Source organism: Chenopodium album, chromosome 5 (genome assembly GCF_948465745.1).
Source record: "Chenopodium album chromosome 5, dcCheAlbu1.1, whole genome shotgun sequence".
NCBI classification, from domain to species: Eukaryota; Viridiplantae; Streptophyta; class Magnoliopsida; order Caryophyllales; family Amaranthaceae; genus Chenopodium; species Chenopodium album.
In genome coordinates this window covers 26,507,477-26,579,565 of record NC_137838.1, presented here as the reverse complement: position 1 = coordinate 26,579,565, position 72,089 = coordinate 26,507,477, and the positions used below count along the sequence as shown (strand labels likewise).

Below are 72,089 nucleotides of genomic sequence, written 5' to 3'. Positions count from 1 at the left end.
TTTTTTGTACATGACTTCTTCATATTATTAGATTTTTTTTCTCTAGTTTTAGGAGAGCTTCTCTCTCTAGGTTTAGCTTTGATTAGAGTAGTTTAGAGAGAGAAAGTGATGATTTCACCATTTTTGAGCTTGGATCTTGAAGAGGAAGATTGATCATCTTGCTTGTAGACTTTCACTTTCAATCAATGAGAATCTCTAACTCTTTCTCCTCTATTTTCATTGCTTTCTTTTGATTATTGTTTTTGTTGTTAGTATTGCTTATTAATCTTGTTGATGCTTGGTTATTTGTTAATTAATCTTGTTGTTGGCATGATTAGTGAGTAATTCTCCCATTAAGAGGATGGTTGTGGTGTAGTTGGATCTTGAGCATGTTGTAGGGCTTGGAATTGATTTATTTGTGATTAAAGTCTTTAAATTCTTGATATTCTTCAATCTACTTGCAAAAGGCATGTTGTTAGTTGATTGGGAGTGAATTATTGTTAGAAGATGCGACAGCGGACCTAGCAAGATTCATTTCTATTAGTGACTATCGATTGTTATTTGATAGCACCTCCTAGTATATGGTTCTAATGTGGAAGCATAGAGGCTATGTTAGGAGAAGTCAATGAACTCCGACAGGTGGCTAGATTGGACCTCTTATATTGATATTCGAGCATGTTTAGTTCATAGTTAATTCAACTTCTATGCCTTTGTTTATGCTTGAGTGATTGCTATTCCTAGACCATTTCCCTTAGTGTTTTACTTCTAGTTTTAGTGTGTTTAGACTTAGTTTACTTCCCTTATTCCGAACTAGCTTAATTGTTGATAGCATTTGGTAGTGTTTATCTGTTCCCTGTGGTTCAACCCCTATGCTTGCCTTATACTCGTATTAGGTTTGTTTAGGTTGTATAAATTATATTTGATCTAGGGATAGACATTTGACGACGCATTTTTTTCCTTTATCAAAGATTAATAAAAAAACCCTAGCATGTCACTAAACATTAAAAATCAAAGCTTTAGCCCTAACATGATACTGACATAATATTAGGAAAGAAATAGGAAGCATCATAATGATATCAGAAATATTAGTTAATCCTAAACATGATACTAAGAAGCAATAAAACATCCTAACATGATATTAGGAATCAACAAAATAATATAAGCATGATTTTTATATCAAAAGATCAATAAAGCAATTAAATTACTTACTTCGATGCCTCGTATATTTTTCTAATAACAAAATACACACGTTAGTAACTTCAAGGAAAATAATAAATCAAACAATTAAATTAAATAATTGAAATAGAGATTTGGGACCAAACCCTCAGAAATTATCAACCTTTCACGTCTAGGGCGAAGGCAACTTCAAACTTGGCTAGGTGTGTCTAGATCTAATGTATAAAGAATTTTGTGAGAGAGAAGGTTTAGAAAAAGAATAGAGAAAGAGAAAGCTTCTAGCTTTTAGAGAGAGATGATGGTTGTGAATGATGAAAAACGGGGAGATACGACCCCTATTTATAGAAAAAATTGCTCGGAATCAAATCAAGTCATTTTCGGAATAAAATACCTCATGTCTCCAACTACAGGGTTTAGCGCCAGACGGCAGGAGCAGCGCCTGGTGACAGCTTTGTCGTCTCGCGCTAAGTCAAAATTAAAACATGCTTTGTACTCGAAATCATCTTCTTAATACGATTAAGCAGCTAATTCCGCGTTAAGCAGTTTAAAATCATATTTGTGACAAATCACATTTTTTATTCAAAATGAAACTCTTTAAAATATACTACCTCCGTTACATATTATTTGCAACGATTTGACATAAAGTAGAGAGGAAAAATGTCTAATCGTTGCAAATAATATGTAACGGAGGTAGTAATTATCAATCCTAATCTCATTAGAATTAAAAAGAACCTTTTAGATAATTCTAGAAGATTAAAATCAATCCTAACAACTTTAGGATTAATAATTAATAGGCCCTCCTCTAGATCATTGGGCCACATGTAAAATCATTTTGGGCCAAATCTAATTTAATCCATAACTTCCTCTTTATTCGTCGGAATTGGGCTTATAATATATCGTTGAAAAGCTCTTTTCGAGCCCAATCCAACTACACTATTATTGCACCTTTATCATGGACCAAACCAAATTGGACTGGCTATTTTCATAAATAGAGTGAAAGAAGAAACATTTTTTAAAACAGAAAGAGAGACATTTTAATAAAAACATCCACATCACTAGACTTTTCACACTTTCATTTTGTTCGATAATCAATTGACATGAAAGGTATTCATCACTAGGTTTGGTTTTTTTGGGAGACACATTTGGGCGTCTACATGTACTAACATGGGAGCTAACCGTACCAGTATAAAAGAACCAGTCGTAAGTAGCGAAATTCCTGCGCATAATAATTAAAAGAAAATACAGCGTCCTATACTCCCAGTAGAAGTTATGGTCAAATATAAAGTCGCATAACTCCCCCCATATGTTCACACTCAAGATATGTACATTCCAAGAGTTTTAGTGCGTCTTCTCTTTCACTTTACGTTATTTACATATTATCAAACTTGGTGATAACTCTCAAACCATAACACAATCAAACATCATAATTATCCAAAAAATTAAACATTCTAATTTAATTTTTGAATAACTAGTGACCACATAATAGTTAATGATAAACCCTTTTTAAATCTACCTCGGTGTCAAATACACCTTAAACGCGTAATGCGCCAAAATTTCTATCCCTCGGTGTTAGAAACACCTTAAGTGCACTATGGCACCAACGTATATTTTATTCCTCGTGTACATAGACACTTACATAGCTCATTTCTCATGCTTATAGCATCAATAAAAATTAGATGAACCATAATAAAATTCCTTTTTGATATTCCAAACCAAATTAAACATTTAGTTTAATTAAACATGCTTTCTATCGTTCCAATAATAAAAGTGTGGTTCATATATAACATGCCAAAATAATTATTTCCATTCAATAATCTATCACAAATAATTCATGCTTCATACTTCAATCACTAACATCAACCAAATAATAATTCTAACCCAAAACTATCATAATTCTATTTAGAATCAATTATTCAAAGCCTTACATGATCCTACATCACCAAATAAATACCAAGTATGAGAATGTACCTTGAAAACGATCTTAAAATCGCCACGACTAATAGAAATCGCTCATTTCAAAGTCTCCTAAAATCAAAAATAATAATATGACATTACAATCTACTCCAAATTTTCCAGCAATATATACTCGTATTAAACCACTCATAATTTAATTAAAAGAAGATGAAAATTAATTTAAAACCTCGTACTTTAATCCTAATTGGGTCGTCAAAATTTCTTCAAGAAACTAAATTTTTAGCTTACTAACAAAAACTCCAGCAATATTAATTCATGAAAACTTGCTGTAATTATAATTTAAAACCCTCAAATTAAAGGTTTAAACCACCTTAAATCATATTCCTTCAATAATCAATTATTTATAAATCGGGATTTTCATCATATACCCCTGAATTTTTTGTTTATTCACCATATACCCATGAAGTTTATAAAATTCATCATATACCCTCAGGTTTTCGCAAAAATACATCATATACCCTTGTTGACTACTGATTGTTATTTTTGTCAATTATTAGGGTTACTTATGACCAAAAACTACCCTTAATACATTCCTCCACCTCCGAAATCACCCACATTTCTTTTTCTCACCTTCAAAACCACACCAAATTTCTTTTTTTCATTCTCAAAATTCATTATAAGGATATGATTATTGAGATTTGGAGTGGTTTCAGGGATTGGACAAAGAAGAGGAGTGGTTTCAGGGATGAAAGGAGAGAGATAAGGTGATGTAGATGCTTAATTAAACAAATTCCACTCATTTTGTTGTCATCAGGGGTATATGGTGAATTTTTGTAACAACTCAGGGGTATATGGTGAATTTGACAATTTTCATGGGTATACGGTGAATAAATAAAAAACTCAGGGCTATATAGTGAAAAAACCGATTTATAAATCCAGAGTTTCAAAATTAGGGCTTTTAATTGAATTTAAATTCTGAAAATTAATTCACATCATAATTAAAATCAATCATTGTTTAGGGTAAAAATACCCTAGACATGTGGACCAATCAGAGAGGTCCACGTGTCAATTCTGGACAAGTTACCATAGACCTCTCACCAACTGACATGTGGCAGCCTCAGATACGTCAGCAGAATTGCAGCCTTTAAGGCCCAATTTCCGAGAAAAGCCGCAATTGCGGCGCAGCCCACCAAACCTAGGTTAGAGTGACCTAGGGAGGGGCACTTTTCCAAAATGATCCTATAAATAGGGAGATATTTCCCCCATTTTGAGACATACTCAATCATTTATTAAACCCATTTTCTCTCTCATCAGAGAACACCTGATCTCGGAATCCGAGAAGATCCCACCTAAATTTACGCACCTTTTTCTCTTAATCAAGTTCTAACTTGATTTTCGGAGGCAGAGCTCCAACCACTAGGAGTCTCCGTTGTTTTTGCAGGTACAACTCGAGCCGAACCATTCTTCGAGCCGTAACTTTCCCGAGGGACAAAAACACCCAAAACAATCATCATAAGACCATCACAAAACTCATAATTTATAATTAGATATAGGATTAAACGAAAGAAAAATAAAAAGAATGATTTTTTTTTAAAGGGAGGCTGGATTGCAGCAGCCATTACGGCACGGCTGGGCTGCTGTTGCGCCCTGCCGGTGTCGCCGTGGCTGTTGGCGGTTGCGCCGATGGCTATGGTGGCGGCAAGTGGTGTGTCGTGGTGGTGGCAAGTGGTGTGCCGTGGTGGTGGCCGACCATGCAAAAAGGGGAAGGGGAATATCAAGAAAAAGAAAAAAAATAATAAGAAGAAGGGAGAGAAAGTTTACCTTGGGTATTCTCCACTTTAGGCAAAGTTTAATTTGCGCAAGTGTTGAATATTTATACCCCTTTCTTTAGAAACCCTTCTTACCTAATTTTTTTTTTTTTTTTTATATTTCCTAATCCCTTTCCTAATAAAACATTATTAAATTAAATTCCAACTTAATAAAATAATTAATCAAATAAAACTTTCCTTTTATAAAATATTTCCAAACTTATTTAAAATAAATAATTAAAATGCCATAAATAATTCATTTCAAATTATTAAATACCTCTCAAAATACTTGTTTAAAATAAAATATGTATAAAAATAGCGAGGTATTACAATACAATTATGTGCATTACAAGTTTGAAGATAATTTTGAAACACAAAAAATAAAAACTGAAAAGAACATTTTGAAACGAAGGGAGTATATTACAAGATTAATAAATTGTTGTGCTTTATAATAATAAATAATCTAATATTAATCTTAAGGAATGACATTAAAGTAACGCTAACGAAGATGTTAAAAAAAATAAATTAAAACGTAGATTAGTTATAAATCTTCTTATCAATTTAATTAAACACAAAAAGTCAAATAAAACCACATCATCATCGGACGAGAGATATAATTATATCCCTAAAATATTTTATTATAACGAACCATCGGTCCAATAGTTTATTGTAACCCTTTGACATGTTATTTTTATATTGTGTTGCGATATTTTAAAGTAATATCCATTTTTAATAACAAAATGGTGTTTATCGGTATCGGGAGTAAAAAATAAAGGTAGAATAAAAAACTATGGTAAGGCTAAAATTGTCCAACTATTTAACATTTTTGAAAATATATCGATATGGACATATTTAGAAAAAGCATTAAAAAAGAATTTCATTGGTATTTTTATAATAATTTTTAATTTGTAATTTAAGAAACATTATCAAATGATATATTATTCAACTCTTTAAAAAACCCTCTCTCCATTAATGATTCTGACTAGGACATTATAATTTCTAGTGACAAATGTTGTTTATTAGTATCATAATATAATTATTTAGTAACACAATAGTGGGATTAGTTAGTATGCATTAAATGCATATTTGGCACCTAACTTATATATCCCGTTGTATCTTGCTTTGTGGTGCAAAAACCTAAATAGTTTTCCCCCCTAATTTCTTGTCTCTTTTTTTTTTTGGCTTGCAATGATGTAGTGATTTCTGATTGGAAATTTATACATACCCCACATAAACCAAGTTTAGGTGTAGTATCTCTTGATCATTCCCCTTTACGGCTCCATTATTTGCATCAACATGCAGATTCTACTACTCCTCAAAATTAGCCAACACCACACTCTCCGTCCCACATCTAAGGGCCCACTGTCACTCCTTTGGCCCAGCAACTCCCTCTAGCCTATTCTCCTCCTACTCAACCTCAATATTCCTCACATCAAACCTTGGGCATGTATCATCCTCCTCACTTGCGGACCAGCCCACCAACCTCTTCTTTTCCCTCTCCTAGTCCTGCTCCTACTCCTCACATACCACAAGTTCACCGAAGGACAACTAGAAGCCAACATGGTATTTTTAAACCAAACTTACGGTATAAAAACCAAGCTTTAAGAACTACTACTACATCCATTTATCCCATTCCTCATAAACCCATTCATGCTCTCAATAACCCAAATTGGAAAGAGGCTATGTAAGATGAATTTAATGCTCTTATTGAAAATAAGACTTGGGATCTAGTACCTCATCCTTCTAACACTAATGTCATGCAGTCATTGTGGATTTTTTAAAATAAAAAGAATTTATGACGGTTCTTTTGAGAGGCATAAAGCCCGTCATGTAGGTGTTGGGAAAACACAGCGAGAAGGTATTAATTGTGATGAGACGTTTAGTACGGCTGTGAAACCGGCTACTATTCGGGTGTTCTCTCTATGGCTGTGTCTCACTTTTGGCCTATTTAGTAGCTAGATGTCAAGAATGCCTTTTTGCATGGAAATTTAAATGAAACAGTGTATATGTATCAACCAATGGGGTTTTGGGATTCGGCTCACCTTGATCATGTTTTCCTTTTGCGTAAATCTCTCTATGGTTTGAAACAGGCACCTAGAGCTTGGTATCAACGGTTTGATGATTATGTGGCTTCCATTGGTTTTACACATAGCAAATCTGATAATTTTCTTGTTATCTATCATCGTGGTGCTGACATTGCTTATATGCTTTTGTATGTGGATAACATTATTCTCGTTGCCTCTTCAGATGCTCAATGACCTTCTATCATATCTCTCCTTATCTATGAGTTTGCTATGAAAGACTTGGGACAATTGAGCTATTTTTTGGGTATTGCCTTGTCTCGTAATAAAAATGGTCTCTTTTTTTCCCAAAGGAATTATAATACATAGATTCTTGAGCGTGCTGGCATATAAAGTTGCAAGCCATGTTCTACACCTGTTGACACAAAAGGAAAAATAAGTACCGATTCTGAAGCTCCTTGTGACGACCCATCTGAGTATCGTCGTTTAGCAGATGCCTTACAATACTTAACTTTCACTTGGCCGGACATCTCATATGTTGTTCAACAAGTGTGTTTGTTTGTGCATGCTCCTCGAGTTGGGCACATGGTAGCTCTGAAACGCATCCTTTGATATATTTAAGGTACGTTTAACTTTTGCATTCATTTGTATAAATCATCACCCACATCTCTCTTATCATATACGGATGCTGATTGGGATGGGCGTCCGGACACTCGTCACTCCACCTCTGGTTATTGTGTTTCTCTTGGTGACAACTTGGTTTCATGGTCGTCTAAACGCTAACCTACATTGTCTAAGTCGAGTGTCGAGCTTGAATATAGAGGTGTTGCTAATGTTGTCTCGGAATTCGTTGGGTTCGTAATTTGTTGGTCGAACTGCATTTTCTTATTCGTAAGGAAACTTTAGTTTATTGTGATAATGTTAGTGCGATTTATCTTTCTTGTAAACCGTTGTAACATCGACGCACCTGATTTATCTTTCTTGTAATTCGTTGTAACATCGACGCAAAGCACATTGAGATGAACATTCATTTTGTTCATGAGAAGGTTCAACGAGGTGAAGTGATGTTCTTCATGTTCCTCCTTGGTACCAAATTGCTTACATTTTCACCAAGGGGCTTCTATGCATCCTTTTTTATTACTTTCGAGACAGTATGAGCATCCGCAAACGTCCAGCTCCGACTGCGGGGGTGTGTTAGATAATATATTTTTGTAATTATATATTTTGTATTATTTTAGCTAATTACTATGTTAGCCTTAGTTAACCCTAATTACTTTTTGTATATAAATTTTTTTAGAGAAATGAAAAAGGCACAATCATTTCTATCACTAACTACAACCATTGGAGTTGCTCTTAATAGATAATTTGACAAAAAAAAAAAAAAAATCGCTTATAGAAGAGTTGAAGAGTTAGTAGAGAATTTGGGGAAAAAAAATAAAGAATAATCCCACCTTTCCTCAATCTGCTCAAAACGAACCTACCTTTGAGTATTCTGGGAATGAGCCTACCTTTGTCCTCTATTTTCCCAAAACAAGCCCTTGATTGATATTTTTTTTAAATTAGTAACCGGTTTTAGAAGGTGACTGCCACATGTCACCTTTTAATTGGTCTAATTTTAAAAATTACTTAAATTATCTTTCTCCTCCGCATCCCAGCTACTGCCACTAACGTCCCTCTCCCCTCTAGTTGCCGCCTCTGCTCTTTCCTCCAGCCACATTGCCACCTCACCCCCTCCGCCTGCTACCCCTGCCATCTCCCCGGCGACAACCACTCCTCAACCTCCTTCATTCACCCTAAATCCCACCCGCAACCTCTCCGAAACCACCCGTAAAAACCTTTACCCACCCCTTCACACTACCTCGCCGCCCAAACTCACCCAAAAAACCACCAACCCACCACCTTAACTTTACCTCCACTACTCAAAAGCCCCACCCAAAAAACTCACTCAATAGGAGCATTAATTGAGGTTTTTATTTTAAACATGAATGTAGTTAACTAGGATACAAAAAGGTGAGATTATTTATTTCAATTTTTCCTATAAAAGAAAGAATAAGATGAAAGATCTAATATGGTTTGAGTTATGAAGAAGGTTATGGAATTTAAAATTAAAGAGTTAAAGAGTCATCTATGGGTAATTTATTAATGTTTCCAAAAAAAAAAAAAAACTCAACGTTAAGAAAATCAAACTTCTAAACCTTTGTATCATATCAATAGCCAATAAAATTTCAACAATAACTTAAGGACAGGCCCGTTACTGAGATTTAGGTGGCCTAGGGACAGATTAAAATGGGGCCCTAATTGACTAACGATTGAATTTATTAACGGAAAAAATTGGGTATGCGAAAAAAAAAGTGAAATACTTTAATTTAATTAATTCTATGAAATTTTATAAAATGCTAGAAGTAGAGACGAAAAGTCCAAAAGTCGTCAAATATTTAAAATTCAGTCTCGCACTTCCGATTGCTCTATTTATTAAACAATGTAGAATGAGCAACATTTACAAGGCTACAACATCATAAATATTAATAGTTTAAATTAAAAAATTCAGTACAATTGAATAATAAATTTATATATATTTAATTTACATGTTAAAAACATTATTAAAAATTATGAAGAGCATTAAGCAACAACTAACTTCTGACATTTGATAATTCATGATCATTTATCATAATTAAAACAAAATTAGGATTAATTGACAAAATATTAATTTGACATATTGATTATTCATGAATCAAATATTATAATTCGAATAAATTAATAATCCGTAATGCAGAAATTTCTCATGTAAAATTGAATAATTCATATATTAAATAGCTTTAAATTTTCGGAAATAAAAATAAATTAAAGAACTAACCAATGACTTTACTACTTTTAGGATAATGGCAGACTCGTTTCTGAGTTCATCTTGGAAGTCCAATGTAAAAAAAAAAAAAAAAAAAAAAAAAAAAAAAAAGGTGAAAAAATAATAGAAATAAATACCAAAATGTGATTAATGAAATGAATATTGGAAGAACAATTGAAATACTATTACTCTAGTAGTATAATTTATAGGAAAAATCGTAGATTTTTATGCCGTTAAAAATTGATTGCAAAGAACAACATTTATGGGGGAAATCATATCTTGAGAATTGATTTGGGAAGGAAAAATCTGAAAATCAAAGATAAAGATAGAGAAAAATTGATTTCAAAGATGGGAAATGAAGAATATACAAATGAATATGGCTACATTATGGGAATTAATTTGGGGGATTCAACTTCCCCAAAATGGAGCTATTTCCTAGGAAGAATAATAATGTGGGTGGATATGTGGATTATTAAGGGTATGAATTAGAGTTGTCAAAAATCGATCCGAATTGGTGAATCCGAACTGTTTTGAACTCCTTTGAAAAGGAACCGAACCGCTAAGAACCTGTTATTTTAAAACCGTAAATTGACCCAACTCGATTTTTTAAAACCTGAAACTGAACCGATCCGAATGTTTGAGAACCGTTTAGAACTGTACCCGATATCAAGCCGAACTGATACAACCCGAAACCGAGAACAACCCGAACCGAGTACTTTTGAACCTGATAGCAACCCGACCCATTGTAAACTAAAACCGTTTAAACCCGACAAAAACCCGAGAAACCTAAATCGTCTACAACTTGTAATTGGTTAGGATTGAACCATTTATAACCCGTAATAAGTTATGATCGAACCGTTTACAACCCGTAATCGGTTATAACCGAACCGTTTATAATCCATAAGTCCGTAACTCGTCATGACCGTAGATTTTTTTTTCTTTTTTTATTTGGTATATTTTAGCAATAGTAAAACAAAAGGGTTTAATTTGAATTATAAAGTATTTATATTGAAAAGGTTTGGAATTTTGATGTTATTGAAACTCTTATGATACAATATTATCGTCCTCTAATGAGTAATGGCTTATGGAACACTATATTGTATTAAAAAAAATTAACAATCAAAATCAAAAGCTAACTCTAGATTTGTTATTATTATTTGATCCTTAAAATCATTATACAAAAAAGACATAAAGTTAAACAACTAATTAATACTCCGTATGATCTACTGGAATAACTAATTACAGAATATTGAGGTTATACTAGACGATGTACGTTAACGAAACCCGTTTAAAACTGGCAAAACTAGTTGTCAAACCGACCGAGTCCAACTCGAACCGATTACAACCATACTCGATTAGGACTCGATATGTGTTGACCCAAAACCCGCTTTAAACTGACAAACCCCGTTTTTAAACCGACCGAATTTAACGCGAACCGATTATGACCCGAACCAATTATAACCACACCCGATAAGAATCCGACCCGAAAAGAAACTGTAATAAAAGTGAACCAAACCGAACCAACTTGAACTGACCCGTTAATAATTCCAACCCGTTAAAACCGGCCCGTTACAAACTGAAAACCGATAAACCGAACCGACCTGAACTGACCCGTTAATAATTCCAACCCGTTAAAAATCGGCCCGTTACAAACCTATAAACCGAACCTAAAACTGAACCAAAAACCCGATTGACACCCCTAGTATGAATTCATTAACTTACAAGTTACAAGGAAACGTTACATACAAAGTATTTTTATTAAACAACTATCAACTTTACCTTTACTACAACTATCAACTTTTTTATCTCTCTAAATTGAGAGCTTATCTCTCTAGGATTCTAGAGCCTTTCCCCAACCTCTTCACCGTCTTCCACTTTCCACCTTCCTCAACCTCAACAATCAACAAGCAATAGTTAGGATCAGTAATTTCTTAAATTAATTTATTTCTGTTGGAGTAATTGCGATTCTAGTAATGCAAATCGGAGATTTACTAAGTGAGTGTAGGAGGAGTTAACGAGGGAGTGATATGTGCAAGCTATAGCTCTAGCAAGGATAGATAGCTTTGGCAAGGCCGAGCTATAGCTCGGGTAATAGAGAGCTATAGCTCGCTGCTGCTCGTGGTCGCTGCAAGGCCGAGCTATAGCTCGGATACGAGAGAGCTATAGCTCGCTGGCCATGTGCTTGCGACAGGGGCGAGCGAGAGCTCGAGCGATAGCTCGCACGCTAGCTCGCTGCCGTAGTTGCTCTCTGCTAGGCCGAGCGATAGCTCGCTCGACTGCGAGCGAGAGCTCGGTCGATCAGTTTGCTTTTGGGCGGTGGGCTAAAAGACCTAATTTCTTGGCTTGTTCTTTACTCCATTATATTCATATAAATACCCTCATACCCCAAAATCAATATACGTTAATTTTCGTTATTGAAAATACCCAAAAAACACAAGAAACACAAACCCACCCTTTGAGATCTGAACAGTTCTTGAGCAATTCCAACCTTTGGTTCGGGTACACGAATTGCAAAGGTCGTTGTGTAAAACTTGGGGGGCGTGCGTCATCGGAAAACCTGTACCGGTGGTGGCGTATTTCGCTTCTAAGTCAGTGGGTTCCAAACCACGGCACAACAGAAGGAGGACAGGTCTATGTTTCGAGTATGGCGATCGAATTTGTTCCAAGAGAAGTTCTTGATTTGTCTATTATTATTCATGGAATCAACAGGTATTTTTCCAACAATTTAGAAGCGAAATAATATTAATTATACTGTTGATTTCCTCAATTAAGGACAAATTACAATCTTGAGAAACAAGAATTTGGGCCACCTGTAATCGTCGAACTTCAAGAACCCTGATTTGTGGGGACTACGAATTCAGTCAACAGAATTAATGATCCTACGGTCAAGATTTCAAGATGAAGTCGATACTCTATTTAAGGAGAATAATTTGGTTGCGACTAATCGACATGGAATGTCCAATTATCTGAGTTATCCGGCTACATAATTTGTTTTCTACTACCAAGGAAGTCTAATGGATTAGTGTCAGATGAATCCATGAATTCACAATGGACAAATACCACTAAAGTGCCAAGCCTTCAAGTAGTATGATGCTCGTATGTGTAATTAGTTGGTGTGAGATAATTGTGATAGTGCCCAAAGATGATGTGATTTACTCAATCATCACTTGAGCATTCGCTTGGTTGCGAGCTCGTGGGTCAATCATGCTCAATATGACAATATCAGATAAGTTTCTTCCTGATTTATTTAAGTTATTTCTAACTTCATATAATATGTTTATTATATGTGCCCCAAATATGCATAATTTAATTATTATGATGTATTGTGTAGCAATGTGGGGGTGATTTGAGTTAGATTTTGTGACTAACTAGTAAGTTAGTTTTACTCATGTTTGTGAGTATTTTTGAGGAGGAAAATTTCCATGAGTGATTCTTTTATCAATGGCTATTTTTTAGTTTAATCATGTATGGTTATGGGCATTGTTATTTTCCTAGTTGATCAGGGATGTTATTTGTTTAATCTCTTGATAGTATCATGTTGAATTGTTTCCCTAATCTTGGAAAAAATTATTTATTGAGCATGGAGTATGTTGTGATAAGCTTGTGAGGTTCCTTGTTGGGATTCAGAATTATCCTTGTTAATTCTTGTGGTTATAGTTTAGCTTATCTTTTGATCTTGAAATGTCTATAACTCCTAGAGAACTAGCATTTGACTTTTCTTGTTGAAGGTCTAGAAGTGACCGGGTTTTCTCCATGCTTGATAGCAGAAGTGAAAGGTATGATTTGACAAGGACTAGTAAAGTTATGCTAGTCTAAATGTTATGAACTCCACATAAGGTAAGAATAGAAAGTAAGTTTCTTTGTCTTAATTATAGCTTATATATACTGTGATTTTGCTATGTGGGGTTAGCTTTATAGTTGTGTTGTTCACCCAAGTTGTAGTTGTCTTCCCTGAAACGTTGATAGGGTCAAGTTTTATTTTCACAAGGTTTATGATGTGAGGGTTTTCTAGCTATGAAGTTTATTCAGTAAAGTACATTTCATATGGCATGTGTGACCAGTATGTATATGTGTAGGTGACGTATAAGTTAAACTATAAGCTATGTATGTAAGTCTCTATGACTTTAATTTGACGGTTGATGTATGTGAAGTTTCTCAAGTACAATGTATATCATGTATTAACTTATTAACCTTGGTTGATCATGTCAATGCTTTTGTCTCTAAGCTTTAGTCTGGCCAAGTAGTTGAAGTGTGGATCAACTCAGGTTAGCATAATGGTTAAGGCTTGAACTAGTTGAGTTCCGTCTTATGTTTACTTTCTTCTTGAAAGGTTTAGATGGATTGAATTCTTGGTATTCTAGTAATGGTGGATAGGAATCCGGAACCATATAAATAGACCATGTTAAATGTTACTTGAACTAGTTTTGAAGAGAAGAAGCATGTTAGTTTGAAAGTAAGCTCTTGTTGAGTTTTATGTGCTTGAGGTTTAGGTCTTGCCTTGCCATGATATGTCTTTCAGTAGTAAGTTTCTTTCAAAGTAATTGAAGGGTGTTTGTTTACATTGAAAGGAGGTTGAAGGTAAGATATTGTATTTTAACAATATACATGTAAGTTTGGTATTGACCCAATTTTGTTACTCACCTGTGTTATGAGTTTGTCTGTTTTGCAGTAAGGTTGTGTAAGCTTCCTAACATGATTGACTAATGATCATAGGGTTTGTTATTGATACAATCATATGAGACAACTCAAGGTATGAGAATAACCTTCATATATTAAATTAACTTTTGTGGTTAATGTGGTGAGTGGACTAGACAAGTCATGTGGGGGTCAAGTGTCTTAATTTAATCTATGCCAAGATGAAAGTACGAAATGATGAGATGAGTGGTGAGATTCTGGATGGTATAAGATCATTGAATCAACCAAGGTATGTATCGAACTCATTCTCACTATGTAGAGAATTTAATATGATGAATATGTTGATCATGTTAAAAACCAGATTTATTGGGTGTGAATTAGCTTTGATGTTTGATTCAATATGCTAATGATTTGCAAATATTTTGGTTTAAGATTTTATTCTTGACATGATGTAGCTTTGCAGAAAGGAATTTGTTCGTTCACTTAATTTGTCTAGATAGCATTGTCCAATCGTTATTGGAGTTGGAGTGATGCAGTGGACAAAGGTTAAGTAAACAACAAAGCTTATGATTACCCTGCCAGTGTATGTTTTACAGGTTGATGGGTTGTACTTTGTTTGAGTTAATTGCAAAGCAAGTGTGACGCACTATCCGGTAGGAAGCAAAGATCATTGCTATTTAGGGATGATAAGTGTCAAGAATATAAGTTATTGCAAAGTGAACTATGGAAGTTTGTCCGTTGTGGGGGCAAGTTGATCCTCAAGTTCTCTACATTATTTTCTCAAGTGTCTTTGTGTGTGTTGATAGGAACTACGAAGGTAGTTACCTAGTAAGACAGAGCTTGTGGAAATGGTATTCTGGTGAGAGTATGTAAAAGCAGGAAGAGTCAAGCAGTTCCTTAAAAAAAAAGGATGGAGCACAAGTAAGTGCTTGATCGTCTAAGGAAATGGTGTTTTAAAACTCCCATGTGGTTTTTCATTCCAGTGACGAAGTGTCAGATAATGAGTCTACGCAATTAATGTGTCCATGACCCAGGTTGGGTGGTAAGATGAGACAGCTTACATGGATGCACCGATGTGCTTTTAACTTGAACTTTTGTTCTAATTGAGTCTGGAGCCTAGTTTGGTTGACTCATTGTTGTTTTACACTGTTGGTGTATGTTGAATCTAACTCTTTTGAGTGGTTTTTGACCAGGTGATTCAGAGACAGGCTGAGTGTGGCTCTTAATGTCATTTGTCCAGATATTCTTTGAATAGGACTGATAATGATGTCGACGTAGAGGTTGAGCATACTCTTAATACCTTTATCCCGGTAATCAAGAGTGAGGAGTGATGGTGGTCTTAAGTGACCTGGACTGTCAGCTCTAAAACTGCTTGAGTAGGGAATGTGCAATGAAAGGTACCGAAGAGATAGGTTGAGCGTAGCTCTTAATGGCTCTAGCCCAGTCGCTCAAGAGTAGGGAGTTATAGTGATCTTAAGTGATCAGGAACTATTAGCCCAGATACTACTTGAGCAGGGACCGATAGAGACACCGAAGTGTTGAGTGCATCTTGCCCGAAAGCTCGTTGAGCTGCGGCTAGATGGTGCACTGTTGAGTGCATCTTGCCTGAAAGCTCGTTGAGCTGCGGCTAGATGGTGCACTATTGACTGATGGAGGTTGAACTTAAATGTTCTTAATGTTTAGTTCCATTGCATAAATAATCCTTGGATTTGCAAGGTGCATGTGAAGGTTCACATGTCTGCATGAATAGTCCTTGGATTTGCTGGGAATTCTGAGAACACCTACGTGGGTACGAAGAGTGGCGCTCTTCAAGGGAGGATTGGGCGTGATCCTTCTGAAGTACTCATGAGATCCCAAGTGTAGCCAAGATTTGCGGAATTGCTTAAGCTCTAAAGTCAAGGTATGTGTTTACAAGGTCCCTTCCTCGCTCCTAGGAATTCAAATCTTAGGATATTCACTAGGGAAGTGTTGAAAACCTTGTGCACTAATGTGTTAGTTCAAATCTTCGGATACTAGCATTTAAGTACTAAGACTTTCATTTACTGTTCAGATTTCATGATCTCATGTCCGTTTTGCATTAGTGGGGGATTGTTGGAGTAATTGCGATTCTAGTAATGCAAATCGGAGATTTACTAAGTGAGTGTAGGAGGAGTTAACGAGGGAGTGATATGTGCAAGCTATAGCTCTAGCAAGGATAGATAGCTTTGGCAAGGCCGAGCTATAGCTCGGGTAATAGAGAGCTATAGCTCGCTGCTGCTCGTGGTCGCTGCAAGGCCGAGCTATAGCTCGGATACGAGAGAGCTATAGCTCGCTGGCCATGTGCTTGCGACAGGGGCGAGCGAGAGCTCGAGCGATAGCTCGCACGCTAGCTCGCTGCCGTAGTTGCTCTCTGCTAGGCCGAGCGATAGCTCGCTCGACTGCGAGCGAGAGCTCGGTCGATCAGTTTGCTTTTGGGCGGTGGGCTAAAAGACCTAATTTCTTGGCTTGTTCTTTACTCCATTATATTCATATAAATACCCTCATACCCCAAAATCAATATACGTTAATTTTCGTTATTGAAAATACCCAAAAAACACAAGAAACACAAACCCACCCTTTGAGATCTGAACAGTTCTTGAGCAATTCCAACCTTTGGTTCGGGTACACGAATTGCAAAGGTCGTTGTGTAAAACTTGGGGGGCGTGCGTCATCGGAAAACCTGTACCGGTGGTGGCGTATTTCGCTTCTAAGTCAGTGGGTTCCAAACCACGGCACAACAGAAGGAGGACAGGTCTATGTTTCGAGTATGGCGATCGAATTTGTTCCAAGAGAAGTTCTTGATTTGTCTATTATTATTCATGGAATCAACAGGTATTTTTCCAACAATTTCAGCCTTTGTTTTTCTTCTTGTTTTCGGTGACCCTTCTTCCTTATATAGTCTCCCCTTGTTCATTTACCCATGTTTCAATAGCGACGTCAATTTTTTGCTGTATCACGCATCCAAACTGGAGGCGCACGTCTTCATGCTTCCTCTTTGCTTCTAATCTGGTATTAATTTTAATTTCGGAGGAATTTTTTTGTCAGCACAAGTTGTTTAGTTATGGGTTTTTTCTAAGCTCTGTTCGAAACCCCTAATTCTCCGATTACGCTTTTCCTAATTTCATATTCCCCTATTTCAATTGTTATGGCTTCATCTCAGTACTTAGACACCTCAGGCCAAAATCAGTATTTTCCCGAACCCAAAAACTCCGATTTCCGTCGTCATCTAGTTCTGGGTAAATTTGTCGATTATCAACAATATTCAGAGCAAAAAATTCAAGACTGGATGTCCGACGAGTGGATTAAATTTGGGGATATTAAAGTCTAGAAGTTCAATAAAATCTTCCTGTTTCTATGTCGAGATATTCGAGATAGAGACGCCATGTTAGAGCTGGGAACTATGGCATACCAGGCAGCGCTTCTGGTCTTCAAACCTTGGACTACAGGTGACTCTATAAGGGATATTAGTTTTATCGAGGCTGCTATATGGGTACATCTTGATAAGGTACCTTTAAACTTATGTGAGATTGATGTTGTTAAACCGATGCTTTCTTTGGCTGGGAATATTCTCTGTTTTGATAAACCTCTTCCAGGTTCAATCAAATGCGTGCTTAGAGCAAAGCTTCATATTAATGTTTTTGAACCATTATTACCAGGCTTCTTCTTGTTCTTTGGAAACTCTAAGTTTAAATGGATCAATATTAGATATGAGAATTTGTTTATTTTATGCTCTAGGTGTAATAGAGTTGGTCATAAGAAGAATTTTTGTTCTTTGTCTTCTTATAAGCCTACTCCTTCGGTGGCTGATAATAATGGCTGGTGTAAGTCTGCTTTAGATCTTGATCATAATATTTCCAATTCGAACATTGGCCTAAAAAGGATCGAAAAATTCAGAACAACTAGAGTAAACCTTCAAAGTATGTTTAAGCACATTGTTCCACCCCAATCTCAGAGTAGCCAATAAAAAAAGAGGCCCCTTATGTGTGCTTCTCCATCCTTCTCTCCTTTGAAAAAGAAGAAATTACATTCTCCTGCAAAACCCAGCCATTCACTAACCTCATCTAGTTTCTCACCTTGTAGAAAATCCCTTCCCAATCTTAAGCCCATGATGATTAATGGGTCTTTTTTCTCATAAAGATCACATCCTCTCAAATAGCCGAAGCCTCCTTTTAAGAGATTTGCATATTCTGGTCCAAAGCCGCAGCAGAGAGGAGAAAAGTTGTGGGAGTGGGTTAAGCAACACGGTCCTAAGAAACGACCGAGTAGTGAGATTGAACCTTTTATACCACTTTTACCCGATGCACAAATTCAGATATCTAGTGAATCTGGTTGTTTCCTAGGAATTCTGCCTTATAAGAAGCACAAAGGAATTTAAATTTTAGCATCTACAACAATTTCTGAGGGATCGGTGACCTCCCGTTTTTGGTCACCAATGTCTAAATGAAAGTCGGTGTTTGGAATTGTAGGGGCTTGGGATCAGCGGACTCCCCTAAAATTCCATATATCTCTTCTCTAGTCCGCTCTCATAGTTTAGATATAGTTTGTCTCTTCGAAACTATGGCGTATGTTGATAATGTGGTACGAAAGTTAGCATCTTTGTCCTTTTTGGGTTGCAGTGGCATAGATCCTGTTGGCCTTAGTGGTGGTATGTTTGGATTTTGGTTTACTCCGTTGGATTTGGTTCCTGTATACAGCTCTCAGATTGTGTTTCTCTGTAAATTGAAGCAAGGAAATGAAATGAAACATGTAATGTTTGTGTATGGATTGCCTCAGATTTCTTGTTGGTTGGAGGTTTGGAATTTGATTACCAATATTCTTGAAACCACTCCAAATGTAGTCTTGATTGGCGATTTTAACCAAGTAGAATACCTCTTGGATAAATTAGGAGGTAGCTCTTCTATTCCGGGACAGATGGATTTTGTTAGCTGGCGTATGGGGCTGGATTTGGTAGACGTTCCTTTTTCTGGTCCAAAGTTCACTTGGACTAATAACAGAGCAGACTCAGATCCGATTTTCGAAAGGCTGGATAGAGCCTATGCCTCTTCTGCTTGGTTTCTTGATTATCCCGACACGAAGGTGTTACACCAGCCTATCCTGTTTTCAGACCATGCAGCTATTATTCTCTCAGATACAATCGATTCAGGGTATGTAAAGCGGCCTTACAGGGTAGAAAACTGGTGTTTGTCTGCTTCTGAGGTTCGTGAAATCATGCATTCTTCTTTCACCTTGTTTTTCTCGGGTTCCCCAATGTTTTCTTTATCTCAGAAATTATCAGTTGCTAGAGAACGGTTGCTAGCTTGGTGTGTTTCACACAGGAAAGCCTGGGGGATTAATTGGAAGACTTTGGTATCGGAAGTTCAGCAAGCTTCTTCGGCCTTGTCATCCCGTATCGATCGTTGCCTATTTATTACTACAAAGGATGAGAAAGTTGCAGGGGCACAAGAAGCTTATCTTTTCTGGCGTCAGCGTGCCAAAATCAAATGGGATGCCTTAGGTGACTCTCATTCTCGCCTCCTTTTTTCGTTGGTTTAATCTAGGAGACGCTAGAATAAGATTTTTGGTTTGAGGGATTCGTCAGGCGTTTGGCATCGTGACTTTGAAAGTATAGCGTCTTTATCTTTGGATTTTTACAAGGATCTCTATTCAGTCTCAGATTCTGCTACTTCTCACAGTTCTGATTGGTGGAAAAGTTTACAATTCCCTTCGCTCTCCCCTGCACAACAACAATCTCTTATGGTTCCTTTTTCTCCAGAAGAGATTCAGAATGCAATTTTTGGTATTGATGATAATAAGTCTCCTGGTCCAGACGGGTTCCCTTCATCCTTTTTCAAGTCTCACTGGTCTTATGTTGGTTCATCGGTAGTTTCGGCGGTTCAACACTTCTTTGCTCATGGTTATATGTTAAAAGAATGGAATCGCACCTTCCTTGCCTTACTTCCTAAGGTGGAGAATCCGGAACTCATCTCTCAGTTCCGGTCGATAGGACTTTGCAATGTGATTTATAAATGCGTTGCTAAATGCCTCACTGGTCGGCTTCGTTTAGTTTTGCCAAGTTTGGTGGATGACTTTTAAAATGCTTTTGTCTCAAGTCGTCTTTTGTCGGACAATGCGTTAATAGCTCATGAAGTCATTTCTTATATGAATAACTCAAAAGCTAAAAAGAGATTTTTCGCGGCCATCAAGTTGGACATGAACAAAGCTTACGATAGAGTTCGGTGGGAGTTTCTGTTTAGATTGCTCCAAGAGTATGGGTTCCCGCCTTATTGGATTCACATCATCAGTCAGTGTGTCTCAACTGTTTCCTATCAGGTGCTGGTTAATGGGAATCCTTCGCTAGCTTTTCAGCCTCACTGTGGCCTTCGTCAGGGTGATCCTCTTTCTTCCTATTTATTTGTTCTTTTCATGGAGGTTCTCTCTGCTATGCTTCAAAAGGCCAAAAGAGAGTCTCTTATTCGACGAATTGCTATTTCTCGAGGTGCCCCTTCGATCTCTCACTTGTTTTTTGCAGATGATTCCTTGTTAATTCTACAGGTTTCTCCCGAGATATGTGACAATTTAACAGCTCTTTTATCGGAGTTTTGTGCACTGTCAGGTGAAGTTATAAATTTACAAAAGTCATTTGTTAAGTTCAGTCCGAATACTGTGGATGACTATCGAGATTATCTTTCTCATAGTCTGAAGCTGTAGTGCAAGCCATCTCTTGGTTCATACTTGGGTTTACCAGTGGAATTAAGTCGCAGCAAAGTTTCTGACTTTGGGTTCCTTATTGATAAGTTAGTAAAGCGTCTTTCGGATTTTGCTTCTATGGGACTTTCTTCAGCGGCAAAGTTGGTTATTATAAATTCGGTTTTGGTTGCCTCATTCAATCATATTCTCTTAGTGTTTAAGGTTCCATCCTTGATCTGTTCGAAGATTGATAATCTCCTGGCTCGATTTTGGTGGAAATCTGATTCTCAATCTCGAGGACTAGCTTTACGCTCGAAAGCCCTTTTGCATTTACCTAAAGGTTTGGGGGGTTTAGGTATTCGTAGGATGAATAGTTTTAATTCTGCTCTTTTAGCCCGTCAGTGCTGGCGTATTCACCATCACCCTCAGCTTTTGGTCTCTAAGTTACTTACCGCCAAGTATCCTTCCCTTCGCTCTTTTCAGACTCGCACAATTCCGCGTTTTTCTTGGGGTTGTCGCAGTCTACTGACAAGTTTGTCGACTCTAGCAGACGGGATTGCTTGGATGGTCGGTTCAGGTTCTCAGGTTCGGATTCTTGAGGATAATTGGGTTCCAGGGAACCTTTTATGTTTCTTCCAACCTCTAGTGAGACGGTTCTTCCGACTCATGTTTCTTCTATCATTAATCCGCGTTCTTATGCGTGGGATTCAACTTTGGTTCACCGGTTGTTTGATACTTCTACGGCACTTCGTATTCTGGCTTTGGAGCATCCTAGTCAGCCGATGGATGATTTTGTTTACTGGAAGTTTTTCAGGGATGGTTCTTTTTCTACTAAGTCAGCTTACGCTATGTTGCTCAATCAGTCAGTTGGCTCTACAGTTGTTTCTACAATTCCGACCTCCTGGTGGAAGCACTTTTGGGGATTGCCCCTTCTGCCGAAATTGCAATGTTTTTGTTGGAAGCTTGTCAATAATGCTTTACCTCTTACTGGGATCTTACAGCTAAGGGGTATTCCGGAGGACTCAACTTGTGTATTTTGCCACAGGGATAAAAAAACACTGAATCACTTGTTTCGAGATTGTTCTTTTACTTCTTATCTCTGGGCTTCTGCTCCGGCTGCCTTTTCGGTTCAGCTCTTGCATGACAAGCCATTTATTGATTGGTTTGTCGATATGGTCTCAGACTTTCATTGCGCTAAAATTTGGGACGGTTTGGTCTCATTTGTTTCCTTGTGTTGGGCTGTTTGGTTGGCACGTAACAATAAAATCTTTCGTCAAGCTGTGTTGTCTCCAGCTGTGATCTTTCATATGATGCAGGACTGGATTTCTAGGAGTTCTTCGGTTTGGGAATTTGGTTCACTTATTTCCTCTTCTGTGAGACCTCCTAATGAAGCCTTGGTAAACTCTATATCTTGTTGTCTTCAAGGTACCCCCACTTCTACTTACGACGCCTGCTTAATTTTTTATGGGACCTGGAATTTTCAGGACAATAGTGCAGTGATAGGCCGTCGTCGAGCCTACCAAAGATAAAGTCCTATCTTGGTCTCACTAGCTAATAGCAAGGGTAAGAAAGTGTCGAACCCAAGAGAGACGTTGAATCAACCACCGAAATACTACTGCATAAATAAGCTAAATGAAGTCGAAATTGGTTTGGTTTTATGTAACAAGTGCTAGTTTAAGTCAACTAAAGCTAGGGGGAGATTAATAATATTTAGAGAGTTCTAGGGCTTGGGATATGCCACTCAATTTCATAACAAATCACAGTTAGCAAGTAGCAAACAATGGTAATTTGAGGGGATAATATAGGGGAAGTCATCTAAAGCACCCAACTACTCTCTCAAGCTAGAGGGATTACTAGAATTATGAATACAACCTACTCTCGTAGTTACAAAGCTTAAAACTAGTATTAAAGCATAATCACGATGACAAAAACATTCTCTTAACTGGAAATTCCTATTCTCATGGCATTTCAAGTCAATTAAGCATAAGGGAGCTAACTCAAGTTCATCTCTCGATCCTTCGTTGAGAAAGCTTAGATAATAGTTCTAGCAATGCCCATATACAAGAACTAAGAAATTAAACCACTTAAGCTAAACTAATTAACACCCAACAATTACCAAATTAACACATGCAACAAGTAATTAGTAACTACATTGAGGGTTTTACCCAAACCCTAGAAAATTAGACTACTCACAATCCATGGAGATTAAAGCAATTAAGGATTTCAAGTAACTCATTAACAATAATTAACTAGAGATTAAGCTAAATAACAATCTAAGCATACAAGAATTAAGCAAGATAATTAACAATCAAAGCAATTAAAATGGAAGAGAAGAGTGAGAAAATGTTACTAGAAGCTTCAACTTGAATATCAATGGTGGAACTTGTCTTCTACAATGATTGAGAATGAAATTTCCAAGCTAATAATTATAATCTAACTAATGTTTGAGAATATTTGTGTTTCTACAATTGCAAACTAAGAGGAAGCACTAAAAACTTGGATGCCGTACAAATGAGCTCAAGGGGTTATTTATAAAGACCCAAAAATAAAAAGGACGGAGAAAACAAGAGTCAGGCACGGCTACAGGTCAGCACGGACGTGCAGATAAACATGTACGAACGTGCTGAGGTTGGCACGGACGTGCACCTGGGAGGCAGAAGGTACTGTATTTGCCAGGTCATCCTGCACGGACGTGCCAAATATGGCACGGACGTGCAGGCCTTGTTCAGTAGAATCAGTTTTGAAACTGATTTGGGCTGAGCAAACTGCACGGACGTGCTGAATATCCTGCACGGACGTGCTGAGCTCTACACGGACGTGCAGGCCTTGAAAGCAGTAGGCAGTAGCTTCTGGTCGTGCTGGAACACTTCTGCACGGACGTGCCATACTTTGAACGTCCGTGCAGACTCTCTAAGGCCTTTATCTTCACTTTTCTTCGGTTTTGCTCCATTGTTTCGGCTTCTAACCTCGGTTTATCATCCAAATGCCTCAAATGGTCGTCTTTGAACCTAAAAACCCAACAAAAACACTAACAACCCGTGAAGCAAGGGATACACAAAAGTTTAACAAAAATAGAGTAAAAGTGAACCAAAATGCCAATATACCAAGTAAACAAGGTTCGAAATCACTCTAAAATCGTATCAAATAACAAGTTATCAAATCCCCCCAAGCTAAGCTTTTGCTAGTCCTCGAGCAAAACAAACATGTCAAATCAAGAAGGAAGATTACTTGCTAATAATCAAACCAAGGAAAGATACTTAAAGGGAAAACACAAACACAAATCCGCATGGCAAGAACCATAAACACTTTTAGCACAAGTGAAAAGCAATTTAAACCCCTAAGTCGCCTAAGAGGACGAGTTTTTATCTCGTGAGGGTTTCCCTTGAGCTTAACCCACAACTCACAAAAACCATGCCAAAATTGTCAAAACACATCATCATCATCAAGGTGATCAATACACATCAAAACCAGTGTTTTTTATTGCCCAAGTCAACTCATCGGGATATAAATCACAAGCAAGACAAGTGAGCGACTTTCAAGAATTACCGATCATACAAATGTGCACATGAGTTGGGGCTAGAGAGGATAATTAAGCAAGGTTGCACTAGGATACTTCCTTATTCCTTTTACTAGTTCATTAGAGCACGTCTAGATATTCCAAAGTTGCAAAAAGCCCTCTTTCGGTAATAAAATCTCAAAATGCAAGTCCACCTCCCAAAATGCACTCCCAAGCCCTTTCAACTATGCTCTAATTCGAAAATTTACACAAGAAACATCAAAAATAGATAGCGTGTGGGAGGCATCCACAAATTGACCTCTAGAGAAGAAAAAGTGAAAACTTTGAGAAATTTGGAGGAGTCTTTGATCTCCTTTTCTTTTTCTATTTTTTTTTTAACATTCATTGCTCTCGCCTCTTTTAACTGTGAACGGCTCTTTCTTTAATTCGATACATGTGGCTTATTATGCCACTTATTACACAAGATACAAATAGAACCAATTCCCTAATAGAGTTTCATTTTGGGGGAGGAGGGGAGGAACATCAAGGGCACAAGGGACCGCAATTCGATTTAAACATATCCTACTTTGGGCAAATTTGACAATATCCTATACTAGACGTGCAATTGAGCATTCATCGGTTTTCATTTCATATACTCTAATGCAATCAAGATTAATAAGCCTCTAAATGACCCCAACTCTTGCACACACCCTTCTAAAAGAACTTTTACTCATCACTCAAGAGTCAAGCAAGCAAATCATATAAGCATCGTCATTTGAGTCTCATCCAAGGGCCATTTTTCCATTTTTTTTTACAAAAGGTTACTAAAAGCAAGAATAGATAAAAAGTTAAGAAAACTAAACTAATCACAAAAAAAAAAAAAAAAAAAAAAAAAAAAAAAAAAAAAAATTGAAGCACAACTATACATCTAAATAAAAAAAGAGAGAAGAGAAGAGAAGTATTCACATATTAAGAGATTTGGATTTATGGTGTTGGATTTCAAAGGGAGCAAATTTGGATGTTTAGGGGTTTGGATGCTAGGGGAAGGAAAAAACAACATGCAAAGTTTATACCAACAAGAACATACAAGAACCAACATATGAACCAAAGAGAAAGACTCCCCCCAAGCTATCATAAACATTGTCCCTAATGTTAAAACAATTAAAGCACAAGAAGGGGGAGAAAGAGAACTAACTCATTGGCTCGGGCCTCCTTGGGAGCTTGAGCCCCCGGAGTACCAGTGTCGGTAGACGTTCCGGAATTCACCCAATTCCGATCGAAGACCCTCAAAGCTTGTCCTCATATTGTCGTAGGAGGACCTTATGTCTTCGTGAGACTTTCTCATAGTCTCGAACTCGGTGGACATGCGGTTGAACCCGACATTCATCATTTGCATTTGTTGCTCGAAGGAAAGGGGTGGGTTGCCCTCACCCATGCCTTGACCTTGGTACCCTTCTTAGTACCCTTGTTGGTGCTCATATTGTTGTTGTTGTTGGAATTATTGTTGGAATTGTTGTTGTTGCGGTTGTTCTTGCTCTTGCTCATGCTCTTCTTCATCATCACCGGGAATCCAAGGGTGGTCCCTCTCGAAGACCCAGTTGCTCTCGTCGTAGATGAAGGTCCGCTCCGGATCGGGGAGGTAGGCATAGGGGCGGCCACTCACGTGCCACAAGTAAGGATGCGGCCCTTCCGCGTCCGCAACCCATCTCATGGTCCTAAGCGATTGCATGTCTAGCTGCGTCGGCCCTGGGCAAACCTGCTCATCTGCAAAATCAAGGTTAAGAGCAGAAGCAATAATAGTGATCATGCCACCTATGGTGATGTTGCCGGACCCAGTGGCAACATCCTCTAGGTGGTCGACTAACCAGGCCCCTACATCTAGGGTTGTACTACCCTCGCTCAATTGCCATAGGAAGTGAAGCTCCCTAGTGGACACTACACCCGAACTATCACCTCTAGCGAACGTCGTGTTCGCTATGGTGCGCTGTGATATCCTAAAGGCGGGGTGGATTATGGTCGTAGCTTTATCAGTCCTAGGGTTGTAGTCGAAAAGGCCGGTGATCTTCCTCCAAAACTCACCCGCACAATAGTTACGGGGGGGGCTATCCTTTGGTCCTATGGTGTCGTTAATTGGCCACCCAAAAGCTTGGTTCACCCTCTTTATGTTTAAGTTGTGTTGGGTGTTCATGAGTTGGAAGGTAAGGCGGCGGGGGAATCTATTGTTGTCTCGTTGCACTTGAAGGGTGGAGAGGAATTCAAGTGTCAAACTTTTGTAGGTTGGGGCGCTTAAATCTAGCCAATTTCCTAAGCCACAACCCTCGAAAAGCATCCTAACATCGTCCCCTACCCCTAAAGCCTCGGCAACACTCTCGTCATAGAACTTTGTAGGTCGAACTCTCCTCCTACTTATTCTTATATAGTTTTTCAAAAATGTTGGGTCATTGAACACGATTCCCATAGTGTCCACTTGTGGTGGATCAACGGGAGGAGGAGGAGAGGGGTTGCGGTACTTAGCATCCGTGTTTCTAGGTCGATTTCTTCTAGACATGGTCGGTCTTAATGCAATGCAATCTAACAAACCAAGACAAAATTATCACCTCGCAACCACACAAAGATACTAAGTCCACAAGTCGACCAACCAAAGCTCAAACAAGGCCAATGAACACAACACAATCAAGTCAAGTTCTAAGTCTCCCACCTAAAACAAGCAAACCACCAAGCAACAAAGACCACTTCAATAATGCATCTACAACAATTCTACATCGATTTCATGCAATATTATCAAACAAACCAACACAACAATCCACCTAAACAAGCATGTTCTTCCTTCATGAAAATCAATTTTTCAACCTCACTTACAAAAAATCCAATTCTCAAAACACACCAAAATTCATTCAAACTCAATAATGCTTTTCAATTATAAACTACGAATCACTCACAACCAATTCAAACAAACTTTCTCAAGCAGTTTCATGCAAAAATTCAAGGAATTAAACATGAAATTAGTAAAAGGGAGGAACGATTATACCGAGCTTATCGTGGGTGTAAAACCCGCAAATGAACCTTTCTAACCTTCCTTTTGCTTGCTTGAACTTACTATTTCAACCAATTGTCTTGAACTTAAACTTCAAAGAAAACCCCCAAATTGATTTTTCAAGGTTAGGGTTTGAGTATTTTGGGTGATTTTTGGGTTTGAATGTGAGAAAAGGTGTAGTATATTGTGAAAATGTTGAAATGGAGTGAAGATTTTGGAGAAAATTGTTGAATTTGGGTGAGGATTTGGGTGAGAATGGAGAATTGAGTGGGTTTTGAAGGAGGAAGTAAGAGTTTTAGAGAGAGGAGGAGTGAGAATCGTGAGGTAGAGAAATAAGAATGAGTGAATTTTTATTTTTTTTTATGTTAAAACCGTGCTGCTGCCAGCCATTTTCGGGGCGGCACGGACATGCAACATGTGGCACGGATGTGCAGCCTCAGACAGAAACGTGGGTAGGGTACTGAATTATTTGGCACGGACGTGCAACATGTGGCACGGACGTGCTGAGTTGCACGGACGTGCATAATTTGGCACGGACGTGCAGGCTCAGACAGAAACTTAGGTAACATACTGGCTTGTTAAGCACGGACGTGCAGGACTTAGCACGGACGTGCTAAGCCACCTTGCACGGACGTGCTTAATTTGGCACGTCCGTGCCAATCTGGAGAAATTTATTTCAAAATTTCTGACTGCCTCTGCACGGACGTGCTATTCTCTGCACGTCCGTGCAGACCTGCTGCTGCACAATCCTCCCCCCCCCCCCCCCCCCCCTTTTTTTTTTTTTTTTTTTGAGAATAATAGTAATAGTAAGGCATAATAATAATAAAATTATTATCATTACCATTATTATTATTATTATTATTATTATTATTATTATTATTATTATTATTATTATTATTATTATTATTATTATTATTATCTACTACTTCACTTCCACAAAAAACTTTTCTTACTTTTTTTTCATCAACACCTACAAAAGACATTGAGAGAAAAGTTAGTAATAGTAAGAGTGATGGAAATTAAATAATAGTTTGTGAGAGAGAGAGAGAGAGAGAGTTGAGAAACTCGGGTTGCCTCCCGGAAGCGCTCTTTTAACGTCACTAGCTTGACGACATTGCGAGATCAATGAGAGTAGGGAACATCAAACTCATCAAGGTGAACAACCTTGGCTTCCTCATGCACAAAACCGTCAAAGTATGCCTTAAGCCTTTGGCCATTTACTTTGAACGGTTCACCATTGTCATTTGAGATTTCTATCGCTCCATATGGAAACACCTTCTTAATGTGAAAGGTCCACTCCATCTTGACTTAAGCTTACCCGGAAACAACTTAAACCGGGAATTGAATAGTAGGACCTTATCACCTTCCTTAAACTCCCTTTTGCTAATATGCTTGTCATGCCAAGCCTTGGTCTTTTCTTTGTAAATCCTTGCACTCTCATATGCATCCATTCTTAATTCTTCCAAGGCATGGAGGTCAAGCAACCGCTTCTCACCGGCGCTTTGAAGGTCGAAGTTCAATGTTTTGATAGCCCAATGAGCCCGATGCTCAAGTTCTACCGGCAAGTGGCATGACTTCCCATAAACAAGCTTGTATGGTGTGGTGCCAATAGGAGTTTTGAACGCGGTGCGATAGGCCCATAGAGTATCATCAAGCTTTGTAGACCAATCTTTTCTAGACCTATCCATCGTTTTCTCAAGAATCATTTTTACCTCCCGGTTTGAAATTTCAGCTTGACCACTTGTTTGGGGGTGGTAAGCTAATGACACCTTGTGCCTCACAACATATTTCTCAAGGAGAGCTTGAAAGGATCGCTTTGCAAAGTGTGAACCTCCATCACTAATCACAGCCTAGGGCACTCTAAACCTTGGGAAAATTACTCTTTTGAAGAGATTGACCACAACCTTAGCATCATTAGTAGGAGATGCAACCGCTTCCACCCACTTTGATACGTAATCGACGGCCACTAGAATGAACTTGTTCCCAAAAGAGCTCGGGAAAGGCCCCATAAAATCGATGCCCCATACATCAAAAATTTCAAGTTCAAGGATGTTGTTCAAAGGCATTTCATTTCTTTTTGAAATATTGACAGTTCTTTGACACCGGTCACAAGCTTTCACCACACCCCACACATATTTGAACATTGTTGGCCAAAAGAAACCGCATTGCAATATTTTTGCCAAGGTCTTGTTGGCACTCATATGTCCTCCACAAGGTGAGGAGTGACACATTGTGATAACATCTTCAATTTCATTATCCGGGACACACCTTCTAAAAAGGCCATCAACACCTTGTTTGAAGAGCAAGGGGTCGTCCCAAAAGTATTGGCGAACATCATGAAGAAACTTCCTTTTTTGTAAATAGGAGAGGTCGGGAGGAAGAATAGAGCAAGACAAGTAGTTTGCAATGTCCACAAACCATGGTGTCGGTGCTTGGAGAATAGCAAATAGTTTATCATCCGGGAATGAATCGTCGATTGGCAAGTTATCAAGATCACCTACAAGGATAGGCAACCGTGAAAGATGATCGGCCACAACATTTTCGGCACCCTTCTTGTCCCTAATCTCAATGTCATAGTCTTGTAAGAGCAAGACCCACCGTATCAATCTTGGCTTTGGTTCCTTCTTAGACAAGAGGTACTTCAAGGCCACATGGTCGGTGAAGACTATGACTTTAGATCCCTACAAGTATGACCTAAACTTCTCAATTGCACGAACAATGGCTAGAAACTCCTTTTCCATGGTTGTGTAATTCCTTTGTGCATCATCCAAAGTTTTGCTAGTGTAGTAGATAGCATGGAGCTTCTTATCCTTCCTTTGTCCAAGAACGGACCCAATGGAAAAATCCGAAGCATCACACATAAGCTCAAAAGGAAGCTCCCAATTAGGGGGTTAAATGATAGGAGCCGAAATCAATGCCTCCTTCAACCTATCAAATGCTAGCAAACAATCATTAGTAAACACAAAAGGGGCATCCTTTACCAACAATTGAGTGAGCGGCTTTGCGATTTTTGAAAAATCCTTTATGAACCGGCGGTAAAAACCCGCGTGTCCAAGAAAGCTCCTTATCCCCTTCACATTTGTAGGGGGTGGGAGGCGCTCAATGACCTCAATTTTGGCACGATCTACTTCAATGCCCCTACTAGAAATTACATGACCAAGAACAATTCCTTCTTCTACCATGAAATGACATTTTTCCCAATTCAAAACCAAGTTCACCTCTTGACATCTTTTCAATACTTAAATCAAATTCGAAAGGCAAATGTCAAAAGATGAACCAAAAACAGAAAAGTCATCCATGAATACTTCAATTGATGATTCAAGCATGTCGGAAAAAATAGACATCATACACCTTTGAAATATGAAAGGTGCATTACAAAGTCCAAATGGCATCCTTCGATAAGCAAAGGTGCCAAAAGGGCATGTGAATGTAGTCTTCTCTTGATCCTCGGGTTGGATTGGGATTTGGAAGAATCCCGAGTATCCATCCAAGAAACAATAGTGACTATGTGATGCTAGTCTTTCCAATATTTGATCGATGAAGGGGAGTGGGAAGTGGTCTTTCCGGGTGGACTTATTCAGTTTTCGATAATCAATACACATCCTCCACCCGGTGACCGACCTCGTAGAAATGGTCTCACCTTTATCATTCTTGATGATGGTCATGCCTTATTTTTTAGGCACAACTTGAACCGGGCTAACCCACTTACTATCAGAGATAGGGTAGATTATGCCCGCTTCAAGAAGTTTTAAAACTTCTTTTTCCACAACTTCCTTCATGTTTGAATTGAGCCTTCTTTGGTGCTCAATCAAGGAAGCATGATCATCATCAAGTAAAATCTTATGCATGCATATAGTAGGACTTATCCCCTTAATGTCATCAATTTTGTACCCAATGACACCTCTATACTCCCTTAAAACAACTAGGAGTTTCTCAAGAGATGTATCATCAATTTTAGCATTGACAATAACGGGATAACTCTCACTATCATCAAGAAAAACATATTTAAGTAAAGGAGAAAGGGGTTTAAGTTCAACCTTGTGAGGAGGCGTAGTCTTCTCCTCTTTTACCTCCACATTAAGCACTTCCATTTTCTTTTCGTTGTGGACTAAAGGTTGGTTGAGCAAAAGATCATACCCCCTTGTTTCTTCACCTTCCTCAACTAAGCCTCCCGTTAGGATAGCTTGTAAAGGATCTCCTTCAAACAAATTCTCTTGGAAATTCTCTAAGTCCCTTTCCAATGCATCAACTCTATGAACTTCATCATACAATGGCTTTTTCAATGTTTGTGGGAATGAAAATGATATTTTCTCATATCCCACATTCAAGGTCAATCTTCCTTGCTTCATATCAATCACAACACTCGCGGTGTTCAAAAACGGTCTTCCCAATATTAGGGGCACCGTAGTATCTTCTTCCATTTCCATTACCACAAAATCACATGGCACAAATACTCTTCCAACTTGAACCGGCACATCTTCAAGAATTCCCAAAGGTAGCCTAACCGTGCGGTCGGCCAATTGTAAGGACATTCTTGTTGGCTTCAAGTTTCCCACTTTCAAACTCTTAGCAATAGAATAGGGCATCAAACTCACACTTGCCCCAAGATCACATAAAGCATCCATAGCCTCCAAGTCTCCAATCTTCACCGGTATTACATAGCTACCGGGGTCACCAAGCTTTTGAGGAAGCTTGTTTTGAATGATTGCACTCACCTCCTTAGGAAGGGAGATGGTTACACTCTCTTCAAGCCTACTCTTGTTGGATAAAAGATCCTTCAAAAATTTTGCATATGTAGGCATTTGTGACATAGCATGATGAAAGGGGATATTCACTTGAAGTCCTCTCATGACTTCAAGAAAGTTTGAAAACTTTTCATTCAATTTATTTTCAACAATCCTATGAGGGAATGGAATGGGAGGCTTGTATACTTTCATGGGGGGCTTTTCTACCTTTTCCTCATCTCCCTCATTCTTACTTTGTGGCTCCTTTCTCTCAACATCAACTATCTCATTTTCAAACTCACCCTCATTTCTCACCACAACTCCCTCATATCTCTTTTGTGGCTCCTCTTCACTCATAACTGGCCCTTTATAACCTCTCCCCGATCTCAAAGTAATGGCCTTAGCTTTCTCCTTTGGGTTCACAACCGTTGAGCTTGGGAAGTGACCACTAGGATTGGAGGATGAACTTCCAACTTGTTGCGCAATTTGAGCCAATTGATTCTAAATTATCTTGTTGTGTGCTTGAAGTTGTTGGATGTTCGCTTGCATATCCGCATTGCTTCTTCCTTGTTGTGTAATGAAGGTCTCAAGTGTGGCTTCAAGGCTAGATTTTTGAGGAGGTGGAGGAGCGGGTTGGTTATATTGTTGCCTTTGTTGGTTTTGGTCCCTTTGGTTAGGATGACGGTAAGGAGCTTGTTGGTTTTGTGGATGAGATTGGTTGTATTGGTTTTGAGGGGGGCCTTGATTTTGTTGTTTCCAACCCGTGTTTTGTTGGGGTTTCCAACCTTGATTGTAGGGTTGAGAGTATTGATCGTTTCTTTGCCCAATAGCCACAACTTGTTCTTGGTTAGTTGAGTTGCAATAGGAGGACAAGTGATCATTTCCTCCACAAGTTTCACAAGACATGACTGGTTGTGAAGAAGAGCTTGGAGATGTAAGCGTGGCTTGATCTAGCTTGTGAGCTAGCATGTCAAACTTTGATGCAATAAGGTCTATTGCACTAAGGTCGTGGATTCCGCCCTTCTTTGCTTGAGGTTGCTGTCTATCACCTCCGTATGCATAGTGCTTTGCCACTTCTTCAATCATCTTGTATGCATCATCCACCGATAGCTTTTTAAGGCTACCACCGGCCCCGTTATCAAGGTTGGCCCTTGAAGTAGGAGTAAGACCATCATAAAATCTTTGAACAATGATTCATGATGTGAAACCATGGTGTGGGCATTTTCTAGTGTAGTCCTTGAAACGCTCCCAAGCTTCACTTAAGGTTTCATCAATCTCTTGGTTGAAATTGGTGATTTTCCTTCTTAGTTCGGCGGTCTTTTCGGGTGGACAATACTTTCCAAGGAAAGCACTAGTGACTTCATCCCATGTGGTCAATGATCCCTCTTCTACCGTTCTCAACCAATGCTTTGCTTTGTCACGGAGGGAGAATTGAAACATGTGCATACGGATGAACTCTTCCGTAATGTTGTTTTGCTTGATGGTTGTGCACAATTCAAGAAAGTTGTCCAAATGAGCAAAAGGACACTCATGAGAACTCCCACCAAATTGATCACTTTGTATCATCCGGATGAGTTGAGGTGAAAGATCAAAATTATTTGCATTCGTAGTAGGGAGACATATGCCACTCCGAAGTGTGAAGGCATTGGGGTGGTCATAATCTCGTAACAATGGTGGAGGAGGATTGTTATCACCCATGTTATCTTCTTCATTGGTTGCAAAGATTTCCTCCGGATCGGAATCCGAATATACAATAGAGAACTCGGGTGTGCCTTGCAAAAGCCTCATCGCGTTTCTCAAAGTCCTATTTAACTCTGGATCAACGAGAATAAGCGGTGATTGCTTACTCTTCCGTGTCATGCAAGGTCAAACAAAGCTAAGAAAAAAGTTAGCAATGACTATCACAAATTGAAAACACAAATATACAAAAATAAATAAGAAAAATTATGATACACATATACACACTTAGACTCATTTAACAATTATACATTCAATGTGACTTTGCCTCCCCGGCAACGGCGCTGAAAATTTGATAGGCCGTCGTCGAGCCTACCAAAGATAAAGTCCTATCTTGGTCTCACTAGCTAATAGCAAGGGTAAGAAAGGGTCGAACACAAGAGAGGCGTTAAATCAACCACCGAAATACTACCGCATAAATAAGCTAAATGAAGTCGAAATTGGTTTGGTTTTATGTAACAAGTGCTACTTCAAGTCAACTAAATCTAGGGGGAGATTAACAATATTTAGAGAGTTCTAGGGCTTGGGATATACCATTCAATTTCGTCACAAATCACAGTTAGCAAGTAGCAAACAATGGTAATTTGAGGGGATAATATAGGGGAAGTCATCTAAAGCACCCAACTACTCTCTCAAGCTAGAGGGATTACTCGAATTATGAATACAACCTACTCTCGTGGTTACAAAGCATAAAACAAGTATTAAAGCATAATCACGATGACAAAAACATTCCCTTGACTGAAAATTCCTATTCTCATGGCATTTCAAGTCAATTAAGCATAAGGGAGCTAACTCAAGTTCATCTCTCGATCCTTCGTTGAGAAAGCTTAGATAATAGTTCTAGCAATGGCCATATACAAGAACTAAGAAATTAAACCACTTAAGCTCAACTAATTAACACCCAACAATTACCAAATTAACACATGCAACAAGTAATTAGTGACTACATTGAGGGTTTTACCCAAACCCTAGAAAATTAGACTACTCACAATCCATGGAGATTAAAGCAATTAAGGATTTCAAGTAACTCATGAACAAGAATTAACTAGAGATTAAGCTAAATAACAATCTAAGCATATAAGAATTAAGCAAGATAATTAACAATCAAAGCAATTAAAATGGAAGAGAAGAGTGAGAAAATGTTACTAGAAGCTTCAACTTGAATATCAATGGTGGAACTTGTCTTCTACAATGATTGAGAATGAAATTTCCAAGCTAATAATTATAATCTAACTAATGATTGAGAATATTTGTGTTTCTACAATTGCAAACTAAGAGGAAGCACTAAAAACTTGGATGTCGTACAAATGAGCTCAAGGGGTTATTTATAAAGACCCCCAAATAAAAAGGACGGAGAAAACAAGAGTCGGGCACGGCTACAGGTCAGCACGGACGTGCTGAGGTTGGCATGGACGTGCAAATAAACCTGCACGGACGTGCTGAGGTTTGCACAGACGTGCACCTGGGAGGCAGAAGGTACTATTTTGGCCAGGGCATCCTGCACGGACGTGCCAAATATGGCACGGACGTGCATGCCTTGTTCAGTAGAATCAGTTTTGAAACTGATTTGGGCTGAGCAAACTGCACTGACATGCAGGATCAGGCACGGACGTGCTGAATATCCTGCACGGACGTTCAGGCCTTAAAAGCAGTAGGCAGTAGCTTCTGGTCGTGCTGGAACACTTCTGCACGGACGTGCCATACTTTGCACGTCCGTGTAGACTCTCTAAGGCCTTTATCTTTACTTTTCTTCAGTTTTGCTCCATTGTTTCGGCTTCTAACCTTGGTTTATCATCCAAATGCCTCAAATGGTCGTCTTTGAACCTAAAAACCCAACAAAAACACTAACAACCCGTGAAGCAAGGGATACACAAAAGTTGAACAAAAATAGAGTAAAAGTGAACCAAAATGCCAATATACCAAGTAAACAAGGTTCGAAATCACTCTAAAATCTTATCAAATAACAAGTTATCATGCAGGGGTAGGTTGGATTTTTCAAGATGTTGGTTCGGACTTTGTGATAGGAGGTGGTTCTCGGGCTTTAATTTGTTCTTCAGCTCTGCATTCTGAGCTTCAAGCTTGTTTATGGGCCCTTCGAGCTGCATATCGTCGTGGTTTCAGGCGCTTGCTCATCTACACTGATTGTTCGATTTTATTCACTCTTCTTCAGGAAGGAAGTGATCGGGACATATCCTGCCTTTGGCTCCTTCAGGATATTAGGACTTTGCTTTCGCGATTTTCTTCTTGTGAGCTTCGCAAGGTTCCTCGTCAGTGGATTACTCCGGCCCACTGGTTAGCGGTTGAGGCTTGTCGTCGGCGTGTGCTTTTATGGTCCTTTTAGTTTTGTTTGTTTGTCTTTTCTTTGTTAGAACTTCTTGTCAAAAAAAAAAAAGTATTTTTATTATTATTAATTTTTTTTTTTGTTGAATTAATACAATAATAAGTACTCTGTATATGGGTTTCGGATTTTGGGGCCCTAGGTGGGCGCCTCGGCTGCCCCGGGCCAGATACGGCCTTGCTTAAGGAGATCAATACTATATATCCAAATTATCTGCAAGAGCCAAATAACAAAAATATGGGCCGTGGAATTGGGTAACAGGGACCAGGCCCTAGCCCCCATCCCCCCTTAGCTTCACACCTGATTATGTGTTTTTTGTTTTTTTTTTGGTGTTTAGAGAGCCATAAGGGCGGGGAATGAGAATCAATCCCAAGATCTCCTGAAATTGGGAGGGGAGCTCTAACCACTTGAGTTATCCCTCACTCTCACCCCTGATTATGTGTTAGGCATGGTGTTTCTAATTAGGTGCAAACAAATAAGATTCGAAACGAGGATAATAAGATTCGAAACGAGTATAACATTACCCTTCGTTCTTCTAAAGAAATAGTGGATAGACCAATGAAGGATGTAACAAAATCAACATGTTATACAAATTGCTTATAAATTCTCGGTGTTGTAACTAGTATGATCAATGGAACTAAACCAGGATGCTTATCATTTACACTTCAGACGATCTATTCGAGTACTCTTGAACCAATGCCCCAAAGAGTGATTTCCTCTCGAGGAGACGAGATGGTGCATCAAATTCCTTTGCCAATCCTGTCCAGTAAAAACAGGTTAGAATTCCTTTTTATGCCAAAAACAGATGTGCTTAAAAACCAATCTTAGTCACAGAAACATACTTCTTATAAGGTAGTTAAAATTGGAATCAAGTAAAACAATCTTTGAAGAAAAAAACAGATAGCCAAATCATTAATATGATCAATACTCATTAGTCAATCGATTTCTAGAAGAAAATGTTAGCATTATGTCATACTATGTATATAGTAATGAATTAGAGCGAATTCCATAAAAGTGATAGAACGATTGACAAAGAAATGAAGAGAGTTACCTGCATCGATGACTAATACTCTGTCACAATCCATTACAGTGGGTATTCTGTGAGCAATGGTAATTACAGAACATTTTCTGAAGTCCTCTCTAATGATCTTTTGAATTGTAGCATCTGTTTGGGAATCAACGGAAGCTGTAGCTTCATCCATGAACAAAATACGGCTTTTCTTGAGCATGACTCTCCCTAAGCACATCAGCTGTCTTTGACCAACACTCCAATTTTCTCCTTCTTCCGTTACTACAAACAAATAAAGAGTAACTCAGGTTCGTCCAATCATCCTATGCACATTTTTCTCTAACTGGCAGGTATACGCAATAGAGTATTTCTCAGGAAAAGATAGAGATAGAAAAACCTGGAGCATCAAGCTTTTCTGGCTTTGCTGCAACAATATCCTTAAGTTGGCAACGTTCCAGGCTCTAAAAACACAAATGGTCTGTTAGTTTGATTAAAAACATAACGAAATATTAGTAGGGCAGCTACTTTGGTTAATACTACTACAACACAATCACTAAATAGTTCAATTCATAAACTTTGATCAGAACAATTTTAGTTTCTATAATCTGGCTCATGTCATGTGACAAAGTTTTACACTGGTTGTCATTGGCCTATTGTAACCCTCCTCCTTTATCCAGGCTTGGGACTGGCAGCAGGAAACCCACTAGCGGAGTTTTGTTAATCTGGCTCTCTAGTAAAAATACCACTTCTAGACATATTTACTTCTCGGATGCATATCTCACTTCTCGTACTTGTGATGACATGATTTTGTAGAAGTTTACACATATTTTTTCACCCCATCATCTAGTTTAAGTTGTGGCACATTAGTATATGTAACTACAAATTTTAAACATGGTGAAGATTATATTAAATGCTTGGAGTATACTTATATTCTATATCATTTTGATGTGATTACTACTTAGCAAAGGAATATTAGAGAGGATAAATATATATACCTTCCATATCTCTTCCTCGGAATAAAGCCCAAGTGGATCCACATTGGTTCTCACCGTTCCTTGAAATAGTACCGGCTCTTGTGGAATGATCCCAAAGCGAGACCTTAGATCATGCAGGCCAATCTTGCAGATATCGATGCCATCAATTATTATATTCCCTCCATAAGGTTCAACTAGCCTGAAGAATACTTGTATAAGGGTGGACTTTCCACTCCCTGTGCGACCAACAACCCCAATTTTCTCGCCTCCTCTAATGCCAAGTGTGATACCTTTTAGCACTAATGGGGTGTTTGACCGATACCTTACCTGTTCATAATTGCAGGACATTCATTCATGTGGTAAAATCAACATAAAAGAACATGAAAATACAAGAGCCTAAAATGTAAATACCACATATAAACTCCTTTATTCCTAGTAATTTCAACTTTTTGCTCTGGTGTGGATTACTAAGTTAAGGCTGGCTATGCGATTAGCACACTTTGTCCCATAAACAAAAAAAATACGACTCAGATAACACAAATCTATACATTGAAATCGAAAGAGGAACTTCTTCTGGACATTCCAAAATACTAATGAGAAATTTGACTTGGGAAGGATTGAGATCAAATATTAAGGGTGACATGTCGTAAGAAGTTAGAGGTTACTTGTAAGTCCTTTAGTTCAATGTTGCCATGAGTTGGCCAGTTTGGTAAAGGCTTGCATTCTTTGATCTCCCATGCTGCTTCAGATGGGACTTTGATGAACTGCTTCATCCTCTCAACCGAGACCATTTTATTCTCAACAAAGCATGTCATATATATCGTCCAAAACAGAACAACATTGAGGGTAAGCCCATACGAAAGAGAAAGACCTACGAACTCTGCAGCATAGTAAAGTTTACAATGTAAGTTTTATAAGACAAAAATTCACACTTAGAGTTCAATCTTCACTAAATAAGTTTAAGATCGATTTTGAGTTACTTTTACTAAGAACACTTGACGGTATTTTCTTAATTAGTGCTTGTATTACCTGGTTTGATAATACTGCTGGGCAAAAGAATCATGAACAAAGTGGAAAGACATAGGATTACACATCCAATGAACTCTAAGCGGAAACCTAGCCACTCATTTGCTCCAGTAGTGTGGAAATCCATCTTAAGGCTTGTGTTAACCTTGTCAATATTATGCTTACAGAACAAGGCTTGCCTCCTGAAGCATCGGATTGTCATTACACCTGAAACTGTTTCTGAGAAATGATGGATGACAGGGGATTTTGTGATTGAACCTAATCGAGTCAGTTCACGTGAGTTGGCTAGGTAGTAACCCTGCATATATACATTCCCATAGATCTTGAATAAATATGATGTTTATCAAAGGAAAAAAAAAAAAAAAAAAAAACTTCATAGCAAGACATACCCGGTACCAAAGATTCAACCATATTGAGGGAACTAGGAGGATAACTGTTGGCCAGGCATATACGCATGTGACCACTAAGATGCTCACCAAATTGAAATACATAACAATTGTCATGCCCAAAAATAAGGGAATTGTAAGATCAAGGTTGGTTTGATCAGTTGATGCCTGAAAAGAGTAAGATAATTATTACCACTACATCAGAAACGGCAAGCTATAGGAAATCACTAATCATATAGTATGTAATTATATAGATTGATGATGGGATATAGGATGAGCTTACCCGATTTAGAATTCTTCCAGAAGGAGTAGTATCAAAAAACGACATTGGAGCATGTAGGATGCTGCCAAGAATCTGGTCGAAGAAGCCCTGAGCAGTTTTAAGTCCCAAAAATGTTATTACAAAGGCTCTAGCAGTCACTAAGACACATGATATAATCCCAACAATGAAATAGACGGTAATGAACAAGCGAGGAGTAAAAGTATGATCTTCTGAAGTCTCATAAGCTAGCCAGTAATCACTACCGAACAATGATACAATCCAGAAGAGAGATACTAGTACCACTGCAGCCACTCCCCACCATCCGAAAGCTTCTGTAGAGTACTGCTTGTACACGTCTATGCTAACCTGCCCAACTTCTCGTTCCTCATCTTCAATGAGCTTGGAAGTTCCTTTTTGAGGATTTGTTTTACTTAGAGATTTCTTCTCAGACTTGACTCTTTCTAGTGACTTGTTTTCGCTGATTAGAGATTTTGATGCTTCTTCTTGCTTGTCCTCAGATGTATGTGAGCTTGTCTCTACAAGATCCATGGAGGTTTGATAGGAAGCCACAAGAGCACCAAAATCCAAGCCTGCTTCAAGGAGCTCATTGTATTTTCCAGATTGTACAATTGTTCCATCTCGCATCACCTAGATATTGCATTGCATACATCTTATAAATACAACACAACAATTCTTATGAACTTATTTGAAAGCAATACAACCGTACATAAAGCTTACAAATATATGATCCGCATTGTGCAAGAAGTCAACTTGATGAGTTACTAGCAGAACAGTTTTGTCTTTGAGAGCTCCCCTAACGCACTCCTGCAAGCATTAGTAAATTCAATTAGCTTTGTTTGAATGTGTTTTACTTGCATTTGATGTAACATACATTCATATAATTATTTGACAGACCTTGAAAATATCTGAACCAGTATGTGCATCTACAGCACTAAAAATATCATCCAGAAGATATACATCATCATCCTGATAGATTGCTCTGGCAAGTTGGATCCTTTGCTTCTGGCCACCGCTCAGATTGATACCACGCTCTCCAATCTCAGTCTTGTCACCGAAGTCCATAATTTCTAAATCTTTTTCCAAGCTACATACTCTAATAACTTCCATATATTTCTCTTTGTTCATTGGTAGACCAAATAGAATGTTTTCTCGAATTGTTGCATTCTGTATCCATGATGTTTGGGCTACGTATGCAGTGGTACCACACAATTTAACCTGCAAAATGAAAAAAGGAAAGAAAATCGTACTTTAACACATGGAATCATGTAACCTTTTAAAATGATTCATTATCGTCTAAGAGACTAAAAGGATGTTATTATAACTTGATTATATCCTCAAGGCCAACATTGCTTGATGCTTATTTTGAATTGAACAGGGATAACTATGTAAGTCAGACACTGCAGGGGAGGGAAATGACACAGTGACAGATGAATATTAAGATACGACAATTAAGGTACGCTTGTATTAATGCTGAAACTGCTTGATGCTCTGTTATCAAAAGAATCGCTTGCATACAGTAAGACAACCGATAGCTACAAGAAGCTGCATATGAGCAAATCACTAGCTTATAACACAGGCGAATTAACTTAAAAAATATCTTGTTAACAATGCTACTGACTCTTTCTTAGTCTCTTAGAGGGCACAGTTGCTTGACACTTATGCACAATTAAGAAATAAGATAACCACAGATAAAGGAAATTCCAGTAGAGTATAAAAGCATATCAATGACAGCATTATATTGGACATACCTTTCCAGAGATTTTGTGCATTTCACCCAAAATTGCAGCTAATACAGAAGATTTTCCAGACCCTACAGTGCCAACAATGGCGGCCAATTCACCTTTCTTGACCTGAAGATTCAACCCTTTCAAGGTTTTTTCAGTTGCTTCATCATCCCAAGAGAAACTCCCTTGATTCACCTCCACAGCAATGTCACCTTGACACCCTTCGTCTCTCTCCACTGACCCTTCATTTAGTTCTAAGCTCATCAAGTAACCATCCAATCTTCCAAGTGAAATCATTGCCTGAGAAATCTGTATCAAAGACTGAGGGAAGTTCCTCACTGGCTCCTGCACAATCTTCATTATCGTAGTTACTGTAAATACAGTGCCAGCATTGAGATTCTCACCCATCCAAACTGCAACTGCGAATGCAAGAACAGAAAGTGCAGTAGGGGTGCTCCAAAGCACACTCATATTTCCAGAAATAGTATATGAAAACTTGGACAACCATCCAAATTCAAGCTCCCGGTAGGATTGAATTCTTTTCTGAAAATAGTCTTCCCATGCTTGAAACTTTATGACCCTCATATTGTTTATCATTTCATTTGTTGCTTTAAGCCTAGAGTCTCGGTTTTTCATGACTTGGTACTGAAAGACATTGCACTTCTTTGTACGTACCATGACGTATGCTAGAATCACAATGACCCCGATTAATGTTGCTATTGCTGAAACACCCATGTTAAAGTATAGCAAACCCAAGGCAGCAAAAAGTTGCAGAGGCATAAGCCAAATGGAATGCAACTGATTCATCAGATCACCTAGCTGTTGAGCATCAACCGCCATGTAATTCACTATTTGACCAACCCCGTGAGCCTGCCTCGAAGAGCAAGATAGCTTCAACCCCTTTTTATATAATGCAGTTATAAGGGTGGACCTTATAAGTAACCCAACTCTCTGAGTATGGAAATTGAAGTGATGGGAACTCAAGACTTCGACTGTTTTAGCAACTAAAAGGGTTATCACAAGGTAATATCCTTCATAAGGAGAGCTTTCGATTCCAGAAGTAAAATCGACAAAGCTTTGAATAAGTACAGGACCAATATACATCACACAAAGCTTTATAAGTGCAAGAAAACCAGTGTACAAAACACTCTTCCAAAAGCACTTGAGCAAAGTAATTGCTACTGGGTGCTTTGTATGCTCACTCGGGTTAGGCCATTGTGCTTCAAAGAGCTCCGACATCCTCTCAGCTAGATGATCAGGAGGAAGTGAAGGAACATCTTCAATCTTTAAAGGGTTCTTATACCCTTTATCCATCAAAGGGTTCATCCAAAGCCAAGTAGTCTTAGAAAACAAATTTGCCTTCCAATAATCACTTGCATTAGTATCATCCTTAATCGGCTCATATAATTCTTCTCTTCCATTCAAACCATTTTCGGCCTCTTTAATAACTATAATCCCAGAAGATGTTCGAGAGGCGGCTATTAGCAGATAAAAGGAAAATGGAAGGCTTATCAAAGAAAACACATCATCCATTTTTATATATGAATCCAACTCCTCAGAAACTGACACTATTCGAGTCAAACCCGAAATACTAAACACTAACACAAGCACAAACTGAGCAACCCAATAAATCCTAAGCAAAATAGGATGAAAAGTAGCATGAAATATCTGTTCATGAACAACAAGAACAAAAATTGCTACTTGTGTTAAGGCTTGAACTACCCTAAACAGAATTTCAGTCTGTTTCCATGATACTGGCCTAGTATTTCCTTTATTATCACTCCCCACAAATGTCAATACGCTTAAAACAACATATAAAACAGCAAGTGAAGCAGATGAAATCAAGGAAATTCTGAACCATAAATTAATCTTGACATTAAATCTATTTTGGTTATTGTTTTCTAAGAAGGGTTTATTGATTGAAGAACTAGAAGTAACATTATTATTACTACTAGTATCCCAAAAAATAAACTTTGAAATGAGTCTATAAATAACAAACAAGATCAAGATCAATAAAAAAAAGAAATAGATGGATGAAAAAACAAGTCTTTGAGGACATGGAGAGAAGAAAATGAATCTAAACCATTGAAAAACTTGCATGAAAGTATCTGAAGGTTGAATTATGTTGTTGTTTGAAGCTGAACATTGAAGAGTTGTGAGCCAAGAATCTGAAGACATGATTACTGGGTTGTATACAAGAGTAAGGAAATCACTCCAAAATTTTCCCATCATATTTTCCAAGTTTTCCCCACAAAATCAGAAGCTAAAAGCAGGGAAAATAAAAGAATTAGAACTTTATAAGTTTATTTATGTATACTGTATGTCAATATTATACTGAGCATATCGTAAATTTTTGATGTTGTGTGAACTGAACAATAGCAAGAAAGAAAGGAAGGCAAAAGAGGAGGGAAAAGTTATGAAAAGATTGAAAACATGCTTACATTGTTAGATTTGTTACTCAGTAATTTGTTAATGGGAATAAAATAATAAAATCATATTTTAATGATTAATGAATGACCCTCGAGGTTCACGGGGTTGGTGTTGGTGCTGATTTCTCGTCAATGTTTGGACGTGTGCACAGTACACACTACCCCTCGCTTAGTTTAATACTCCCCCTGGTCCCCTCGCTTTTAGTTCAATAATAGAGGGGTATAAAGTATAAATTTAAAGCGTTTTTTTTTTAGTAAATGGGATTTCTTATTTACTACCTTTGTTAATTTTTATGTGTAAATTTGGAATATTTTATACTACCTCCGCTTTACATAATCTGCAACAAAGTGGCCTTGCACAACTCCCAAGACAAAATTTGAGAAAAGCAAATTAACTAAATTAAGGATAAAAGATTAAATATTAATGAGAGAGAAAGTGGGGACCAAAATTTAATCCCCGCATATGTTGCTGCCAGGTTTTTTTAGACAAAAAGGAGGGAAACTTTTCGTGAAAACTTAAAATTTAAGTGCCAAATTTTAAATTTTTAACTTCCTCCAACATTCAAATTTGGCTCCATGTTTTTTGCCAACTCCTAAGTTATAAATACACCATTTACTACACCAGTATTCATATTAAAAAAATTACAGATCACCATTAAATACAACATTTACTCCATCCCCAATCATGTTCAAAAAAATACAGGTCACCATTAAATTTCTAAATTAATAAAGTTAACACTTCAAGCTTCCAAAAAGTCAAGCCTTCAAGCATCATCATCTACATCATCATCTACCAAAAAAAATCCAGCTTCAGCAGGGGTTAGTGGTGGGCAGCCTACTCTCTCATGGCAACATCTCCAACAAAAAAAAAATGGCAGAAGTGTTTGATGATGATTATTTCAACATGGAGCAAATTTTATTGGAAGAAGAACTCCTCCAACCAAATATGGAAGCAAATCAGTATGGTGAGCAACAAAGTGACAGAAGACAACTAACAGTAGGTGAGAAAAGAGGTATTGTTGATGAAATTTTAACTCAACTTAGGGAGGATGATATACTAGAAAGGGGGATGCAAACAAAAATTGGTAATAAGTTTGGGGTGCATAGATCGACAGTTAGCAGAATATTTAATGATGTAATGACTCAAAAACAGAATGGGGGGCTGATTGATGTCAGGAATAAGAAAATTGGCAGAGTTGGTCCCAAATGCAAAGAGTATATTGAGGAATTTCTTCTCTCAGTCCCACTTAAATTGAGAACAACTGAAACAGACTGAAGAAAAAGGGGCTGCTAAGGACTCATACAAGCACCAACCATCCAAAGTTAACTGATAATCATAAGGTAGAAAGACTGAGATGGGTGTTGTCACACCTCACCCCTGCCATAGAGACATCAGACCCAATGTACACAGACATGAGCAACACCATTCACATTGCTGAGAAATGGTTTTATTTGAACCCAAAGACAAGAAGGTTTTATCTTCTGCTCAATGAAGAAAACCCTTATAGGTGTGAACAGTCAAGGAGATTTAAGGTCAAGGCAATGTTCATGATTATTATAGCAAAGCCACAACACAACATAAATGGTGAGATGGTCCATGATGGCAAGTATGGTATATTTGACTTTATTTATGAGCAAAGGGTACAGAAATCAAGTAAGAATAAAGTAGCAGGTACAATGGAGATGGAAGCAATGCAATCAGTCACAAAGGATGTCATCAGAGACATGTTGATTAATAAGGTCATTCCATGCATAATAGAGAATTGACCAACACATTTGTCTAAGGATATTCTCATTCAGTGGGATAATGCAAGACCCCACAAAATTCCAACTTATTCAGAATTTGTGGCAGCTTTTACACAAAATGGTTTCAACATCAAGATGGTGTACCAACCACCACAATCTTCAGACCTAAATGTACTTGATTTAGGGCTTTTCACAGTAATGCAATCAATTCAGTACAAGTCATTCCCCAAAAATGTGGAGGAGTTAGAAAAAGTGGCTGAGGAGGCATACAATACATTTGATCCACTATCAAACAAGTTCACTTGGATCACATTACAGTCATGTATGACTGAAATACTGACTAGGATGGAAGGCAACAACTTTACTCCACCACACATGAAGAAGAGAAGGTTGGAGGAGCTAGGTATTCTACCTGAGAGGCTCACAGTTAACCCTGACCTGGTCGCTCAGGCAGTGAACTACCTTAATGACAGGTTCAAGCAAGTTAATCAAGTTCAAGGACAAGAAGATGTGGAAATGGAAGTAGATGCTGATTGAAAAGAAGGCACCAGAAAGGGACTCACAGCAAGCACTTAGCTTATGCCTTTAGTAGGTATCATGTGCTGATTTCTATTTTTTTTTTCTTTTTTTAAATTTCCTTGAAGGAGTCAGTTTGTTTTTGGGCAGTCATTTGGACCTAGATACAGATCTATATTGCCACACATTACCATTAGGAGATATATGGGACTGTATATGTATGGTTATGTGCATCTTTTGTGGGACTCTAAATGATGTATGGTTAGTATGAAACCTTTTATGAATGTAATGGAACAATCATGTTTATTTTGGTAAACATTTTACAACAAAAAAAGCACACACAACTTACTCCTTTAGGTTCTCAAAGTAAGTGGTACGGTTTTTTTTGTTTTTTTTTTTTTTTTTTTTGCTAATTCCATCAGAAGGTTATTTTTCATCAAGACTACAAATCCATGTTTGTTTCCTTAACACTATATGGCTATGAAAGAAATAACCAAATTGTGGAGAAAATCAAACATGTCTTTGATTATCAAAAGAGTCTCTTCATCATATAGAATTTAGTGTGGTTGTTGATCTCTCACAAATGATCATTGAGATCTAAAGTGGACTCTTGTAAGGGGCAAGACAAAATGATTTGTCCAAATAAGGCATTTACATAAAAAAAAAAAAGGGACTCTTTTAAGGGGCTCAACCAACACCCAAATTGATCTCTCAAAATTGGTCATTGAGATCAAAGTTGGAACTCAAAGTAGGATATCCTACACAACACAAATCTAACTATCATCATTCATCAATCAGCAACCCCATTTAGTCATAGAAAGTCATAATAAGTTCATGCATCAATTACCATCAAAATCACTTCATTCGTCAATTATAACATTAAAAATTATCATAAAGAATTTATCATAAATTATGTCACAACACAAACTCATAACAAGAAGGATAAATTACCAAAAATTATCCCACATCAAACACTAATAACAACAACCACAAATCATCATAAATTAGCCAACATCAGGGACTCAGAACAACAACATGCAACATAACAACAACCAATTTTATCATCATAAATTGATCATAAATTATGCCGCAACAGGGACTCATAACGAGAAGGATAAATTACCAAAAATTATCCCACATCAAAGACTAATAACAACAACCACAAATCATCATAAATCAGCCAACATCAGGGACTCTGAACAAGAAGGATAAATTACCAAAAATTATCCCACATCAAACACTAATAACAACAACCACAAATCATCATAAATCAGCCAACGTCAACTTGCTCAGAACAACAACATGCAACATAAATACGAAAACCAATTTTGTCGTCATAAATTATCCAAAATTATGCCATAATAGGGACTCATGAATAGCCAGAAATTAAACTGAAATTAAGGTAGAGAATGTTACGCTGGACAGTCACTCAGTTGGGTGGAATTTTCGATCCACATACTTCAAGAACTCAAGGCATTGCTTATCAATTTTCGACTCATCAACCTCAATGCCAGATCTGACCCTCTTGTTACCAACTTTTGCATTTTCAGAAAGAAAACACATTTTGGGTGGAGGATTAGACATGGTAAAACCATACCATTCCTCTTCTTCCTCAGGTGCGGCAACCACCTTCTCACCTCCGTCCTCTATTTTTTCCTTCCCTTTTCCAGTTAGATTTGACCCTCCATCATCATCCAAGAGCTTCCAACCCTTCATCAGACAGAACCTTACGAGCTTCACCACTTTGGTAAAAATGGAGAGGCGAAGAAGACCCCTTCTCAAGGGACATGATAAGATCACAAAGAATAGGAAGCTCGTTCTCGTCGGTGGTTGTGCAGTAAACCTTCTCTAATGGGGTCAAATAAGCGATTTTACGGGAATCCATGGTTAGATTGAGCAGATCTGATGAATAAACAAGAGAGGAAGAGGGAAATAGAGAAGATGAAGGAGTGGAAGAGGAAAATGGAGTGAAGAGAGAGAACGAGGGGAGTGAACGAGGGAAGAACAAGTGCTTAGGGTTTCTGGAAATTTTAGATGAATCCAGAATATGGTTTATAAATTAATTGGGGATGAAATAAATAAAGAAAAAGTAGGTGGGAGTTGTTTTAATTTTGGTGGGAGAGATTACATTAATAGACTGAAATAATTTATGTAATGAAATTTGATTAACAAAATTAATTGTTACTTAGATTGTTTTAGTAAGGGTAAAAATGCAAAATCATACAAAAAAATTTGTTATATTAGGAAAGTTTGTTTTTTGTTGCACATAATGTGAAGCATTCGTAAATGGAAATTGTTGCAGATTATGTGAAGCGGAGGTAGTATCTTACAAATAATACCCCAAATTTGTACATAAAATTAAGTAGTATTTTTTTTGACAAGAAAGATTAGAGCTCCATTAATCAAAGAACATACTTCCTCCATATTTTATTTTTAATAAGTGTTACAGGTTGACCATCACGTAATTTTAGGCAATTTTAATTGACTTAAATAAAATAAGAGGTAAGTGGGGTAGTTAAAGTATTAAAAAATTATAAAAGAAAGATAGTGGGGTTAATAGTTTATTGAAAAGTAATGAATGTAAGAGAGACGATATAATTAAAAAAAAAAAGTAGTAGTGGGTTTAGATGAGGTCCAATAGAGGAGAGATATATAATATTTAAATATAGTTTTTTTTGCCAAAAAGGGAAGTGTAAACTTATTAAAAACACAACCGGATCTTTAAGTGTAACACTAGTTAAAACACGGAGGGAGTAAGGATTAAGGGGAATTTGTTTCGATTAAGGGGAGTAACGATATAACTTGTTTTGCGCCAAATAGTGTTCGATTATAGTTTTGGAGGTCATTATGACCTTTGTCGATTAAATTTTGAAGTCGTAATTTTTTTTTTTTTTTTTAAAAAAAAAGGAACACAAATGTTGTAAACTAGTGTTTATTTAGCAGGAAGTTATAGTACAGAATAAGGACTAAATAGAAATTTTTCAATTTTGAGAAACCTTGTATGTTTTTCAAGGATTAACCGATTAAAGTTGTCTTTTTTATCCAATAAATAGGGATAAGAATGTAATTTTATGATTTTCTCTTTCCTTTTTTTTCACAATTCACTATTATTCCTATTTTTTCCTCTTTATCCTCTTTCTGTCTCCTTTTTTCACAATTCATTGTGATTCCTATTTTTTCCCTTCTGCCCTCTTTCTTTCCCCTCTAGCTATACTCCACCACCATCAACATTCCCTACTACATAACCACCACTGCTCTGTCATTCTAATCCCACGGCCTAACACCGCCTTGCTGCTACAAGTACCTAACAGTTAGCAAATACTTTACTCGCACAAAATTTACATTTTATGCTACTAGGAAATATTTTGTTTGACTGTCGGGCTTGTTGCCGCAATGTGGCAATACCTTTGCAAAGCGACAACCCATTGAAGCAGCCTCTGAGCGTTCCCTCCACCATTGAAGCAAATTCCGAGTTAATTATCGAATTTTCAACTTTAAAATCTAGTGGCTTCACCTTTGGAAATGGCTGACGAAAATGGTTGGTTGGGCACATATAGTGTTGTTGGGTTATTATTACTGACATAGGGAAAAACTAGGTCGTTGAGTAATCCTCCCTAAGCTAAACAAAATTGTAATCACTTAACAAACCTAAATAAAAGTATAGGGGTAAGTCAAGGGTCGAACCCAAAGGAACGGTTATGTTCAAGTACTTTCAATTGTGCGCCTAAGCTAGGTCGAAGTCGAGGGTGAAGAAGTAACACTAACAACTAACAAAACAAACAACCAAACAAGTAAAACACTAGGGAATGAGGATCAACAAGTAATCATGACAATTGCAACAACTTAGGAATAACATGTCAATCAATGGTTGTGAAGACTAATGATAAGAGCTATCAATTGGAATCAAAGAGTTATCTCTTAATCGTTAAGCTAGTGGTCTCTACGAATAACAAACTAGGAGAATCGCAATCCAAACCAATCGATAATTGCAATTTCTAAATCAATGGTATGTATCATTAGAAATCACAATATAATATAGCATAATTCTCAAGGCCTAATCAAACTACACATATGCAAAATTTCATATTCATTTTAATCTCAACAATCAACAAGCACAATTCCCAAATTAATCATAATCAATCATACAAGTTTTCACCCAAACCCTAGCCAAATAACTATTCAAGTATCATCATCTAATTAACAAACAACTAAGAAATCAAGAATAAAAAAAATATGAAGAACAATTACACTAATCAAGAATCAAACATCAAAATAAAATTAACAAACATGAAATTAAACAAAGCAATAAAATGAGATAGAGTTAGAAATTCTGATTGATTGATTATGGAGATCTTCAATACAATTTTCAACTTGGATCTTCAATCTCTCAAATCCCCAATGAAATCTCACACTTTCTCTCTCTCCAAATCTTCTCCTAAACTAACCCTAAAATTGGAGAGAGAAACACTCACTAAGCTAAGAATATGATCAAAATAAGAGGCGCAAAACCGAAAACGAGCGAAACTGGAAACAAGGAAAAAGCGCCTGTGCGGGCAAGGGTGCGTGCTCGCACACGTGGCTTGCGCACCTGCACACGTGGCTTGCACGCCCGCGCTCTTGGGTTTCTTGACTTCTTCGTAGCGTCGTGCGCTCGCAAATAGGTCTTCGTGGGTGCACACAATATGTTCATGTTAATCACTATGCATGGCAGATTCAAATGGACTTGACGGTGGGACTTGAAAGTGCAAGAGCTAGAAATTAAAGCATCCACTTCCTTGCATCTTGAGCTTTCCCAATACTATATATTTGCTCCAAATGCATCTTCCAACTTAGTAGACCACCAATATCAAGACTCGAGCCTAGTACAATACCTACAACCACATAAAGAGAGCAAAAAAAGGAGAAAACACTAGAAAAATCATAAAAAACACGAAATAAGAGAGAAAAGATAAAATAAAGAGAAAATGCATAAAAGTAAGCTTTTATTAAGCAATAAAACTATGAAAAGAAAGTAAAAACGACCTAAATACTCATCAAATGAGTGCCATTAATGGTACTCATCAATTAAATTTATAAATCAAGAGGAAATAAAGAGGAAGAGGGGTGAGTCAGTAATATTTGAGAAACGACTTATGTTTCTCAATTGAGATTGGTTCTCACTTAAGAAATTGGGGCAAAGGTACCATGTAGAATAAAAATAAGAAAAATGGGTACCAATGGAAAAGCCAAAGTGCAATGGTACCAAATGGAAATTATGCCCCACTTTCACATTTGTGAAAATTTTAAAATTTATAACTTTGATTCAAGGGGTATTAGAGATTTAGAGCCATTTCATCATATAAGTAGGGAAATCTTTGTCATTTCATTTGTTTTCTTCCCATTTCATATAATTTATTTTTCAAAAAAGGTGGTTGCTTTACAAATTTTGTAAACCGGCCTTATTATTGGGAACGTCGTCATATTTTGCACTCTTTATAGCTTCAACTTTGACCGATGAAGGTCATATGGGTATTTGTTTGATGGTCTTAACATATAGCTTATAATTTATTTATAATGATAATCAAAGATATTTTTTGGAAAAATTGTTAGGTTCTACCCACCTAATAGAACAACCATTCGCTTAAAATTTTTACCTAAAAAACTACCTAAAAATTTAAAAATTTGACTAGCACTTCCCATTTTGGCTGTCCGACAACAAAGTCCGGTGAGTAAGGCTCGCTTTCATATTCCCTTTCAAAACTTAAGCACAAAATGAGGATTCACACAATTAGGAGCTAAATAGCTGAATTGAACATCAATTTAGAAACATTACATATCTCTTAATTATAAATCACAATTACTTTCCCCTTCTTCAATTGGTGAAATTTTAAGGAATAATAAACAAAAATAATCCAAACTATTGATGGTCTTCCCATTTTAATCCCAACTAAACTTTAACCTAGAATAATCCTAACTAATGAGGTGCTCTTCTCAAAATAATCTCACTCGTTTTTTTTTACTGGTCACATTGGTGATGTGTCAACTTCTTATTATAGGCTATTTTTTTTTAAAAATAGAGTATCCATGAAAGATTGGACCATTCCCTCCACTGTTGTTGTCTTCTCACCACCATGACCACACCTGACCATCTGTTGTTGTTTGCTCACCACCATCGAAACTCCTTGCCAAGCCAAGTCTGTGACGCCACCTCCTAACCCAAGCCACCTCTCTACACTACCACTGTATCCTTATTCATAATTCCACATCATCTCCTCTCATTTGTCCTTGTTAGATTTCCTGCCTTCATCACCTAGATTTTCCTCCACCATGACGACCCCATCTTTTTTAAAAAAATAAATAATAATAATGTTGTGGGTAGTCCTCTACTCTTTACTCCACCATGGACACCCCTTCTTTTTATTAACTTGATAGCTGTTGAATATAGTCCCAGCAGCTCAGATTCTAGAAGCATCCAGAGTATTCCAGAAGCTTCTTCTAAGAAACAAGCATCCTAGCTGGTAGGTTTGTTATAACAGATTATGTCCTAGCTGGCAGGTTGTTACAAGAATTTAGATTCTGTTATGATGTAATATTTAGTGTTAAGATAATATTTTGTAAATATCTACACTATAAATAGTTGTATTCTTCCCCAAATTATCCTTATTCAAAAATACACAAAAAATTCAAGAAAGTTTCTCTCTCTTTCCCTCAATATGTTCTTCATTTTTCTCTTTTTGTAACATGGTATCAGAGTATTTCGATTCCTGATTTCTTCCAGATTCTTCTTCTATTACATCTTTTGATCCTATTTCATTTGATTATACGTTGAAGTTTTTACCGAGGTTCGTTTGATTTTTCTACAAATTACAACTCAGTTTGTAAGTAATTCTTTGTTCAATTTTTGGCGATTCATTCTTCTATTTCAGTTCAATATTATTGAAATTGGAGACTAATTATTCGTTTGATTGAAGTTTGTTTCATTTGATTGATATAATTGAGGAATATCATTGAGGTGTTTGATCGATTAATTGATTTTGTTGAAGTATATTGTTGAGGTGCTTATTTAATTGGTTGATATTGTTGATTTGAAGCATCTGTTTGTATTCATTCTTAATCTGCAATTATGGCATCTAGTTCATCACAAAACATTGATCTTTCATCAGATCCTACTTCTCCCTATTATCTTCATCCTAGTGATTCTCAATATAAACTTGTTCCTACGAAATTTTCAGCTCTTCCTGCCCTACATTTGGCTTTCATTGTAGCTTTTGAGAGTCTGTCTAATCCAACTACTTATGTTAAAGCTTCTCAGGACTACATCAATTGGATTATGGCTATGCAGACAGAGCTTGATGCTTTAAAATCTAATCATACTTGGGATTTTGTTGATTTACCTAGGAACAAAAAGGCTATTAGGTGCAAATGAGTGGTCAAAATTAAACTGAAAGTTGATGGTAGCAGAAAGGTTCAAGGCTCGACTTGTTGCTAAGGTTATACACAGAAATTTGGCATTGAATACTCAGAAACCTTTTCTCCAGTTATAAAGACGGCAACCATCGGATGCATCATTGCTCTTGCTGCTTATCATGGCTGGAATTTGTAGTAACTTGATGTGAATAATGTGTTTTTACATGGCACTCTTGATAAGGTGGTGTACATGAAGGTACCTGTAAGTGTTCCTAATCCTGCTGGTAAAGTGTGCTTGCTTAAGAAATCTTTATATGGTTTTAAGTAGGCTTCTCGTCAATGGTTTGCTAAGCTCCTTGCTGAGCTTAAGTTCCTTGGTTATTCTTAGTCTAAATGGGCTAATTCTATAGGAAATCTGGTCTTCACACTACTTTGGTTTCTATATATGCCGATGACATAATTGTTACTGGTAGTGATTTGGGTTCTATCAACTCCTTGAAGACTCACTTACATCACACTTTCACCATCAAAGATCTGGGAAAGTTGAACTACTTCCTAGGTTTGGAGGTTGGTTATTTGGATTCTGGTATTTCTCTCACACAAAAGAAATTCACCAAGGAGTTACTTAAGGCATATGGTATTTTTGATTTCAAGAAGGTTGTCAATCCTTTGTCTCTCCACTTGAAACTTTCATCAGATGATGGTAATATCTTACTTGATCCAGAGCATTATATATAGGAGAATGGTGGGGAAGCTTAATTTCCTGACCAATATAAGGCCTGATTTGGCTTATACTGTCCAGACATTGAGTCAATTCTTAAGGATCCCAGGTCCTCTTATTTACAAGCTTTGAATCATACCCTTCATTATGTTGCTGCTACTGCACCAAAGGGTATCTATCTTCATGGTACTGTTGTAACACCCTAAAAATTCATTTCCTTTAAAATACTTGTTTTTCTCTTTTAAAAACTCAAAATAGGAAAATCTAAGACATTACCACCACTGTGAAAACGACTAAGGAAATTATCAAAGACACACAGCGGAAGACTATCTTTAAACCTTTCAAGACAAGTATACTTTAAAAGTCAACCAAATAAAAGTAAAGTCAAACAAAAATTTAACAAAGTCAACCTACAACTTGGAACTATTGTAGGCCCTTACCAAAACCGAATAGAACTTAAAACCTTTGCATTAGTCTCACAAGCATAACAATAATATAATAAAAAAAAGCAATAAATCACATTATAATCTGATGGAAACTAAGCATGTTTTGCTCTTCACTCATGCCCATCATGAATATGCTTCATCACCTGAAAAGTTCCTCTCTACTTGTCCCAACTACTCGCCATTAGAAATGGGTCGTCGTAGGGCCAAGATAAAGACAAGGCCAAACAAACATACAAACACAATCAGCAATGCTGAGTACATAAGTGTAAATAGAACACATTAACATGCTTTCACCCTATCATCACACAACTTACCTTGTTGCACCTGCTTACAAACATAAAGCATACAACATGACCATCTAATAAATAACTAATTTATTTATTTAGCTTGATTGCGCATCAAACGGGTTTCCTTCATAACCTACCTCAATAAAGGGGTACTAACATGGGAGCTAACCGTGCTAGTATAAGAGAACCACTCGTAAGTTGCGGAATTCTTGCGCATAATACATTTGAAAGTACAGTGTCCTGTATCCCCAGTAGAAGTTATTGTTAAATATAAAACCCCATAACCCCCCCCCATGTGTTCAAACTAAAGGTATATACGTTCCAAGAGTTTTGGTGTGTAATCTCTTTCACTTTATGTTATTTACATATTTTTTTAGACGTAGTGATGACTTTCAAACCATAACACAATCAATCCTAATAATTATCAAACAATTAAATATACCAATTTAATTCTTGAATGATCAGTGACCACATAATATTAAATGTTGAATCATTTTTAAATCTACCTCGGTGTCAAAGATACCGTAAACGCATAATGCATCACAATTTCTATCCCTCGGTGTTAGAAACACCTTAAGTGCACTAGACACCAAAATATAATTTATTCCTCGTATATAAAGACACTTAAATAGCTCCTTTCTCATGCTTATAGCATCAATAAAAATGAACCATAAAAAATACATTTTCAATATTTCAAACCAAATTAAACATTTAGTTTAATTAAATAAATCTTGAAACATGCCAATAATAAAAATATGGTTCAATGACAATATTCCAATATCATCAATCCAATAAATAATTTATTTCAATTAATTATGCTTCAAAAATAGCTCACCAAAACCATTCTCAATTTGATCACTCCAATTCAGATCACCAATCTCATTTCAATTCAATCATTCCAATCAATTCCTAGCATGACACTAACTTGGAATTAATTAAGTAAATCCTATCATGTTTCTACACGCTTAATAAATTTTTGAGTACGCGTACGTACCTCAAATAAGCTCTTAAAATAGCCGAGTACACTACAACAATTCTCGAACCAACTCTCCTACATAAAGGGACAATAATACTATATTAATTACCCTTGTATACACAATTTCTAGCAACTTAAACTAACTTTAATCAACTTATAATAATCTGAAAATTATTTAAAAAAAACTCCTAATTAACCTCTCTTTTAATGGTTAATTGAACCCTTTCATTAAAATCACAATTATATTACTTTAAATAAATTTCAGCAATATAATTTAATTAAAATATCATCAAAACTCCAAAAATATTCAATCTTTAAGTTTTATTAACACTTCCAATCCATGAGTATATAGAACCCCCAAAATTAGTTGCAAGTTAAAACCCTAAAAATCAATTCTTTTATAATTAAAACCCTAGCTTTTAATACTTTATAAAATCTCAATGGTTCAATGATTTCCCGGACGGTATGGTAATTCATGAACCTATAACGGTTTTGGATCATGCAACCATCACTTATGATACTAACTCCTTGGTGATCAAGTCGAATAGGCCGTATCAAATTGAAACATGGTGTTTGATTTTTCTTGAAATAAAGGAGTTTATTGCGGAGGTTTGGAGCTTGGAGTGCACGGGTTCTTCCATGTTCAAGCAAGTTCAGATATGTAAGTGGTTACGTCATAAAATTCAACGATGGTGCTTGAACAATAAAAAATTTGGGGTATTGAAGAAAATACTCATTGGGACTGCAAGTTCAAGGTACTAACATTTCAACTTTACAAGATGGGAGTAATTATGTGCAAGCTATCAATGACCGATTCACGAAGAGATCTATGGATTTTCTTTATTGGCAACAACGTATGAAGGACAGATGGATTAAGGAAGGGGATTGTCCTTCAACTTTGATGTATAATCGTGTTAAGCAAAGGCAAAAAAGAAGAGTGTTGTTTAAATGAATACTACAAGAAGGGGGGGTTGAATTGTAGTATGAGAATTTAGCCAAACTTTTTGCGGAATTAAAATTAAGTTAGCTAAAGGAACTGAGAGATTAACTAAAGGAACTAAAGAATGCAAGAGAGATTTTACGTGGAAAACTCCTTGGCCCTAACAAGGAGAAAAACCACGACCACTTGGGATTTTGGGAAAAGAATCTTCACTATAATAGGGCAAATGATCCTATTACAAGCTAAAGACTCAAACTCAAGTTCCTCTACGAACTTGAGACCTTGAGGAACAAGTCACCCAACTTGTTTCTCTTCTCTTCTCTTTCTCTCTTCTCACTTCTCACTTCTCTGTTCTCTCTTCTCTTTCCCTTCTCTTTATCTTCTCTTTCTCTTCTCTCTCTCTCTTCTCTTTCTCATACACAAACGTTCACTCGAACTTCCCCATTCCCCAATTACAACTCGAAAGAAAAACAAACTCTAGTATAAGGACATTAAGAACACTCTAATGAACTTGTGTGGAATTTGACTCTTAACTCGTTTAAAGCTTGAAAACTTATGTGAGCAAGGGTAAGTTTTTCCATCTGAAATCAACAGCTATTTATAGACCAAAATTCGTTTAAGAAAAACTTCTTTGTGCAGCAAATCCACAACGCCACTACTCCAACCCACTAAGAAGATCATGTTCCTAGAATTAAGGAACCATGAACTCCTCAATGTGCAAAACCATGACTGACATAGAACATGGGAGAGTAAGCCGTAAGTTTTGGAAAACATGGTGATTTTATTTTTTCAGAAGATATTTTCGAAAATAAGAAAATAAAATAAAATCTTTTTACACAAGATATTTTCGAAATTCAGAATAAAATAAAATCCCTTTCAAAAGATAAACGTTTTAGAAAGCAACCGTTTTCCTAAAAACTAGCATGCACAATTTTATCTTTTTAGACCAATTCCACACAGATTTTTCGAGTGCCATTTAATATCTTATACTTACATAAATCCTAAAATATAAAAATATATTTAGTCTTCATGTTCTCTGATGAAGCTTCTACTCCGAGGCTTCTGTTCCTTGGGAGGAACTTCTCTTCTCTAATGAGGCTTCTTCTCTGAAGCTTCTGTTCCCTGAGGGAACCTTCTCTTCTCCAGTCTTCATTTCTGAAGCGCCAGTTCCTGCGAGGGAACTCTTCTATATGGCTAGCTCTGCTTCTGGCCTTCTTGTTCCGCATGGTATTTTTACAAGACACTTCATTCTCCTAGTCTTTGTAACTGAGTACACACTTAAATAATCAAGCACTTATTAGTTTGTAAGTAAGTGAGGTTGTGTCATCATCAAAATCATTAAGTCCAACAATATTCCCCCTTTTTGATGATGACAAACAAACCAAACTTACTTACAAGGAAACAGAGATAATCCATTTTATTTCTAAAGAAAAGAGAATGCAGAATGGAAACTAAGTTAAGAAAATAAAAACAATGCATAAATAAATAACTTAAGGAAAAAATGAAAAACTTGAAAAACTTGTATATACAATATACCTGCTTGTAGAGATTAGGCAGCTTGTGAAGATTTCGAACAGAGACCATAGAATGATTAAGTTTTCTTGATAGTTTGCATCCTTTTCCCCCTTTTGGCATTATCAACAACTAACACACACACGTATAGTATACCATAACACAGCACCAACTAGTGGTTTAGTGTTAAGACAAGAAGCATGCATAGAGAGAAAACATTCACAAAGCATATAGGCAAAAGAAACATAAACATTCATCATCCAAAATCGATTTAAAACATCGGCCAATTGTACCAAATTTGCAAGATTACCAAAAGAAATTAAAAAGTGCCCAAAATATTACAGACCCAAAATTTTTTTTTCCAAAAGCAAATAAACATAAGTTTCATCAACATAAAGAGGCTGCAAGGAAAGACAGATTAAGATGCAATGCTCTGGTCATCATCAACAGCAAGATCCTCCAGCTTCTTGCTGATTTGAGACACTATGTCCTTCACAGTGGACTGTCTCCCCTGTTCTGAGCTCGTGACCAGTTCCTTCACATCAGCATCTAGAGTGAGCACACTCTTCTTCAGTTCCTCCATCTTCACCTTTGACTGCTCTTGTTCCTTCAGCAATTTTTGGAGCATCTCCTTCACATCTTCGCTGGGAACCTTAGGTGGGGAACTGAAAGCTGCAAAACCTGTAGCTGTAGATGCATACTTGCCCGAAATAGGAGAGCTTGTGACTTTCTGCAAATCCTCTTGCACCCCTAAGATATCAATGCAAATGGGGGCAGAGGTCTCCTTTTTCTTCATCAACCTCAAGCTCTTCCTTTTCTTCCTTCCCCCTGTCTCAATCACTTCCTCAACCACCTTTTCCTCTTCCTCCTCCTGAATGTCCTGCACCACTCCCTCTATTATCCCAGCAGCTCTCTCTTCTTCCCCCTCAGCTATGGCACCTACTTCCTTTGGCCTTTTATCTTTTTCCTCCAGCACAACCTCAAAACATCCATCTACAACCTTCATCTTATGGTTTTCAAGGAAAATGGGCTGCATGTACTCGGTGTTTTTGAGGGGCAGGGGTTCTTTATCAACAAAGGAAATACCAAAGCTTTCAAAGACATAGGTGAGAAGGTTACCATATCCCACCTTCCAACCTTTTGGAACACAATGAGAGAGGTGTTGAACCATGATAGAGGGAAAGTTTATTTGGATCTTTTTGGCTAGGCAATAGATGAGTACAGAGTCAAGCTTGTTGGCACTGTCTCTCTTTTGGGTGCGAGGGATAATATCATTGAAAACAAATTTTAGCAGAATTTTGTCAAGAGGGGTTAGGTCATTGTGATTTATGAAGGTTTCCTCCGGGTCTCCACCTAGAAACTCCACTATCTCATCAATATTTGCATCAGGAAGAGGGTTCCTTATCACATTACTCTTAAAATACAAGTCATATCCAGTATTAGGAACGTCAAACAACTCAGCCAAATACATCGCATCAAACTCAATTTCTTTTTCATACATATAGCAGCGAATAACACCTTTAGAGTATTTGAAACTTTTGCAAAAATCCCTCATAGCATCAACATACATACTCCGATTAAAGCATTCACTCAACAAATTCACCCAATTTTGAGCTTCAATCAAATCAAGCAGTTCATACAATTTAACAGACTTGCACCAAGGAAGATTAATAGCCAAACCTGTCACGAAGTGATCACTGATCTTCTCTTGCCGTTTCATGGCTGCAGGCTTGTCTCGGTAATTGACCCCTAGTTCCGGAGAGCTTTCTTCTTCTTCTTGCATGTCATCGGACTTCCTTTTTCAAGAAGATTGGGATTCGGTGGTTGAATGCACTTTTGGAGGCTCTTGATCATCAATGGGGTTAATTTCCGGTGGGATTTCCATGGTGATTTCTGGAATTGGGTTTGTGTTAAGGTCGGCTTCAATTTGGGTTTTTGGAGAGGTAGACATTGGAGAGTAGTTTTGATCGGAGTGATGAGAGAGAAGGTAATTTTTGTGTGGTGTAAATTTGTGTGAGGCTGACATCTTTTATGGTGGAGGTAAATTGGTGAAGTGAGGTGTCGCTTGGGAGGTGAGGTGAATTTAGTTGATTTGACACTCATATTTATTGCTTAGGGAAACGCAAACCGTGTTTCAAGAGAGTAGTGTAAGTGGGCTACTTTTTGAACAAAAGATAATGATGAATTTAGATGCATTCATCCGATTTTTGTGTTTAGATAAAAAGAATTTGGAATTTTGAAAAATAGATAAACACAACAATTTTATCTTTTGAATATTGTCAGTAAAGAACACTTGCAAATACAACTTGATACACGGAACAAATCAACAAGGCTCATGCAACCAATTTTGGACTTTTCATATTCTATGTCTTTCAAATTTACATGCCCTTAGTAAATATTACTCCTGCTTACAACCTGTCTTAACTATGTAATTAAACATATAACACTTGTGCACAGTATACAACAAATTAAGCATGTCAGTTTGAGTTTCATACCTGAGGGAACTTGATGCATTTTTCTCAGTATAACTTAATCATCCCAAGTTCCATTCTCATCTTCTCATGCCTTTCTCTATTTAAGGGTTTTGTTAATATATCTGCAATTTGATTGTCAGTTTGGCAGAAATCTAATTTAATCAAACCCTTTTCAACATTATCCTTAAGGAAATGATGCCTTATATGAATATGCTTAACTCTTGAATGATGGACTGGATCTTTAGATATGCAAATTGCACTAGTGTTATCACAGTAGATAGTAATGCAATTAAATTTAATACCAAAGTCACGTAAATGTTGTTTTATCCAGAGGACTTGAGAGCAACAAGCAGCTGCTGCTACATACTCAGCCTCTGTAGTAGATAATGCAACAGTATTTTGTTTCTTGGAACCCCAAGAAACTAGACAAGAGCCAAGGAACTGAACCATACCTGAGGTGCTTTTCCTATTGACTAGGTCACCTGCATAGTAAGCATATGTGAATCCTCTAAGCATAAAGTCATCACTTCTAGGATAGAACAGACACAGGTCATCTGTTCCTTTGAGGCATCTCAAAATTCTCTTAACAGCCGTTAGATGTGATTCTTTAGGATTAGACTGAAATCTAGCACACAATCCAACACTAAAGGAAATGTCAGGCCTACTGGCTGTTAGATATAACAATGAACCAATCATACCTCTGTAAGTGGTTTGATCCACGCTTGTTCCTTGTGGATCCTCATCAAGTCTTGTTGCTGTTCCCATAGGTGTATGATTTGTCTTGGCATTTTCCATGTTGTACTTCTTCAGAAGTTCCTTGACATACTTCTGTTGGTGAATCATTATTCCTTCAGCTGTTTGATTTATTTGAAGTCCAAGGAAGAAATTCAATTCACCCATCATGCTCATCTCAAATTCACCACCCATTAGCTCAGCAAAGTACTTGCACAAACCATTGTTAGTAGCACCAAATATAATATCATCTACATAGATCTGTACAACTAACAAATCAGTTCCTCAAGATTTAAGAAAAAGAGTTTTGTCTACTTTTCCTCTTTTGAAGTCATTTTTCAGTAAGAACTTTGAAAGCCTTTCATACCAGGCTCTTGGAGCTTTTTTAAGCCCGTAGAGAGCTTTATCAAGCTTAAAAACATGATTTGGAAATTTAGGATTTTCGAAACCTGGAGGTTGTTCAACAAACACCTCCTCATTTAAGAAACCATTTAGAAAAGCACATTTCACATCCATTTGATAGAGTTTGAAACCCATAAAAGAAGCAAAAGCCACTAGGATTCTAATAGCTTCTAATCTAGCTACAGGAGCAAAGGTTTCATCGAAATCAATACCTTCCTGTTGGTTGTAGCCCTTTACAACCAATCTAGCCTTGTTCCTTACTATGGTGCCATGTTCATCAAGCTTGTTCCTGAACACCCATTTGAGCCCAATTACTTTCTTTCCCTTAGGCTTTGGCTCAAGGTGCCAGACCTTGTTCCTTTCGAACTCATTGAGTTCCTCTTGCATGGCCACTATCCAATCAGCATCTCCCAAGGCTTCTTGATGATTTCTTGGTTCTAGAATGGATAGAAATGCATGGAATGCGCAGTAGTTCCTCACCTGTGATCTTGTTTGAGTTCCTTTTCCTATATCACTGATAATTAGATCAGTTGGATGGGAACCTCGATACCTGAATGGCCTGGGTTGGAATTCCCTTGCTGGAACTCCAAATTGAGGAGCTTCTGTTTCTGTTCCTTCTGCTTCTTCTGCTTGTTCCTCATTCACCTGTTCATCTGGTTGAGGAACCTCTCCATTTTCTTAATGATCCTCTTCTGGAGCAGGCTGCTTTTCTTTGGTTTGCTTTTGGGTCTCTTCTTCATCCCTGTCTCTTATTAATCCAATTTTAAAATCATTATCATCTTCTTGTTCCTGTACACTCTCAAACTGGTTAACTTCATCAAAGATTATATGAATGCTTTCCTCAACACACATTAAGCTTTTATTGTAAACTCTATAAGCTTTGCTATCAGAGGCATATCCTAGAAATATGGCCTCTTCACTTCTTTCATCAAATTTCCCTAGGTTTTTCTTACCATTGTTGTGTACAAAGCACTTACAACCAAAGGCTCTAAGATGAGATATGTTTGGCTTTCTTCCCCTGAATAGTTCATAGGGAGTCTTGTTGATGATACTTCTGATTGTTACCCTGTTAAGGATGTAACATGCTGTATTCACGGCTTCAGCCCAGAAGTTCCTTGGCAATCCACTTGCAATCAGCATCGTTCTAGCCATTTCCTCAAGGGTTCGATTCTTCCTTTCTACAACTTCATTCTGTTGGGGAGTCCTTGGAGCTGAGAAGTTATGATTCATGCCATTTTCCCTGCAAAACTCATCGAATCTTGAGTTCTCAAATTCAGTTCCGTGATCTGATCTGAGATGGACTATTGAGTGACCACTGATTTTCTGTATTTTCTTGGCAAAAGCAACAAACTCGTTAAAATTTTCATCTTTACTAGCAAGAAAAATAACCCAAGTGAATCTAGAATAATCATCAACAATACCCAAAACATATTTCTTGCCACTCCTGCTTTGAATTCTCATGGGACCACACAAATCCATATGGACTAATTCCAAAGGCTTTGTAGTGCTCACCATTTTCTTCAATTTAAAAGATGAGCGAACATGCTTGCCTTTCACACATGCATCACAAACTTTGTTCTGTAGGAACTTGATAATAGGAAGTCCCACAACCAAGTTCCTTGACCTTAGCTTGTCCAGTAATGAAAATCTAGCATGTCCAAAACATTTATGCCATAGCAGGGGATCATCTTCAACAACACTCAGACATGTAAGGTTGTTCCTTGGGATTAAGTTGAGGTCAACTGTATAAGTGTTCCCTCTTCTAGTTCCTTCTAGAACAACCTTTCTTGACTTGTTGTTGATGATGTTGCAAGAGTCAGAAGTCAAACTTACAAAATTTCCTTTATCACAGAATTGTGATATACTGAGCAAATTGTGCATTAAGCCCTCGACCAGGAACACATTATCAATGGAATGAGATTTTGATCTACCAATTTTGCCTTTTCCAATGATCTCGCCCTTCTTATTATCCCCAAAGGTTAATGTTCCTCCAGGGTAGTCTTCTAGTGAGAGGAATTTTGATTTATCACATGTCATATGCTTTGAACAACCGCTGTCGAGATACCACGAGTTGTTCCCCCTCACTAGGACCTGCAAGAAAACTAAGCATTAGGATCAGGAACCCAAGTTTCCTTGGGTTCCTTAGACGTGGATGCAATATCAGTTTTCTTGACCCACACTTGTTTTACATTTCTTTTATCAGCTTCTTCTCTTATCTTACACTGTCCATAGAGATGTCCAGTCTTACCACAAAAAGTGCATACCTTCATGCTAGGAAGCTCAACATATTTCTTTTGCTTACCTTTCTTGGTCATATAACCAAGACCTTCAGTTCTTTTTCCTTGAGCTTCAGCTATCCACTTAGGTATGACTTTTGGGTCAATACTTCTATCCTTTCTAGCATTCAGTTCCGATTCAAGTTGATCCTTTTGGGTTTTTAAAGTAGAAAGCTCATTTTTCAAATTTTCAAAATCAACTTTGAATTTAAGCAATTGATCGCTTGAGGAACTGCTAGAACTGATATCAGAATTCATGAGCTTATACTGAGTTAGTTTAACATTCAGAAGAATACTTTCATTCTTAATTCTATCAGCTATCTCAGTTATGTGTTTGTATTTAAAATCAAGTTCTCTTAGTTTGCTTTGAGACTTGGCATAGGCTGTTTCCAACCAAGCACCATGTTCTTTGCAAACCTTAAGAGCTTTTTAACATTTATTCAATTTTACACATGTATCTCTAAAGAATTCTTCTTCTTCTAGACATATATCTATCAAGACATCTTTAGAGAGAGTTTTAAGCTGTTTAGGATCAAGAAATACCTCTTTCTGGAGTTCCTCAAGGTAAGCCTTTTCATCATCTGATTTGGCCATTAAACAGAGATTGGCTGTCTCCTCTTCTGGTTGGTCATCATCTTCTTCTTCACTTTCTGAGTCTCCCCAGGCTGCTATCATGGCCTTCCTCATGTCTGACTTTTGATAGTTTGCTTTGCTGAATTTTTCTCTTCCCTGTTCCTTAGCCTTTCCTTTCCCTTTATCATTTTCCCAAAGGGGACAGTCTCTGATAAAGTGATCTGGAGATCCACACTTGTGGCAGTTGTAGTCAGGCTTTGGATTTGAGGTCTTTTTCCCGAAGTTTCTAGAGGTTCGGCCTTTCTTGAACATCTTTTTAAATCTTCGCACAATTAGGGCAGCCTCATCCTCGTCCACTTCTGAGTCTTCCTCCTCATCAGCCTTAAGAGCCAATCCCCTGTTCCTCATGGGTTCATTGTTGACTCCAAGGTGTAACTCATGAGTCATGAGAGAACCTGCTAGTTGTTCAATATTGAACTTGGTAAAGTCCTTCGTTTCCTGAAGGGCTGTCACCTTAGCTCTCCACCTCTCATCTTGTGGAAGACTTCTAAGAACCTTCCTAACCTGCTCATCTGTAGGAATCTGTCTACCAAGGGAAACCAACTCATTTATGATGTTAGTAAAATGGGTTAGCATCTCTTGAATGGTTTCCTTAGGCTGCATTTCAAATCTTTCATACTTAGACATAAGTAGATCAATTTTTGAGCGTTTAACCTCATTAGTTCCTTCATGAGTAATCTGCAGCAAATCCCAGATTTCCTTAGCGTTCTTGCACCTTATAACACGATTGTGTTCGTGAGGTCCAAGTCCACAGTGGAGCAATTTCACAGCCATAGCATTTATTTCCATTTTATCAAAGTCTTCTTTTTCATATTCAGACATAGGCTTAGGGATTACCTCGTTCTGAGCATTTGTTTTGGTGACCTCGAAATCACCAATCTCGATGACCCTCCAGACTTGGTAGTTCTCTGCCTTAATAAAAATCTCCATTCGGTTCTTCCAGTAGGTATAGAACTTGCCGTTGAACATAGGAGGCCTCTGTGTTGAGTATCCTTCCTCGAGCTTCTCATGAGTATTCATTTTCTCCAAGACCTTTCTTCTTCAGGGTTTCCAGATTTTCCTAGAAGTTAGGCTCTGATACCAATTGTTGTTTAAATGAATACTACAAGAAGGGGGGGTTGAATTGTAGTATGAGAATTTAGCCAAACTTTTTGCGGAATTAAAATTAAGTTAGCTAAAGGAACTGAGATATTAACTAAAGGAACTAAAGAATGCAAGAGAGATTTTACGTGGAAAACTCCTTGGCCCTAACAAGGAGAAAAACCACGACCACTTGGGATTTTGGGAAAAGAATCTTCATTATAATAGGGCAAATGATCCTATTACAAGCTAAAGACTCAAACTCAAGTTCCTCTACGAACTTGAGACCCTGAGGAACAAGTCACCCAACTTGTTTCTCTTCTCTTCTCTTTCTCTCTTCTCACTTCTCTGTTCTCTGTTCTCTTTCTCTTCTCTTTCTCTTCTCTCTCTCTCTTCTCTTTCTCATACACAAACGTTCACTCGAACTTCCCCATTCCCCAATTACAACTCGAAAGAAAAACAAACTCTAGTATAAGGACATTAAGAACACTCTAATGAACTTGTGTGGAATTTGACTCTTAACTCGTTTAAAGCTTGAAAACTTATGTGAGCAAGGGTAAGTTTTTCCATCTGAAATCAACAGCTATTTATAGACCAAAATTCGTTTAAGAAAAACTTATTTGTGCAGCAAATCCACAACACCACTACTCCAACCCACTAAGAAGATCATGTTCCTAGAATTAAGGAACCATGAACTCCTCAATGTGCAAAACCATGACTGACATAGAACATGGGAGAGTAAGCCGTAAGTTTTGGAAAACATGGTGATTTTATTTTTTCAGAAGATATTTTCGAAAATAAGAAAATAAAATAAAATCTTTTTGCACAAGATATTTTCGAAATTCAGAATAAAATAAAATCCCTTTCAAAAGATAAACGTTTTAGAAAGCAACCGTTTTCCTAAAAACTAGCATGCACAATTTTATCTTTTTAGACCAATTCCACACAAATTTTTCGAGTGCCATTTAATATCTTATACTTACATAAATCCTAAAATATAAAAATATATTTAGTCTTCATGTTCTCTGATGAAGCTTCTACTCCGAGGCTTCTGTTCCTTGGGAGGAACTTCTCTTCTCTAATGAGGCTTCTTCTCTGAAGCTTCTGTTCCCTGAGGGAACCTTCTCTTCTCCAGTCTTCATTTCTGAAGCGCCAGTTCCTGCGAGGGAACTCTTCTATATGGCTAGCTCTGCTTCTGGCCTTCTTGTTCCTCATGGTATTTTTACAAGACACTTCATTCTCCTAGTCTTTGTAACTGAGTACACACTTAAATAATCAAGCACTTATTAGTTTGTAAGTAAGTGAGGTTGTGTCATCATCAAAATCATTAAGTCCAACAAAGAGAAATAATCACTTTGTGGACATGTGATGATGATTGGGTGATCAGCCAAAAGAACTTGGAGGTTTTAATTAATGATACACTCAAAGAAATCTATATTCCTGCTAGACAGGAACCGGATAATCGTGAGGAAAGGGTGAATTTAGTTCTTCGGGAGATAGATTTACCAAAAATTTTAGAGTTGGATGCTAACGATCTTGTTAAACCTTTAACATTGCAAGAAATTCGGAAAGCAATGTTTTCTTTTCATAACCTTAAGGCTCCGGGGCCGGATGGTTTCATTGCGGAATATTTCCATCAACATTGGGATACGGTTGGCACTTCGGTTGTTGAGTCAGTACAAAATTTTTTCTCTAAAGGTTACTTATTAAAGGAGCTTAATGCTTCTTTATTAGTTATGCTTCTGAAAGTGGATATTCCCGAAATGACTTTGCAATTTCGCCCTATAAGTCTTTGTAACACTATTTATAAGTGCATAGCTAAATGCCTTGTAAATAGAATGAAGCATCTGTTACTGTTAACATGCTTTTATGCCGGGAAGATATGTCAAAGATAATGTTCAATTGAGCCATGAACTTCTTCATCTGATTAACACCAACAATGGGGTGTCTACTAAAGCAGTGATAAAATTGGACATATCCAAAGCTTATGACCGAGTTGACTGGGGATTTTTACTAAAAGTCCTAATAGTGTACGGTTTTCCTCCGGCTTAGGTACAATGGGTTTCCCACTGTATCTCTATAGTGTCGTATAAAACACTAGTCAATGGCCAAGTTTCTGAGTCGTTTAAGCCGACTTGTGGGTTGCGGAAAGGGGATCCCCTATCTCCATATTTGTTTCTCTTCTGTATGGACATCCTGTCTCGTATACTCTCCATGGCAAAAAATAGTAATCAAATTTAGGGCTTGCGGGCGACTCGGAGGTCCCCTCGTATATCACACTTATTTTTTGCAGGTGATGCTATGTTGTTTTTCCAGGCGTCTGAGTTTTCATGCAGGAATATTGTAGAAATCTTGACGAGGTTTGGTGAGGTGTCAGGGTAGCAGCTCAACTTGGACAAGTCCTTTGTTAAGTTTATCAAGTGCGCCCAACAGGTTGAAATTGAGGAGTATAAAAATATACCTCGAATAGGGCAGGTTTCGTTGATGAAAAGGCACTTGGGTGCCCCTATTGATTTCTCTACAGGGAATAAAAGGGCTTTTCAGTTCTTGATAGATAAAGTTTCAATGAGAATAATGTCTTGGAATACTATTAATTTACCTCTATCTGCAAAGCTAGTATTGATAAACACGGTGCTGATAAGAATTTTGTCACTGTAGGCGTCGCTCGAAGTGCGCCTACGTTAAAGCATGTGTGAATATGCTTGGCAATCATAGGAAGTGGGAATTGACGTTACGATTTGGGACAAAGCAAAGTAGGGAGCCGCTAACAAGTTTTTAAGGAACTTGTAAACCATTCACGGATCATAAAAGGCAACCACGAATAAGGGACAACGATAGGCAACAACGATTGACCCGTGAAGGTTACACCCCATTCATAATCCATGAGATTACTAACTCCATATGGTTCGGAACCATGAAAGGAGGATCGGGGATGATGGTACGAAGTGAGTCATGGAGTCACATTCGCCCGTATTGGCCTCAACTCGATTCTTATAGTGAAAAGTGATTCCTGCGATCTCAAAGGCATACGAACAAAATATTCAATTTGTTCCAAACTATTATTAAGCTAAATTGGTTGAATATTAATGCAACACATAATTCTAAAATATTGTGATCACTTGATTTAATAACAAGATAAAAAAGGATCCTAAACCGGTTGTCCAAATTATCTTACTAGGCGTGATTTTCAATTACATATTCCCTTTAACATGCAATATAGCGATCATAATAATAAAAATAGAACAAACATTAATATTGGAAGTAATTTAACAATAATTCTAACAATACAAAATCGTTAGAAAAATAATAGAAATAAAAGGAACATAATTCTTACTTTGATTCTGTTTGTTTGCAACTACAAAATAATAAACGAGTTAGTAACTTCAAGGAAATAACAATAAAACAATAATTAAATTAAATTAAATAGAATAGAATTGATTTGGGGCCAAACCCTCAAACAGTTCTACCTTTCACGGCTTGGCTTAAGGACAGAACCACGAGTAAAGTATGGACTCCTTGGAGTACTTGAAGAAGGAAATTTGAAAGAAGAAGGGTAGGCTAGTGTTTGGGCTAGAGCATAGATGAGAGAAACATAGAGAATTAATTCATGCCCCGTACATCAGAAATGAGGAGGTATTTATAGAAAAAATGTGCTGCGGGAACACACGGAACCCTAAAATGATATAAACCCTAAAAAAGTATCCCGCGACACGGCAAAGTGTATCGTGACACAGGAAATCCCACCGTCACACAGGAAACATTCCCGTGACACGGTGCACTTTTGTGTGACGCGAGAAATATTTGCTGAACGGGAGAGAAAACGCGTTAAGGGTTTACGTGGAAAGGACACGGAAACCCCCGTGTCACAGCAGGTGTCCCATGTCACGGGGAACCCCACCGTCAGACGGGAAAGTTTCCCGTGACGCGGTGGACTGTTGCCGTGACGCGGGAATTTTCAGTCTGCTTTTCCGTCTAAATTCATTTTTAACCCTAATTTCGTTCAGCATTTTAAGTGCCGATTGATAATTTCGGGCTATTTTATGATTTTATTATTATTTGGGCTGAAACAAATAAAAATTTTGGGCCAAAATAATAAAAAAATAAAAAAAAGGTTTGGGCTAAAATTAATTAATAAGTTTGGGCTGAAATTAAAAGTATGCTTTGACCAAACATCAAGACTGATCCATGGACTATTCCAAAATTGAATTTAATTAAATACGGTATTTTAAGCACTCTCGGGATTAAATACTGAACCCGACCAATAGTGGCGGTGAAAGGTTGTTCATCATCGGGTTTGGTTTTGGGGAGACATTTTTAGGTGTCTACTGAAGCCCCCACTTTGACTGAGTTTGTAGAAACGTCAGTTTCGAAAACGATAGTCAAAGTAGTCGATAGGGACGGAGAATGATTTAAGACGTTCTGCGATCCTAAATCACTCTATATACACCGATACCCGCAGAAAAATGTTAATTCCACAGATAAAAGAGTAAAGGGATAGAACGCTTATCTGACACCAGTGTATCGGTGACAAATTAGTTTGGTAGCTTCCTATGCTTGAAGGAATCCACCGGATGACGTTTGTTGAAATGCTTTCCATGCTTGAGGAAAGCCGACAAATGTGTTTGGTAGCTTTCTAAGCTTGAAGAAACCTACCGGATGCCACTTTTCATGCTTGAGGAAAGTCGAAATATGATTTTGGCATTTTTCTATGCTTGAAGAAATCAACCGATAATGCTTTCCATGCTTGAGGAAAGCCGAAAAAGGAATTTGGCGGTTTTCTATGCTCAAAGAAATCCACCAGATAATACTTTCCATGCTTGAGGAAAGTCGACAGATGATGAGATTGCAAGTCTCTATGTATCGAGAACCTTGCGTCGTGAAATGATGGTGGTTTGATTGTCCCCGAACGTGGGCTGTAGTTGGTCCGCTTGTCCCTGGATGTGGGCTGTGGTTGGTTTTCTTGTCCCCGAACGTGGGCTGTAGATGGTGCACTTGTCCCCGGACGTGGGCTGTAAATGGTCCGCTTGTCCCCGGACGTGGGCTGTAGATGGTCCGCTTGTCCCAGGACGTGGGCAATAGATGGTCCGCTTGTCCCCGGACGTGGGCTGTAGTTGGTCCGCTTGTCCCCGGACGTGGGCTGTAGATGGTCCGCTTGTCCCCGGACGTGGGCTGTAGATGGTCCGCTTGTCCCCGGACGTGGGTTGTAGATGGTCCGCTTGTCCCCGGACGTGGTCTGTAATTGAGACCTGCAAAATAAAATTTGCCAAGGGACTCGTATAGACTATGATTGACTTGACCAACTAACTTGACCAAGTTTGACTTGACACGACATGACAAGACATGAGTATGACTTGTGATTCTGTATGTATAGTTTGAGTGTGTGTGTGCAGACACAAGCAACCGAAAATGCAAAAGCAAAAACTTTCCATCATTTTTTTCATGAGACGAGTGGAGGGTACCGACTTTCTACCGAAAACGAAAGATGTGAAAAATGAAATTTTATTTTCGAACTTCCCTCAATAAAAATTTTGAAAAAGTTTTTGAACTTCCCCAAAAATAAAATAATGAAAAATGAAAGAAGTTTTGAACTTCCTCCTTGAGCAAGACGAAATAAATCATATGGATTGAATTGCTTGTCCTGAAAATAATGTATGCATGATGCATGTTCTTAGGCCAGGAGGCTAAGGACAATTACATCATGTGACACGTTAGATGAATGAACTTAAGTCATGGAGCTAAGCAT

At 37.5% G+C, this 72,089-nt stretch overlaps 3 protein-coding genes and 1 non-coding gene across 4 annotated transcripts; 3 read left to right on the top strand and 1 right to left on the bottom strand.

The window, feature by feature from the left end:
* Positions 1–18,950: 18,950 nt before the first annotated feature.
* On the top strand, positions 18,951–20,465 carry LOC145632766 (uncharacterized). The gene is made up of 2 exons (XM_081685104.1): positions 18,951–19,887; positions 20,041–20,465. The coding sequence occupies exons 1-2, from the start codon at positions 18,951–18,953 to the stop codon at positions 20,463–20,465; spliced, it is 1,362 nt and encodes a 453-aa protein (XP_081541230.1).
* A 13,052-nt stretch (positions 20,466–33,517) lies between these two features.
* Positions 33,518–33,624, top strand: LOC145633272 (small nucleolar RNA R71). Its single transcript, XR_014112607.1, has one exon. It is a non-coding gene; the product is annotated as a small nucleolar RNA R71 (small nucleolar RNA).
* A 3,294-nt stretch (positions 33,625–36,918) lies between these two features.
* On the bottom strand, positions 36,919–44,239 carry LOC145632039 (ABC transporter C family member 4-like). The gene is made up of 11 exons (XM_081684303.1): positions 41,815–44,239; positions 40,961–41,281; positions 40,784–40,870; positions 40,067–40,693; positions 39,787–39,951; positions 39,401–39,695; positions 39,037–39,251; positions 38,393–38,698; positions 37,795–37,858; positions 37,440–37,679; positions 36,919–37,147 (listed from the first exon to the last, which is right to left on the bottom strand). Exons 1-11 carry the CDS (start codon positions 44,020–44,022, stop codon positions 37,047–37,049), a joined length of 4,629 nt encoding a protein of 1,542 aa, XP_081540429.1. The 5' UTR covers positions 44,023–44,239; the 3' UTR covers positions 36,919–37,046.
* A 1,393-nt stretch (positions 44,240–45,632) lies between these two features.
* LOC145632764 (uncharacterized) lies at positions 45,633–46,502 on the top strand. Its single transcript, XM_081685103.1, has 2 exons — positions 45,633–45,959; positions 46,020–46,502. Exons 1-2 carry the CDS (start codon positions 45,633–45,635, stop codon positions 46,500–46,502), a joined length of 810 nt encoding a protein of 269 aa, XP_081541229.1.
* The last annotated feature ends 25,587 nt before the right edge of the window (positions 46,503–72,089 follow it).

Coding starts and splice junctions, on each gene's coding strand:
- LOC145632766 (XM_081685104.1), top strand. CDS start 18,951: ATGGCGTATGTTGATAATGTGGTACGAAAGTTAGCATCTTTGTCCTTT. Junction 19,888..20,040: donor AATCAAATGGGATGCCTTAG/GTGACTCTCATT, acceptor ATCTCTATTCAG/TCTCAGATTCTGCTACTTCT.
- LOC145632039 (XM_081684303.1), bottom strand. CDS start 44,022: ATGATGGGAAAATTTTGGAGTGATTTCCTTACTCTTGTATACAACCCA. Junction 40,871..40,960: donor CTGGTTCAGATATTTTCAAG/GTCTGTCAAATA, acceptor TAATGCTTGCAG/GAGTGCGTTAGGGGAGCTCT. Junction 37,680..37,794: donor AGAAAAGCTTGATGCTCCAG/GTTTTTCTATCT, acceptor ATTTGTTTGTAG/TAACGGAAGAAGGAGAAAAT.
- LOC145632764 (XM_081685103.1), top strand. CDS start 45,633: ATGAGCAACACCATTCACATTGCTGAGAAATGGTTTTATTTGAACCCA. Junction 45,960..46,019: donor GAGACATGTTGATTAATAAG/GTCATTCCATGC, acceptor ATTCTCATTCAG/TGGGATAATGCAAGACCCCA.